This window comes from Salvelinus alpinus, chromosome 32 (genome assembly GCF_045679555.1).
Source record: "Salvelinus alpinus chromosome 32, SLU_Salpinus.1, whole genome shotgun sequence".
Lineage (NCBI taxonomy): Eukaryota > Metazoa > Chordata > Actinopteri > Salmoniformes > Salmonidae > Salvelinus > Salvelinus alpinus.
The window spans coordinates 10,337,371-10,409,459 of record NC_092117.1 but is presented as its reverse complement, the minus strand read 5'-3'; the positions used below and the strand labels follow the sequence as shown (position 1 = coordinate 10,409,459).

The window sequence follows — 72,089 nt, the reverse complement described above, 5'->3', positions numbered from 1 at the left end:
TCCTGGTTTTGGGTTTTTGTCATTAATTATTTGGACAAATCAGGATGGGGCGAAGGTGGTGCTTAAACTGGTGTGGTGATTTTCAAGCCCCGAATGACAAACGTTTTCCACTACATTCCTCAGCCACAAAGTCACAATTGGCTACAGTATATCGTACAAATGTATGGATTAAAAAATAAATAAATTGGCCATGATAAACATGGGTGAAATTAACGGAAGGGAGCGGTTTGGCCAAAGGTTTCCGCTTGCGTGGAGGAGACTTTCGTGAAATAATTTTACTTCTGGATAACCAAGATTAGTGACATGGAGACTTATTTAATCAAAACTGGTAAACAGGGACTAGTCCCTAGGATGTCTGGGAGATTAACTTCGGGCCCCTCAGGAGTTTTTCTGTTCTGGTTTTACATGTGAGTATCAGGTCACTGTGTTTCTTCTGACTACCTATGTTGGACCTACAAGACATGACCAAAAGTATGTGGACCTATGTATGTGGTGCCTAGCACGAACCATGAAAAACAGCCCCAGACCATTATTCATCCACCACCAAACTTTACAATTGGCACTATGCATTCGGGCAGGTAGCATTCTCCTGGCATCCGCCAAACCCAGATTTGTCCGTCGGACTGCCAGATGGTGAAGTGTGATTCATCACTCCAGAAAACGCATTTCCACTGCTCCAGAATACAATGGCAGCAAGCTTCACCCCACTCCAGCCAATGCTTGCCATTGCACATGGTGATCTTAGGCTTGTGTGCGGCTGCTCAGCCATGGAAGCCCATTTCATGAAGCTCCAGACGAACAGTTCTTGTGCTGACGTTGCTTCCAGAGGCAGTTTAGAACTCGGTAGTTAATGTTGGAACCGATGACAGACGTTTTTTACGCGCTACGCACTTCAGCGCTCAGCGGTCCCGTTCTGTGAGCTTATGTGGCCGACCACTTCGCGGCTGAGCTGTTGTTGCTCATAGACGTTTCCACTTCACAATAACAGCACTTACAGTTGACCGGGGCAGCTCTAGCAGGGCAGAAATTTGACAAACTGACTTGTTGGAAAGGTGGCATCATATGACGGTGCCACATTGAAAGTCACTGAGCTCTTCCATAAGGCCATTCTACTGCCAATGTTTGTCTATGGAGATTGCATGGCTGTGTGCTCGATTTTATACACCTGTCAGCAACAGGTCTGGCTGAAATAGCCAAATCCACAAATTTGAATGGATGTCCACATACTTTTGTATATATAGTGTATGCTGGATATACAGTGTAAGGTTTTTATCAAGAATTGTACTACACTAGAAAGGGAGAGACTTAGAATGACACTTTAGGTCAGGGATTATCAACCAGATTCAGCTGCGGGCCAATTTTATTTTCTTGAGCGGAACATAATCACAAATAATTTGTAGACTGCAATGACCACAAGAAGACCAAACATATATAATATTTGACTAAAACATAATAACTTCAAACCGTGCTTACATTTGCATATGATCACATGCTGTATATCTCTTTGTTATGCGTTGGAATACTTTTACGCATTGGAACAGATTTTCAAAATGAAAATCCCTAGGAGCTGATTTGCTGGTGTTTTTACAGTCTTTTCTATCCAACAATAAATGATTTTGCTCAGAGTAAAAACGGGAAACACTGCTCTAGGTCATGGGCCACAACCAGGCATGTTTATGACAACATCCCAGACTTTCTCATCGGAGGCCTAGATAATGTTACCGTGAACTATTTGTTCTATTTCTATGAATCCTTTGGAAGATAAAACCCTGTCCAAATCTATCCCAGCTTTGCCCTCTTCCCCTTCACTTCCTGGAGCTGAGCTCAGCACAGATAGGCCAGTCCAGACGTCGTGTACTCTGACCCTGGGAGCGGATGAGGAAGTGTCAGTGGGCCGCCTGAGCCGGCTGGACTCAGTAGTTGCCTGACCCGGGGAGCAGTGAGCCAGCAATCCAGGTTCCTCTCCGCTCCAGGCCCTCTCTGTATCTACCTCCCTTCGTACATGTGTTTCCTGTTGCTGTGGCCCAGAGCAGCCCCCCTCTGCGACAGCACAGGGTCCTTTCCTGATGCTTTGTTAGGGATCGCCCTGGGAATGGTTTAAATTTAGGTGTGTTTGACAGAGGCCCCTGTCTGCGTGGTGTGTGCCACGGCTGATACCGTCGAGCCTCGTAAAAACTGGCCCCATTTTTACACCCGCCCTCCCCTCTGATGACATTTAGAGGCTGCGGGGAACTTAGCAATGAGCTGGGTTCTCTATAACTGTTGTGGGTATGGTGTGTGTTTGTGTGCATGTAAAAAGTGTGTGTGTTTTTGTGTTTTGTCTCACGTGATACAATCCATGCAGGAGACATTGAAATGGACAGCACCAAAGCCCTAGGATATGAAACAGTGGAAAAGTTGGTTATATTTTTACCTAATTATCCTTATGAGATTCAGAGACCAGGTTGACTTAGTTTCTCTTCCTCAGATTTTCTTTTCTCTGTACATAATTTTATTAGCCAGCCAAATGTCACAAACGTATGAGAGTTTTATTGGAAGCAGCTTTTTGCTATTTCAAACCCTCAAATCATCTGCTTCTCTGGGCTTATTCCTCTGAGGGCAAACCAGCAGAGGAGATGTTTTGTTCAGTCTAATTGAAACGATACTAAAAACCACACGCCGTTTCTTAACAGTGTTTTTTAGCTCTCAGGGCCCTGTGTTGCATGAATGTTTTCCATCAGGGAACGCGCTAATTTACGATACGGTGCAAAAAAGTGGCAGCTCAGCATTTTTATTCCTCATCCCCCCCCCTCCCTCCTTCTTTCCCCCCGGCCTGACACTGCACGTATGTGCCAGTGTTCCACAATCAGCCCTGTGACATCACAGCGGCTCATCTCGTTAAACGTCAAAACATTCCCAGAGCGGCAACGAGGCTTGGAGGCCTGGTGGAATGGCTTCCATATGGGATGCATATCCCTGACTCCCCCATGGGGAACTGACTGGGCCTGGGTCTGGAGATGGGGGATGGGGAACTTGAGAGACATGAAGAAGGGAAAGCGAGAGGGGCCTTCGCAGCTTATCTCAAAAATCTACTTTCATCTACTTTGGCAGGAGTTTGATCCCACAGCGTAGACGTTCTTCCAAATCTGTTCTTTCATCATCTCATATCCGCAACGAAGTTTGGATTCATCTGATCTCCCCTCACTCCAGCATGCACACGCACACACTTCTTTCAATTCAATTCAATTCAAGGGGCTTTATTGGCATGGGAAACATATGTTAACATTGCCAAAGCAAGTGAAGTAGATAACATACAAAAGTGAAATAAACAATAAAAATGAACAGTAGACAGCACACTCTCAGAAGTTCCAAAAGTATAAAGACATTACAAATGTCATATAATGTATATATACAGTGTTGTAACGATGTACAAATGGTTAAAGTACAAAAGGGAAAATAAATAAACATCAATATGGGTTGCATTTACAATGGTGTTTGTTCTTCACTGGTTGCCCTTTTCTTGTGGCAACAGGTCACAAATCTTGCTGCTGTGATGGCACACTGTGGTATTTCACCCAGTAGATATGGGAGGTTATCAAAATCGGGTTTGATTTTGAATTCTTTGTGGATCTGTGTAATTTGAGGGAAATATGTGTCTCTAATATGGTCATACATTGGGCAGGAGGTTAGGAAGTGCAGCTCAGTTTCCACCTCATTTTGTGGGCGGTGTGTACATAGCCTGTCTTCTCTTGAGAGCCAGGTCTGCCTACGGTGGCCTTTCTCAATAGCAAGGCTATGCTCACTGAGTCTGTACATAGTCAAAGCTTTCCTTAAGTTTGTTTCAGTCACAGTGGTCAGGTATTCTGCCACTGTGTACTCTGTTTAGGGCTCTGCGGGGTGTGTTTGTGAACAGAGCCCCAGAACCAGCTGGCTTAGGGGACTCTTCTCCAGGTTCATCTCTCTGTAAGTGATGGCTTTGTTATTGAAGGTTTGGGAATCACTTCCTTTTAGGTGGTTGTAGAATTTAACATCTCTTTTCTGGATTTTGATAATTAGCGGGTATCAGCCTAATTCTGCTCTGCATGCATTATTTGGTGTTCTACATTGTACACAGAGGATATTTCTTGCAGAATTCTGCATGCAGAGTCTCAATTTGGTGTTTGTCCCATTTTGTGAATTATTGGTTGGTGAGCGGACCCCAGACCTTACAACCATAAAGGGCAATGGGTTCTATAACTGATTCAACTATTTGGTAATTGGTATGTCGAATTTGATGTTCCTTTTGATGGCATAGAATGCCCTTCTTGCCTTGTCTCTCAGATCGTTCACAGCTTTGTGGAAGTTACTTGTGGCGCTGATGTTTAGGCCAAGGTTTGTATAGTTTTTTGTGTGCTCTAGGGCAACGGTTTCCAGATGGAATTTGTATTTGTGGTCCTGGCGACTGGACCTTTTTTGGAACACCATTATTTTGGTCTTACTGAGATTTACTTTCAGGGCCCAGGTCTGGCAGAATCTGTGCAGAAGATCTAGGTGCTGCTGTAGGCCCTCCTTGGTTGGTGACAGAAGTACCAGATCATCAGCAAACAGTAGACATTTGACTTCAGATTCCAGTAGGGTGAGGCCGGGTGCTGTAGACTTTTCTAGTGCCCTCGCCAATTCGTTGATACTGTATATATGTTGAGGGTGGGGCTTAAGCTGCATCCCTGTCTCACCCCACGGCCCCGTGGAAAGAAATGTGTGTGTTTTTTGCCTATTTTAACCGCACACTTGTTGTTTGTGTACATGGATTTTGTAATGTTGTATGTTTTTCCCCCAACACCACTTTCCATCAATTTGTATAGCAGACCCTCATGCCAAATTGAGTCGAAGGCTTTTTTGAAATTAACAAAGCATGAGAAGACTTTGCCTTTGTTTTGGTCTCTCTCTCCTCTCTCTCTCTCTCTGCCTCCCTCTCCCTCTCCCTCTGTCTCAGCAAAATAAAGAAATTGGATACTTGGCTGTGCCGCTCTCCATCTAGCCGACCACAGGTTTGGTTTGGCAGGCGTCCAGCCAGCTGCCTCACACGCTGTAGCATGGGAACATCCTGCCTGCTACAGAGGGATCCTCTTCAACCCTGTATACAGTGCATACACAAACACACGCCTGGGCAAGCACACGTATAGACACACATTCCCATACACAGACATGCACAAAACGACATGCAAGCCCCATCTCACTGACACACACATGCACACGCACACACACGCACACACACACACACGCGCACACACACACGCGCACACACGCACACACACACACACACACACACACACACACACACACACACACACACACACACACACACACACACACACACACACACACACACACACACACACACACACACACACACACACACACACACACACACACACACACACACACACACACACACACACACAGAGCCCAGTGGTCCTCTCTCTTGAGCTTTGATTTGTGGGCCCATAGTTTGAGTAAAGGGGGTCCACAGAGGGAGGGAGGTCTGTGAGTATATGAGTGCACACCCATGTGCGTGTGTGTGTTTGCACACGCTTATGTGTGTTTGTGTGTGAGGAACAGAAAAGAGCATGTCTGGGGCCAGTGTTCGAAGATCCTTATACAATAGATGCCATGGAAGCTAGAAGCGGCCTCTTGGGTCATTGTTTAGTGGCCTTGTTATTGTTCCCATTAATCATAGTTAATGTAGGTTTTAATCCTTCCTCTGCTGCTCTGATTACAAGCTGGGGGGGTCAGCAGACTAAATTCAGTGCACATAGTGAAAAGAGTTACCAGCCGCCACTCCTCAACTCTGACCCCACACCATTGTTCTCCTAATTGATAACTGTTGATTGGTGGAAATTTTTCAAACATGGATACCGTGGTCTGATCAAAGGATCCCCTCAATTAATCTTTCAGACTGCATGTCGGATTAATACATTCTTGGGCGCTATTACCAAACATTGTAAAGAAAGAGAGGGATTGGGGGCTGGGGGGGTTTGACCCTCAGCTGACCTGGGGGTCGGAGAAAAAGGTCTGTAATCAAGAGGACTTAACCATATTTTCTTCCCTCCCCTAAAAGAGCTCCTTGTCTCCAAAAAGAGTGGGAGAAAAAAAACTCCTGCAGTTTTTAAACATCAATATTGTTCCATCGGTTGGACACGGAGAAGTGTAAGTCACATACATCTTGATTTTTCCCAGGCTGTGTAAATTAATCCTCTTTGAGCCGGGCCCTGTGTTCACGGGTAAACTGAACCCATGTCCCTGAGGCAGGAACATGTTCAATCAAGTAGAAAAAGAAGGTGAAATAACGAGCAGGGTGTGTGCACCTGCTTGGCAGCAGTGAGGAGGGAGGATAGAGGAGAATAGGGGGTGTGGGGGTGAGGTAGAGGTAGAGGTACAAACCGACTATGTCAGTCTTCAGGCACAATCAGCTCTCGCCTGGACAATCAGTGGGGGAGACGGGGCGTAAGAGAGAGGAGGGCCGGATTATGAATGAAAGGAGAGAGTTGATAGCAACGTTGGGTCCTCGGTGAGGCTCTGTTTGTGTTCTCTATGGCAGTGGCATGCTCGGGTCAACCACATTTACTGGAGGGAGGGGGAGTAGGGGATGGGCAACGAACCGGGTTCATTTCCATTGGGTTCAATTCACATCCACCTGAGAGGCCCGAACGGCCAGGCGAAGTTACGAGAATAGAGATATTGTTTTTGTATCAAACAAACTCATACCCAAGGAGACAGATACTATAAATATAGCTTCATTTGCAAGCAGAGAGAATGAGTTTGAAAAGGAAAGAGTCAACCAGAAATGGAGGAATAATGTGTGATAAAGAAATAATTGAGAAGATAGGATGACATAATTAGGAAGAAAAAGGGAAAGAGAGAGAGAGACATAGGGAGAGAGAGGAAGGCACTGGGAGCAGGAGGGATGCGAGAGAATTCAAGCTCTCCTGTACTAACATAGACCTGCATAGAAACCTGTTCCAAACCCACCTCCCTCCATCAGACAGTCATTCAGAAAGAAATCTAATCACCACCAGCATCTCCTTGCCACCATTATCCAGTCTAGCCAGAAATCCTTTCTTCGGCTGCTTCACAGAGAAAGAGAAAGATTAGTTGGAAATTTCCTAATCACAATTGTTTCCCATTATGATAAAAAAAAATGTTTTCTCCATATAACCATAGCAATGTTGAACAAACAGAATACTGAATGTCAAAGTAAACAATATTGGATATAGATGAGATAGATGGCAACAACATGCAGTCAATTACTGTATCAAACACCCTAGAGTCTGTATTAAGTGTATTTGACATTATATCAATTTAGATTTAGATTTGGAGTATTGCATATAGTACTTGGTAACAGCTCCAAGACTCATGAGGTTTTAGAGTAGCTGCAATTAACATGTGCTGAACGTTTCTAGATAAGGGCATCTTTAGTTCGTTTGAGTTTTTTGGTTTTTATTTATTCGCACCAAAGAAAACAAGTGAAAGACAAACAGTGCAGATAAAAGAAACTAGTGAAAACGGTGTGCAGGTGAGGTTGGAAACCCAAAATGGCTTATAAGAAAACATCAAAAACCAATGTACAAATATAAATATAAAAAAGTTATTTTAATCAATTAAACAGAGCATACTAGTTGTAAATGTACATCAGGTACTCAGTATACAAGAAAAAAAAATGTGATTATCAAATCCAATCAAATTGTATTAGTCACATGCGCTGAATACAACAGGTGTAGACCTTACTGTGAAATGCTTACTTACGAGCCCCTAACCAACAATGTAGTTAAAAAAATATATATGAGTAAGAATAAGAAATAAAAGTAACTGTCACGCCCTGATCTGTTTCACCTGTCCTTGTGCTTGTCTCCACACCCCTCCAGGTGTCACCCATCTTCTATGTCTGTTTGCTGCCAGTTCGTCTTGTTCGTTCAAGCTTACCAGCGTTTTTCCTGTCAGCTCCTGTCGCCTCCCTGCCTCTCTTTTCTCATCCTCCTGGTTTTGACCTTCACCTGTCCTGACCCTGTACCCGCCCGCCTGACCTCTCTGCCTGTCCCTGACACTGTCGTCCTGTACCTTTGCTCAACCTCTGGATTACTGAACTCTGCCTGACCCTGAGTCTGCCTGCCTCCCTGTACCTTTGCCGTACCCTGGATTATCGACCCCTGCCTGCCCTGACCTGTCTTTGCCTGCCCCTGTTGCTACAATAAACATTCTTACTTCGACAGTCTGCATCTGGGTCTTACCTTGATTCCTGATAGTAACAAGTAATTAAAGAGCAGCAGTCAAATAAAAATAGTGAGACTATACACAGGGGGGTACCGGTACAGAGTCAATGTGCAGGGGCACCGGTTAGTTGAGGTAATATGTACATGTAGGTATCAATCAATCAACCAAATGTATTTATATAGCCCTTCTTACATCAGCTGATGTCACAAAGTGCTGTACAGAAACCCAGCCTAAATCCCCAAACAGCAAGCAATGCAGGTGTAGAAGCACAGTGGCTAGGAAAAACTCCCTAGGAAGGCCAGAACCTAGGAAGAAACCTAGAGAGGAACCAGGCTATGAGGGGTGGTCAGTCCTCTTCTGGCTGTGCCGGGTGGAGATTATAACAGAACATGGCCAAGATGTTCAAATTTTCATAGATGACCAGCAGGGTCAAATAATAATAATCACAGTGGTTGTAGAGGGTGCAACAGGTCAGCACCTCAGGAGTAAATGTCAGTTGGCCTTTCATAGCCGATCATTCAGAGTATCTCTACCGCTCCTGCTGTCTCTAGAGAGTTGAAAACAGCAGGTCTGAGACAGGTAGCACATCCGGCAGAACAGTTGAAACTGCAGCAGCACGACTGGGGACAGCAAGGAGACATCAGGCCAGGTAGTCCTGAGGCATGGTCCTAGGGCTCAGGTCCTCCGAGACAGAAAGAAAGAAAGAAAGAAAGAAAGAAAGAAAGAAAGAGAGAATTAGAGAGAGCATACTTAAATTCACACAGGACACTGGATAAGACAGGAGAAATATTCCAGATATACCAGACTGACCCTAGCCCCCCAACATAAACTATTGCAGCATAAAAACTGGAGGCTGAGACAGGAGGGGTCGGGAGACACTGTCGCCCCATCCGACAATACCCCCGGACAGGGCCAAACAGGCAGGATATAACCCCACCCACTTTGCCAAAGCACAGCCCCCACAGCCCTAGAGGGATATCTCCAACCACCAACTTACCATCCTGAGACAAGGCCGAGTATAGCCCACAAAGATCTCCCCCATGGCACAACCCAAGGAAGATCATGGCACAGCCAACCCAGACAGGAAGATCATGTCAGTGACTCAACCCACTCAAGTGATGCACCCCTCCTAGGGATGGCATGGAAGAGCACCAGTAAGCCAGTGACTCAGCCCCTGTAATAGGGTTTGAGGCAGAGAATCCCAGTGGAGAGAGGGGAACCGGCCAGGCAGAGACAGCAAGGGCGGTGCGTTGCTCCAGTGCCTTTCCGTTCACCTTCACACTCCAGGGCCAGACTACACTCAATCATAGGACCAACTGAAGAGATGAGTCTTCAATAAAGACTTAAAGGTTGAGACCGAGTCTGCGTCTCTCACATGGATAGGCAGACCATTCCATAAAAATGGAGCTCTATAGGAGAAAGCCCTGCCTCCAGCTGTTTGCTTAGAAATTCTAGGGACAATAAGGAGGCCTGCGTCTTGTGACCGTAGCGTATGTGTAGGTATGTACAACAGGGCCAAATCGGAAAGATAGGTAGGAGCAGGCCCATCTAATGCTTTGTAAGATAGCAGTAAAACCTTGAAATCAGCCCTTGCCTTAACAGGAAGCCAGTGTAGAGAGGCTAGCACTGGAGTAATATGATCAAATGATTATTATTATATATATTTTGGGGTTCTAGTCAAGATTATAGCAGCCGTGTTTAGCACTAACTGAAGTTTATTTATTGCTTTATCCGGGTAGCCGGAAAGTAGAGTATGCAGTAGTCTAACCTAGAAGTGACAAAAGCATGGATTAATTTTTCTGCATCATTTGTGGACAGAAAGTTTCTGATTTTTGCAATGTTACGTAGGTATCCTTGAAACTGTCTTGATATGTTCGTAAAAAGAGAGATCAGGGTCCAGAGTAATGCCGAGGTCCTTCACAGTTTTATTTGAGAAGACTGTACAACCATCAAGATTAATTGTCAGATTCAAAAGAAAATCTCTTTGTTTCTAAGGGACCTAGAACTAGTATCTCTGTTGAGTCCGAGTTCAAAAGTAGAACATTTGCCTCCATCCACTTCATTATGCCTGAAACACTTCCAGGGAGGGCAATTTTGGGGCTTCACCATGTTTCATCAAAATGTACAGCTGTGTGTCGTCCACATAGCAGTGAAAGTTAACATTATATGTTTCCAAATGACATCACCAAGAGATAAAATATATAGTGAAAACTATAGTGGTCCTAAAACGGAGCCTTGAGGAACACCGAAATGTACAGTTGATTTGTCAGAGGGCAAACCATCCACAGAGACAAACGGATATCATTCCGACAGATAAGATATAAACCAGGCCAGAACTTGTCCGTGAAGACCATTTGGGTTTGAAATCTCTCAAAACGAATATGGTGAACGATGGTGTCAAAAGCAGCACTAAGGTCTAGGAGCACGAGGACAGATGCAGAGCCTCGGTCTGACCCCATTAAAAGGTAATTTACCACCTTCACAAGTGCATTCTCAGTGCTAGGTAGAGTTATTCAAGTGATTATGCATAGATGATAACAACAGAGAGTAGCAGTGGTGTAAAAGACGGGGGAGGAATGCAAATACTCTGGGTAGCCATTTGATTAGATGTTCAGGAGTCTTATGGCTTGGAGGTAGAAGCTGTTTAGAAGCCTCTTGGACATAGACTTGGCGCTCCGATACCGCTTGCCGTGCGGTAGCAGAGAGAAAAGTCTATGACTAGGGTGGCTGGAGTCTTTGACAATTTTTAGCGCCTTCCTCTGACACCGCCCCGGTGATGTACTGGGCCATACACACTACCCTCTGTAGTGCCTTGCGGTCAGAGGCTGAGCTGTTGCCATACCAGGCAGTGATGCAACCAGTCAGGATGCTCTTGATGGTGCAGCTATAGAAACTTTTGAGGATCTGAGGACCCATGCCAAATAATTTCAGTCTCCTGAGGGGTAATAGGCTTTGTCGTGCCCTCTTTACGACTGTCTTAGTGTGTTTGGACCATGATAGTTTGTTGGTGATCAGGCCTACCTCTGTTGTGTCATCTGCAAACTTGATGATGGTGTTGGAGTCGTGCCTGGCCATGTAGTCATGAGTGAACAGGGAGTACAGGAGGGGACTGAGCACCCACCCCTGAGCACCCACCCCTGAGGGGCCCCTGTGTCTGTTGTTACCTACCTTTACCACCTGGAAGTCCAGGATCCAGTTGGAGAGGAGGTGTTTAGTCTCAGGGTCCTTAACTTAGTGATGAGCTTTGACGGCACTATGGTGTTGAACACTGAGCTGTAGTCAATGAATAACATTCTCACATAGGTGTTCCATTTGTTCAGGTGGGAAAGGGCATTGTTGACTGCAAAATGAAAATGTCAGTGAAGACACTTGCCAGTAGATCAGAGCATGCTCAGAGTACACGTCCTGGTAATCCGTCTGGCCCTGCGGCCTTGTGAATGTTGACCTGTGTAAAGGTCCTACTCACATCGGCAACGGAGAGCGTGATCACACAGTCGTCCAGAACAGCTGATGCTCTCATACATGCTTCAGTGTTAATTGCCTCGAAGCGAGCATAGAAGTAATTTAGATCGTCTGGTAGGCTTGTGTCACTGGGCAGCTTGCGGCTGTGCTTCCCTTTGTAGTCTGTAATAGTTGCAAGCCCTGCCACATCCGACGAGCGTCGGAGCCAGTGTAGTATGATCCAATCTTAAACTTTCTAGGACACACGTTCCGCTAGCGGAACCCCTGACAACATTCCGCTGAAAAGGCAGCGCGGGAAATTCAAAAATATATTTTTTAAATATGTCACTTTCACACATTAACAAGTCCAATACAGCAAATGAAAGATAAACATCTTGTTAATCTACCCATCGTGTCCGATTTAAAAAAATGTTTTACAGCGAAAACACAACATATGATTATGTTAGATCACCGCCAAGTCCAAAAAACACACAGCCATTTTCCCAGCCAAAGATAGGAGTCACAAAAAGCAGAAATAGAGATACAATTAATCACTAACCTTTGATGATCTTCATCAGATGACACTCATAGGACATCATGTTACACAATACATGTATGTTTTGTTCGATAATGTGCATATTTCTATTAAAAAAATCTCAGTTTACATTGGCGCCATGTTCAGAAATTTCTCCAAAATATCCGGAGAAATTGCAGAGAGCCACATCAAATAACAGAAATACTCATCATAAACTCTGATGAAAGATATATATTTTACATAGAATTAAAGATACACTTGTTCTTAATGCTCACCGCTGTGTCAGATTTCAAAAAAACTTTACGGAAAAAGCAAACCATGCAATAATCTGAGACGGTGCTCAGATATAAACAACATTTCTCCGCCATGATGGAGTCAACAGAAATACGAAATTACATCATAAATATTCCCTTACCTTTGATGATCTTCATCAGAATGCACTCCCAGGAATCCTAGTTCCACAATAAATGGTTGTTTTGTTCGATAATGTCCATTATTTATGTCCAAGTAGCTACTTTTGTTAGCACGTATTGTACACATATCCAAACGCTCACACAGATCCAGGCGAACGTCGGACGAAAACTTAAAAAAGTTATATTACAGGTCGAATAAACTTGCCAAACTAAGTAGAGAATCAATCTTTAGGATGTTGTTATCATAAATATTCAATAACGTTCCAACCGGAGAATTCCTTTGTGTCTATAGAAGTAATGGAACGCAAGTCGATAACATGTGGAATGCGCGTGACCAGGACCTGGCACTCTGCCAGACCACTGACTCAAACAGCTCCCATCTGGCCCCACATCACAGTAGAAGCTTCATTCAACGTTCTACAGACTGTTGACATCCAGTGGAAGGCGTAGGAAGTGCAAACAGATCCATATCCCACTGGGATTTCAATAGGCGATGAGTTGAAAATCGACCAGCCTCAGAATTCTCACTTCCTGTTTGGATTTTTTCTCAGGTTTTTGCCTGCCATAAGAGTTCTGTTATACTCACATATATCATTCAAACAGTTATATAAACTTCAGAGTGTTTTATATCCAATAGTAATAATAATATGCATATACTAGCATCTGGGACAGAGTAGGAGGCAGTTCACTCTGGGCACGCTATTCATCCAAAGTGAAAATGCTGCCCCCTATCACTAAAAAGTTGAATGTCCATTGCTCGTGTTTCTTGGCCCAAGCAAGTCTCTTCTTATTATTGGTGTCCTTTAGTAGTGGTTTCTTTGCAGCAATTCGACCATGAATGCCTGATACACTGTCTCCTCTGTACAGTTGATGTTGAGATGTGTCTGTTACTCGAACTCTGTGAAGCATTTATTTGGGATGCAATCTGAGGTGCAGTTAACTCTGCAGCAGAGGTAACTCTGGGTCTTCCTTTCCTGTGGCGGTCCTCATGAGAGCCAGTTTCATCATAGTGCTTGATAGTTTTTGCGAGTTCACAAAGTTCTTGAAATGTTCCTTATTGACTAACCTTCATGTCTTATAGTAATGATGGGCTGTCGTTTCTCTTTGCATATTTGAGCTGTTCTTGCCATAATATGGACTTGGTCTTTTACCAAATAGGACTATCTTCTGTATACCATCCCTACCTTGTCACAACACAACTGATTGGCTCAAACGCATTAAGAAGGAAAGAAATTCCACAAAAAATGCTTTAACAAGGCACACCTGTTAATTGAAATGCATTCCAGGTGACTACCTCATGAACCTGGTTGAGAGAATGCCAAGAGTGTGCAAAGCTGTCATCAAGGAAAAGGGTGGATACAATTTGTAAGTCGCTCTGGATAAGAGCGTCTGCTAAATGACTTAAATGTAAATGTAAATGTACTTTGAAGAATCTCAAATATAAAAAATGTGTTATTTCATAGTTGTGATGTCTTCACTATTATTCTACAATGTAGAAAATATTAAACATTTACAAAAACCATTGAATGAGTAGGTGTGGAGGCGTTGGAGGCTCAATAATCTAGGAAGACACTGATTTTACCGAAGAGGCACCAATCTCATCATGACCTGCTACTGATATCTTTAAGTTAGATTTAGTACAACATTTCCACATCTGTTCTGAGTTACCAGTTAGCGCTCCCTCGGGGAGGAACCCTGTGTGAATGAGGGGTGGGGGGCAAGGGGGACGGAATTATTTAGGCCCATGTGTGATACAAAAGCAATATATAACAGGACCTGCTTTCTGCAGCACCAGGGCCAAGGGAGCGATGTCACTTCCTGTTCAACCCTGACAATCATTAAGAAGTGAACGATTTCCTGCATCTGTACGAAGGCCTAGGGCTTCTCTCTTGAGAGATGAGGGGTGGAGAGGTGGAGAAGTGTAGCATGGGTCGGGGCTATAGGTCAAGGCAAGGGGGAGCTGGGGACATAAGACTCGCCATAAAATCTGGGCCCGTATTCATAGTCTGTCTCAGAAAAGGAGTGCTGATGTAGGACCTGATTCTAGATCAGCACTCCTACTCTGAGATGCTTTATGAACATGGACCCTTGTGCAAAATCTATATCATGACTCCTGAACCTAGATCAGCACTCCTACTCTAAGACACTTTATGAACATCTACTGTATGTCATGACTCCTGAACTTGTGTTTTGACTACAGGCTACAGTTGGTCTTTGTGACTGTAGTGAAATCAGTTAAGTTGGGTAGCTTCTAAGTAACTGAGTTACTCCTAACTAACTGAGTTACTAACTGAGTTACTCCAATATTGTGACCTTCCATTGTAGGGCTTTGCTTTGGTGTGGATTGAGGCCTATACATTCATATCAGTTGTGTTCCTCAATTGTATTCACCGTATTTATATTGTGGGTTGTTTTTCTGTGTGCGAATGGAAGGTCTACAATAACATGAGCAAACAAGCCTATGTATTGAATACATTGAATTGGATGGTGATGATACCGATGAATGAAGCCTGCACGCAATGTGCTTATTTTTTATTCGATTTCTTATCAGGAATAATATGAAATTGTAATTGTTTGGAGAAATATGCATAAAGGGAGAGTAATTGCCCATAATTCGCCACCTTTGGATAGTTGTATTTGCAAATTTGATCGTCATTAGTGACTGCAAGCAAATGTAAAGACTGACTAACGTTCTGTTTTGTCTGCTTGGACTCAAGATGTAAGTATGGTTGCATTTATCTTTTTGCAGGCAGTCGTGTTCTTTTGATGACTGTATTTGCAATTTTGACGGTATAATATCGTTTTGATGAATGTATTTATGTTTTGAAAAAAAACAGCTCTCGCCAGCTCTCGCCTCCCTCCGTTTGCTGTTGAAACCCAGCTGGAATGAAGACCACATGGTCGCTGTTTTGAAGAACCCGCATCATGGGGGTTAAATCTACATTTCCCTCATGCATTCTCCTCCCCATCCAATCTTTTGATTCGAACTGTCCGAGCAGAACAGGTAATACCAAATCGACCTTAACATTTACATTCGGAAAGGGGGAAAAAACTAACCAAACAGTTCAGGGAAAAGAAAAACGAAGGAAACGACAACATCTGCGAGTGTAGTGGACGGGAATGCTGTCCCAATTGTGTTATGCTTGGCAAGCCTTGAAGTGCCTAATCTACAGGAGGGGAAAAAAATAGAAAAATACACCCAGCTCCGGCTGCCATGTGGTGTGGTTGCCAGCCGTGTATGTTTGAACCTTGGGAGATATTTCACATGGTTGTAATTTTCGGAATGAAGTAATGAGGCTCTATCATTGTCTGAGACACACAGATTGAGGGCTTTAGCCTTTGCAGGGGTGTTTTACAGTTACAGTATGGCGCAGGAGGAGTTACAATCTGTGTGGGTCTGTGTGCATATTATCCACCTCGTCGTAGTGGTACACATAATGGCACACTACGTTTAGGGAGTGAGAAGAAAATAAGAGTCCTTACACATTTTTATCTCCATTTAAGGGGCTGTATGTGTCAAGCATCTCAGAGTAGGATCATTTAAAACAAATCTTTATTTAACCAGTCCCATTGAGGTCAGTTAACCTCCTCCTCAATGGAGACCTGGACTTTGTCTCTTGATCTATGATCACGCCCCCCCCCCCCCCCCCCTTCAATGTAATCTTATTCATTGTGATCTTAAATGCAAAACTGATCCGAAATCAGCACTCCTACTATGAGATGCTTTAGCAATGCAGGCCCTCGTCTATCTTCTCAGTTTCTTTCCATCAACTCAAAAAATAACCGGTTTATTTGGTCAGTCCTCAGCGATGTCAATGTCCGTCAAGTGCCGACCTGTGTTGACTCATAGCAAATTGCCTGCTCTTGACACGTGTCGTAAGTTTTCCCAGAATGCCTTTCAAACCCCAGCTCCAGCCTCCCCTGAGTGGTTGTATTTTGTTGTGGCGACAGACCCTGTGAAGCTGAGCCTTCTCCCCCGATGACTGTGGCAGTTCTGTTGATACAGTAACTCTCAAGTTTAGTGCCTTCCAATTTATCTCTCAACACTGAGGCTTAATTCTGGGCCTAGTTTTTGTGTTTCCGTTAGATGGGTGGTCTGGTCTGGGGTATAGACTCTGGGTCTCTCTCTGTGTGCCCGAGCCACTACTCTAGATCGACAAGTTGAGCCCTGTCTTTGAGCTGAGGCCCTCATACTAAATCACAATAGATTCATCTTGAGGGACAGAAGGTCAACTCTCCTCTGACCCACTATCTGTTGTCCTATGACTTCAGGGCTGACTGACTGGAGTGTTATGACAGGTTGAATGCATTCCCCTCCCTCTGCTTTCTCACGTTTCTCTCTCTTCTCTCATATATATATATAGGAACAGTCAAAGGTTTGGACACACCTACTCATTAAAAGGTTTTTCTTTATTTTTACTATTTACATTGTAGAATAATAGTGAAGACATCAACACTATGAAATAACACATATGGAATCATGTAGTAACCCCAAAAGTGTTAAACAAATCAAAATATATTTTATATTTGAGATTCTTCAATGTAGCCACCATTTGCCTTGATGACAGCTTTGCACACTCTTGGCTTTCTCTCAACCAGCTTCATGAGGAATGCTTTTCCAACAGTCTTGAAGGAGTTCCCACATATGCTGAGGACTTGTTCCTTCACTCTGCGGTCCAACTTATCCCAAACCATCTCAATTGGGTTTAGGTCGGGTGATTGTGGAGGCCAGGTCATCGGCTGCAGCAATCCATCACTCTCCTTCTTGGTCAAATAGCCCGTACACAGCCTGGAGGTGTGTTGGGTCATTGTCCTGTTGAAAAACAAATGATAGTCCCACTAAGCGCAAACCAGATTGGATGGCATATCACTGCAAAATGCTGTGGTAGCCATGCTGGTTAAGTGTGCCTTGAATTCTAAATAAATCACTGACAGTGTCACCAGCAAAGCACCATCACACCTCATTATCCATGCTTCACGGTGAGAACCACACATACGGAGATCATCCGTTCACCTACTCGCCGTCTCACAAAGACACAACGTTTGGAACCAAAAATCTAAAATGTTGACTCATCAGACCAAAGGACAGATTTCCACCGGTCTAATGTTCATTGCTCGTGTTTCTTGGCCCAAGCAAGTCTCTTCTTATTAATGGTGTCCTTTAGTAGTGGTTTCTTTGCGGCAATTCAACCATGAAGGCCTGATTCACGCAGTCTCCTCTGAACAGTGTTGTTGAGATGTGTCTGTTACATGAACTCTGTGAAGCATTTATTTGGGCTGCAATCTGAGGTGCAGCTAATTGCCGATTTCTGAGGCTGGTAACTCTAATGAACTTATCCTCTGCAGCAGAGGTAACTCTGGGTCTTCCGTCCTGTGGTGGTCCTCATGAGAGCCACTTTCATGATGGCGCTTGATGGTTTTTGCGACTGCACTTGAAGATACTTTCAAAGTTCTTGTTAACCTGTTAATTGAAGTGCATTCCAGGTGACTACCTCATGAAGCTGGTTGAGATAATTCCAGGAGTGTATTATACAATGTAGAAAATAGGGAAAATAAAGAAAAAACCTTGAATGAGTAGGTGTGTCCGAACTTTTGACTATTACTGTATATAAATACACTGAGTGTACAAAACATTGACTGACCAGGTGGGGGGGTGCAACTCAATTTTAGGAAGGTTTTCCTAATGTTTGGTATACTCAGTGTACATAAACGAGCACGCCTCAAGCTAAAAATGTGTCAATCAACAAAGCTCAATACCAATCAGACATGTGCTCTTCCATGCCATCCCTTGGAGGGGGGGTTCACTTGAGTGGGTTGAGTCACATACGTGATCTTCATGTACTGTTTTGCGCCCCCTCGGGCTCGTGAGGTGGAGGAGATCTTGGTGGGCTATACTCAGCCTTGTCTCAGGGTAGTAAGTTGGTGGTCTGTTGATATCCCTGTAGTGGTGTGTGGGGGCTGTGCTTTGGCAAAGTGGGTGGGGTTATATTCTGCCTGGTTGGCCCTGTCCGGGGGTATCTTTGGACGGGGCCACAGTGTCCCCCTACCCACCCCTGTCTCAGTCTCCAGTATCTATGCTGCAATAGTCTATGTGCCGCGTGACTAGGGTCAGTCTGTTATATCTGGTGTAAATCTCCTGTCTTATCTGGTGTCCTGTGTGAATTTAAGTATGCTCCCTCTAAGTCTCTCTCTCTCCCTCTCTCCCCCCTCCTGGAGGACCTGAGCCGTAGGATCATGCCTCAGGACTACCTGGCCTGATGACTCCTGGCTGTCCCCAGTCCACCTGGTCATGCTGCTGCTCCAATTTCAACTGCTACCTTGTCCCGGACACGCTGTTTTCGACTCTCTGTCTCTCTACCGCACCTGCTGTCTCGACCTCTGAATGCTCGGCTATGAAAAGCCAACTCCTGTGGTACTGCACCCTCTACAACCACTGTGATTATTATTTGATCATGTTGGTCATCTATGAATGTTTGAACATCTTGAAGAACAACTGGGGCGAAGATTCAGTTTCAGATTGTGGGCGAAGATTTACATTCCAACAGGAAAACGAACCTAAGGACACAGCCAAAACAATGCAGGAGTGGCTTCGGGACAAGTCTCTGAATGTCCTTTAGTGGCCCAGCCAGAGCCCGGACTTGGTCTCTGGAGAGACCTGAAAATAGCTGTGCAGCGATGCTCCCCATTCAACCTGACAGAACTTGAGAGGATCTGCAGAGAAGAATGGGAGAAACTCCCTAAATACAGGTGTGCCAAGCTTGTAGCGTCAATTATTTTACCTTTATTTAACATGGCAAGTCAGTTAAAAGAACAAATTCTTATTTACAATGACGGCCTAGGAACAGTGTGTTAACTGCCTTGTTCAGGGTCAAAACACCATATCTTTACCTTGTCAGCTTGGGGATTCGATCTAGCAACCTTTCGGTTAACTAGCCCAAAGCTCTAACCACTAGGCTAGTGGTCATACCCAAGAAGACTCAATGCTGTAATCGCTGCCAAAGGTTCTTCAACAAAGTACTGAGTAAAGGCTCTGAAAACTTATGTAAATGTGATATTTCAGTTGTTTATTTGTAATAGAGTTGAAGTCGGAGGTTTACATACACTTAGGTTGGAGTCATTAAAACTTGTTTTTCAACCACTCCACAAATTTCTTGTTAACAAACTATACTTTTGGCAAGTCCGTTAGGACATCTACTTTGTGCATGACACAAGTCATTTTTCCAACAATTGTTTACAGACAGATGATTTAACTTATAATTCACTGTATCGGAATTCCAGTGGGTCAGACGTTTTCATACATTAAGTTGACTGTGCCTTTAAACAGCTTGGAAAATTCCAGAAAATGATGTCATGGCTTTAGAAGCTTCTCATAGGCTAATTGACATCATTTGAGTCAATTGGAGGTGTACTTGTGGATGTAATTCAAGGCCTACCTTCAAACTCAGTGACTCTTTGCTTGACATCATGGGAAAATCAAAATAAATCAGCCACAGACCTCCACAAGTCTGGTTCATCCTTGGGAGCAATTTCCCAACACCTGAAGGTACCACATTCATCTGTACAAACAATAGTATGCAAATATTAACACCATGGGACCACGCAGCTGTCATACCGCTCAGGAAGCTGCCGGAAGGAGATGAGTTCTGTCTCCTAGAGATGAACGTACTTTGGTGCAAAAAGTGCAAATCGGTTCCAGAACAACAGCAAAGAACCTTGTGAAAATGCTGGAGGAAACAGGTACAAAAGTATCTATATCCACAGTAAAACGAGTCCTATATCGACATAACCTGAAAGGCCGCTCAGAAAGGAAGAAGACACTGCTCCAAAACCACCATAAAAAAGCCAGACTACGGTTCGCAACTGCACATGGGGACAAAGATCGTACCTTTTGGAGAAATATCTTCTGGTCTGATGAAACAAAAATAGAACTGTTTGGCCATAATGACCATCGTTATGTTTGGAGGAAAAAGTGGGAGGCTTGCAAGCCGAAGAATACCCTCCCAAACGTGAAGCACGAGGGTGGCAGCATCATGTTGTGGAGGTGCTTTGCTGCAGGAGGGACTGGTGCACTTCACAAAATAGATGGCATCATGAGGACAGAAAATTATGTGGATATATTGAAGCAACATCTCAAGACATCAGTCAGGAAGTTAATAAAGCTTGGTTGCAAATGGGTCTTCCAAATGGACAATGACCTCAAGTATGCTTCCAAATTTTGTGCCAAAATGGCTTAAGGACAACAAAGTCAAGGTATTGGGGTTGCCATCACAAAGCCCTGACCTCAATCCTATAGAAACTTTGTGGGCAGAACTGAAAAAGTGTGCGAGCAAGGAGGCCTACGAACCTGACTCAGTCCTCTGTCAAGAGGAATGGGTCAAAATTCACCCAACTTATTGTGTGAATCTTTTCGAAGGCTACCCGAAACGTTTGACCCAAGTTAAACCATTTAAAGGCAATGCTACCAAATACTAATGGGGGGATCACCACCTCAAGCTGAACCTCGGCAAGACGGAGCTGCTCTTCCTCCCGGGGAAGGACTGCCCGTTCCATGATCTTGCCATCACGCTTGACAACTCCATTGTGTCCTCCTCCCAGAGCGCTAAGAACCTTGGCGTGATCCTGGACAACACCCTGTCGTTCTCAACCAACATCAAGGCGGTGACCCGTTCCTGTAGGTTCATGCTCTACAACATTCGCAGAGTACGACCCTGCCTCACACAGGAAGCGGCGCAGGTCCTAATCCAGGCACTTGTCATCTCCCGTCTGGATTACTGCAACTCGCTGTTGGCTGGGCTCCCTGCCTGTGCGATTAAACCCCTACAACTCATCCAGAACGCCGCAGCCCGTCTGGTGTTCAACCTTCCCAAGTTCTCTCACGTCACCCCGCTCCTCCGCTCTCTCCACTGGCTTCCAGTTGAAGCTTGCATCCGCTACAAGACCATGGTGCTTGCCTACGGAGCTGTGAGGGGAACGGCACCTCCGTACCTTCAGGCTCTGATCAGGCCCTACACCCAAACAAGGGCACTGCGTTCATCCACCTCTGGCCTGCTCGCCTCCCTATCTCTGAGGAAGTACAGCTCCCGCTCAGCCCAGTCAAAACTGTTCGCTGCTCTGGCACCCCAATGGTGGAACAAACTCCCCCACGACGCCAGGTCAGCGGAATCAATCACCACCTTCCGGAGACACCTGAAACCCCACCTCTTTAAGGAATACCTAGGATAGGATAAAGTAATCCTTCTAACCCCCCCCCCCCTTAGAGTTAGATGCACTATTGTAAAGTGGTTGTTCCACTGGACATCATAAGGTGAATGCACCAACTTGTAAGTCGCTCTGGATAAGAGCGTCTGCTAAATGACTTAAATGTAAATGTAAATGGGTATGTAAACTTCTGTCCCACTGGGAATGTGATGAAAGAAATAAAAGCTGAAATAAATAATTCTCTCTACTATTATTCTGACATTTCACATTCTTAAAATGAGGTGGTTCCACTGGACATCATAAGGTGAATGCACCAACTTGTAAGTCGCTCTGGATAAGAGCGTCTGCTAAATGACTTAAATGTAAATGGGTATGTAAACTTCTGTCCCACTGGGAATGTGATGAAAGAAATAAAAGCTGAAATAAATAATTCTCTCTACTATTATGACCTAAAACAGGGAATTTTTACTAGGATTAAATGTCAGGAATTGTGAAAAACTGAGTTTAAATGTAATTGGCTAAGGTGTATGTAAACTTCCGATTTCAACTGTAAATGAGCTAACATTTCTAAAAAACTGTTTTTGCTTTGTCATTATGGGGTATTGTGTGTAGATTGATGAGGAAAAAACACATTTTTATCAATTTTAGAATAAGGCTGTAACAAAATGTGGAAAAAGTCAAGGGGTTTGACTTTTCTGAAGGCGCTGTAGATCCAAACGGTGTGGATTCTCTACAAGTTAAAGGTCTTGTTTGAAGGCGCCCACTTCCACTATTAAATCTTGTTGTACTTTATTAAATAATCTACAGTATTGAGTGAAAACTTTGTGAATAATTACAGAAAACTACTGAGTGAATGTGTTGGTTTGATCATTCAGAATTGCAGTGATTATGTTGCAGCAATGCAAAAATAATGCAAGGTCTTCCAGCCACCCTAGTCATAGACTGTTCTCTCTGCTACCTCACGGCAAGCGGTACCGGAGCACCACGTCTAGGTCCAAAATACTTTTAAACAGCTTCTACCCCCAAGCCATAAGACAGCTGAACAGCTAACCAAATGGCTACCTGGGCTATTTGCATTTATCTCCCTCATTTTTTGCCGCTTCTGCTACTCGCTGTTTATTATCTATAGTCTTCCCCTACCTACATGTACATATTCGACTAACCTGTACCCCCGTACATTGACTCGGTACCGGTACCCCCCGAAAATGGCCACATTATTGTTATTTTATTGTTACTATTTTATTTTTAACTTTAGTTTATTTAGTAATTATGTTTTCTTGACACACATTTTTCTTAAAAGCGCATTGTTGGTCAAGGGCTTGTAAGTGAGCATTTCACGGTAAGGTATTCACCTATTGGATTCGGCGTATGTGACAAATGAAAATGTATTTAATTTGGAAATAATGGCACATAGACCTATGTGAGAGCATGGGTGCTGATATACGGAGCGAACGAGTGTGTGTATGATGTGTGTGTGAATTGAGTGTTAGGCTACTTGATCACTATGTGTATCGTTGGCCACTCCATTCGTAGTGTGTGTGTGTGTGTGTGTGTGTGTGTGTGTGTGTGTGTGTGTGTGTGTGTGTGTGTGTGTGTGTGTGTGTGTGTGTGTGTGTGTGTGTGTGTGTGTGTGTGTGTGTGTTGCGGTGATTGACACGTTGTGGTCTGAAGGCACATGGGTGAGGGGGCTGACTGACGGGAGGATCAGGTAACCATTCATTACAGGAGGGGCACACTCAGCCTCCTGGGTTCCACACACACACACACACACACACACACACACACACACACACACACACACACACACACACACACACACACACACACACACACACACACACACACACACACACACACACACACACACACACACACACACACACACAATGACTGCTCCATACAAAAATCCATGCACACACACTTACCCAAAACACACATTCACGCAGGGCTGCCCACACACTTATCCTCCCCCTCTATCATGACCTTTGTGTCTATAGAGACATTTCTATGGAGAGAAAGCAGAAACATGATCTCATAGAGAATCTTGGTTGCATGGCTTTTAGGAGGAATGGTCTGGGTATTCTTAAATGTGATGCTGGGTATTCCTCAGATGAGTGGAGCAGGGGTTAGTGATGCCTCTCAATGCCCCCTGGGTTCCTGCTCCAAATGAGTCAGCACCAGAAATCTCTTCAACCTTACTGACGACATTTACATGTGCACGGTATTCTGGGTAGTAGCTCATATCCCACTTAAGGTCTTATTCTGGATAGGCTGCTTACATGCACCTTTGATATCCTGCTCAGAATATTCCTCATTTAAGTGTATATGGGTTAAATGTAATAGTAACTGAAATCTAGGCACTGACTGTAGGCCTATATCCTCTGACAAGTAACCTAATATACTATTAATGCCTGTAGAATTATACATTTCTTGCAGGAAAACGAATACACCAAATGTTAATTTTGTCTCAGGAACAGGAGTGGAGAAATATTAATTTATTTGAGCATTTCTTGATAAAAATGCAAATGCATGTGTAACTTGTTATATTTGACACCGTTAAGCAAGCAGACAGTATTTTCAACCACCTAAGTTATGCACCCAAGACAAACTGAAGTCTTATCAGACACATGTTTCATCGATTACTCACCAGTCAAACTGATGACACTTGGACATTTTGGGAACAATCTTTCCAATGCTTTAGGGTTATTACATTTCCTCCCCGACACGGTCCCTAAACATCCTCCTAAACATCCTTTACTGGTGACCGTGTTAACTAGATTACTAATGCATTCATTCTATCGATTTAAGCCGTTATTCTGGTGAGCACTGCTTTATTTAGTCTTCAACTAATAAAAAATGACTAACTTTTTAATTTGTTTTGTCTAAATAAAGGGGGGTTGCAGGAATAAAACAATTAAATAAGGCATATAAAGATCAGCCCCCATCCACCCGCCCGCATCCTCCCCCCACCCTGAAGAAAGCATGCCTCTCCCCCCTTCCCATCCCACTAGGCAACCGAGGTTGCTTATCAGTCCCCCTCCCACCCATCCATCCCCTGAGTCTCCCCTTAGATTCCCCCCAAATCCCCCCGCCCTAGGGCATCAAGTTATAACAGAAGAGAAGCCGCATGTATCTAGCTATAGTTGTCAAACAGATGAGCTACCAAATGTCGAAAATTATAATATGGCCTCCCAAGTGTTGGAAATTATAAACATAAATGTATCTAAATTAGGGGTGAAATTTGTCTAAGCCAGGAGGCTATACAGTCCAGTACGGAGTATCAGCAAAAATACTATTTATGATCTAGTCAGGTCATTACACTATTATGGAATTACAATGGTGGATGGAACTGTAGGTAGCCTACTTTTTGAAGTAATTTGTTCGACAATCAGATGAAAACATCACACAGACTGCGAAAAACTACAGTAAACGAGATAAGATGTTTACATCCCACAGTATTCCGTCTAAGATCGGCATATCCCAGGCATCTTATCGATGTTTCTCATAACTGGAATACACGCTTTTTGGGGGTTCTTGTAAACTGGATATGATGTTTTATATGCGTCAACTCAAAAAAAACTAATACTTGAGTATCCCGAATAGAAACGGGATATTGGTGTGCATGTAAATGTGGTCATTGATGGAGACATTCGGAAATTGTAGACATGCAAAAGTGAGTTGTCAGTGGAAGTAATGGTAGCAAAAAACAAATGATGTGCTCTTGTCATGTCTAGAAGACAATGTTGCATGGTCCTATTCCATTTCCATACACAATCCACAAGTGTAAGTTAAGATAACTATAGGGGCTAACGGTTAGCAAAAATGGGGCAATAAAAGAGAGTAATGTCATGAAGAAAGAATAAGAGTGAAGGGGGGGTTGAAGTTGAAAGGAGAAGGGAAAGGTCGGTGAGTCGAGGAGTGGGAGTGTTAGATTATACAGTATGTGTTTGGATGAATATTCATGACAGTTTATCCGTAAGCTACTCTACCGACTAACTTTTCCATGAGTAGCGTCTCATTCTCATCTCCTTCCTTAACTCCCCGAATACTGAGCTTATCTGTCTTACCGTCTCAAATCAGTGGTTCAATATTCGCTTAAAAATGTTGCCCTTGGTGTTTACCCACCTTTTTACTCAATTACTGCCATCACAGCAGTAAATCTACCTCACCAGGGGCTCCAATATCTCAGACAATGAATGTACTCTAGAAGAGGAAGAGATGTAGAATGATAAAAACAAGAAGTATGTTATGTTTGGAAAACAAATAGTTCAGATTGAGAAAAGCCACACTCTCTCACCCAACACACAAATGCACACGCGGACCACGCACGCATGCACAGACACACACACCCCATTAAGCCATGTCACGTGTACCTATATATACTGTAGAGTACAGTATGCTGGGAATACCACCTAAACAAGTCCAATTCCCCTCTCAGTAATAGGGCAGACTGCTGTGAGCTGGTTTAAATATAGCCTCAGACTTAAAATACTATTATTTCTGTCCAGTTACAGTAGTGGGTCAGGGGGTCTGGTCCCTTTCCCTCTACCTCCCCTCACCCCCCTACCCTCCACCCCCCTTCAGCCCAGCGTATACATAGCCGCTCCAGACAAAATGTTTTGGTAAAATTAGAAGTTGAACCACATCCTCTGTGATTGAATCTGGAGCTGGGCCCTGGGTGGCTGCACAAACAAACTCAGCGGGCCCATTAGAGACAGGCCCCTCTGTGGCGTCACTAAGGTGTACCCTCCCTCCGTGCTTCCCTCCATCCCCCTGACCAAACTTGTTTCAAAGACTAAACACTACACGTTTCTACTTGAATCCTTATCCATCTACATCTTGCATTGGACACCACAGGAAATGATGGTATGGTTGTTTGATTACGTTGTACTTTTGATTCCCCTGCCTATGTCATGTCTTTGACTAGTCTGTTTACTATTCTTGGCAATGCCATATAACGCCCTAGTAAACAGAGTGTCCCGGTACCCTAGTGTTGGCTATGCCCTAATTCCTTGTTCACTATACTGAATAGGCTGTCCCAGTACCCTCCCTGTCTGTGTGTCTCGGTTTACTCTGTTGTCTGAGGTGACTCAGTGTCTGGGCCAGTTATATAACTGCCTGTGGAATAATAATCTCTCTCCTTTCCTTTCTCGGCTATCATCTCCCTTCCTTTCTCTTCTTTTCTCTCTCTTTCCTCTCTCCGCTGTTCTACCACTGTTCTGTGTTTGTCCACCTGACTCCTGCCCCCCCCCCTTCATATACACACACACACACACACACACACACACACACACACACACACACACACACACACACACACACACACACACACACACACACACACACACACACACACTTAAGGCCTCCTGGCAGAGACATCAGCTCAACTGACACAGAGACCTGAATGGTCTTAAAGGTGCAGTGCACACATTATTAGACTCTTAACCTGTATTGAAACTGTATTTGACTGAATTGCAGGAATGGTGATGTAACCAAGGAAAAACATGTGCAAGTTATAATGAAGTGCCAGTTCTTCCTGTGATTTTAAAATAACAAAGAGAGATACAGGCCAGTGTTGACTGCATCACCTGTAGACCTGGAAACACAGGGTTGGAAAAGGATTGTCTGTGGGAACTTTGGGACGATGATAAATGCTGGGAAGATGTGGTAAATGTGTCCCTCTGGTCCATGGTGTATCTTGTTTTGACAGTGATTTCCTTGTGAGGTTGTGAGGATAACTACTGCTACCCTGGATATCATGTAAGGTGTGTGTGTGTGTGTGTGTGTGTGTTTGTGTGTGTGTGTGTGTGGGTGGGTGGGTGACTAACCTCAGAATCCCAGAATCTCACCTGTTTTTCTGTCTTTCCCAACATAGCCTCTCTAATCCTGGGAAGACTGTATAAACACACAGACACTATGTACGGGTAAAGAAATACAAAACTGTTGTTAATAAAATAAAATATTTTATTAATATATTGACATTATTTTATATTTTATTTAACTTTTACTTAAGCAGGGAGTCATGATGAGACCAAGGTCTCTTTCGCAGATGAGCCCTGCATGAACACATCAATAAAGAGCAATTACACTATACATTTCTAATGAACAAAAATACAACATGCAACATGCAACAATTTCAACTATTTTACTGAGTTACAGTTCATGTAAGGAAATCAGTCAATTGAAATAAATTTGTTAGGCCCTAATCTATGGATTTCACATGACTGGGCAGGGGTGAAGCCAAACACTGGGGAGCCAGGCCCAGCCAATCAGAATGAGTTTTCCCCCCAAAACGGCTTAATTACAGACAGAAGTACTCCTCAGATTCATCAGCTGTCCAGGTGGCTAGTCTCGGACACTACCGCAGGTGAAGAAGCCAGATGTGGAGATTTGGGCTGGCATTGTTACATGTGGTCTGCGGTTGTGAGGCAGGTTGGACGTACTGCCAAATTCTCTAAAACGACGTTGGAGGTGGCTTATGGTATACAAAAATGGTGGACATTCCTGCAGTCTGCATGCAAATTGCATGCTCTCTCAAAACTTGAGACATCTGTGGCATTGTGTTGTGTGACAAAACTGCACATTTTAGAGAGGCCTTTTATTGTCCAAGGCACAAGGTGCACGTGTGTAATGATCATGGTTTTTAATCAATTCTTGATATGCCACACCTTTCAAGTGGATGGATTATCTTGGCAAACGAGAGATACTCACTACCAGGGATGTAAACTAATTTGTGCATAACATTTTTGAGAAATAAGCTTTTTTGTGCGTATGGAATATATTCTGGGATAATTTCAGACCAACACTTTACATATATATATATATATATACACAGTTGAAGTCGGAAGTTTACGTAAATACAAATACATTTAAACTCAGTTTTTCACATTTAATCCTAGTAAAAATTCCCTGTCTTAGGTCAGTCAGGATCACCACTATATTTTAAGAATGTGAAATGTCAGAATAATAGTAGAGAGAATGATTTATTTCAGCTTTTATTTCTTTCATCACATTCCCGGTGGGTCAGAAGTTTACATACACTCAATTAGTATTTGGTAGCATTGCCTTTAAATTGTTTAACTTGGGTCAAACGTTTCAGGTAGCCTTCCACAAGCTTCCCACAATAAGTTATGTGAATTTTGGCCCATTCGTCTTGACAGAGCTGGCGTAACTGAGTCAGGTTTGTAGGCCTCCTTGCTCGCACATGCTTTTTCAGTTCTGCCCACACATTTTCTATAGAATGAGGTCTATAGGCCTTTGTGATGGCCACTCCAATACCTTGACTTTGTTGTCCTTAAGCTGTTTTGCCACAACTTTGGAAGTATGGTTGGGGGTCATTGTCCATTTTGAAGACCCATTTGCAACCAAGCTTTAACTTCCTGACTGATGTCTTGAGATGTTGCTTCAACATATCCACATAATTTTCCGTCCTCATGATGCCATCTATTTTGTGAAGTGCACCAGTCCCTCCTGCAGCAAAACACCCCCACAACATGATGCTGCCACCCCCGTGCTTCACAGTTGGGATGGTGTTCTTCGGCTTGCAAGCATCCCCCTTTTTCTTCCAAATGTAACGATGGTCATTATGGCCAAACAGTTCTATTTTTGTTTCATCAGACCAGAGGACATTTCTCCAAAAAGTACGATCTTTGTCACCATGTGTATTTGCAAACTGTAGTCTGGCTTTTTTATGGTGGTTTTGGAGCAGTGTCTTCTTCCTTGCTGAGCGGCCTTTCAGGTTATGTCGATATAGAACTCGTTTTACTGTGGATATAGATACTTTTGTACCTGTTTCCTTCAGCATCTTCGCAAGGTCCTTTGCTGACAGAACGGGTCTCCTTTCTGAGCGGTATGACGGCTGTGTGGTACCATGGTGTTTATACTTGCGTACTATTGTTTGTACAGATGAACATGGTACCTTCAGGCGTTTGGAAATTGATCCCAAAGGTGAACGGTGAACTTGTGGAGGTCTACAATTTTTTCTGAAGTCTTGGATGATTACTTTTGATTTTCCTATGATGTCAAGTAAAGTCGCATTGTAGATGTCTACAAAGTAGATGTTCTAACTTACTTGCCAAAACTATAGTTTGTTAACAAGAAATTTGTGGAGTGGTTAAACAACGAGTTTTAATGACTCCAACCTAAGTGTATGTAAACTTCCGACTTCAACTGATATATATATACACACACACACACATTACACTGGATTGCCCTATAGGGACCAACTCAACCAACTTTAAGAAGTTTTGGAAATCGTTCCAGAAGAGGTGCAGAAAAACTAAAAGCAGATTTACCTAACTCGGTGGAGATTGAAGGAATCTCCAGGGTTAGCCATCCCTGAGTCTGGGTCTGGTAACTTATACGTCTGAAGGTTAATGATGAGGTAAGGTATGGCGGAAGCTTATGCAAGAGGGCTTTATAAACAAAAATGGTGCAATGCGTACATCTACGAGACTTCAAAGAGGGCCAGCCTAATTTCTGATACAAAATGCAATGATGTGTACTTAACGTATCGCCCGTAATAAAGCGCAATGCGCTATGATAAACTGCATCCAATGGCTGCAATACAATGGCAGCTGCATTCATATAGACGGTATTGCCATAGTCAATAACAAGAATGAATGTTGACTGAAGGATTTGTTTTCTGCCGTTTAACGAAAGACAACAACCTGTTCCTGTAGAAGAAGTCTATTTGAATTCTTCATTTCTTAACTAACTCGTCGACATGCTTTTTGAAAGATAGCTTCTCGTCATTCCAGCTGCCCAGATATTTATACGTGTGGACACGATCAATGAGGGCACCATCCAAGCACGTATGTATAAATCGTCACATACATTTTTATGTGATTTGGAAAATAACAAATACTTGGTTTTACCTGTATTAAGTAGCAATTTTAGTTCAACAAAGGCGTTCTGCAGGACAATATAGGCAGAGTAAAGCTCTGGCAGAGCCTGGTCAGCTATTGGGGCAATAGCATACACCACAGTGTTATCTGCATACAGGTAAAAGTTTAACAGTTTTTTTTTACAGATAAACCAATATTGTTAAAAGAACTGGACAAAGAATAGATCCCTGTAGGACACCCTTTGCTATGTCCAGAAAACCATCAGTAAATACACACTGCGGTCTGTCCTTTAAAAAATGTTCATACCAGCTACACTCAGCCTGGTCCAGGGCAACTGATGAAAGCATCTGAATAAGTAATGGCTGATCCACAGTGTCAAAGGCTTTAGGCAGGTCAATAAAAAAGGGCCACACTGTTTCTTCTTATTCAAACAAAATGTAATACCAAAGAAGTAGCAGAGATGGTGCTATGAGCTGGTCTGGTGTACATTTATAATATATTTTGTAGTTTAAAGGGATCTAAGTTGAGAATTTACTAAGTATTCACATTTTTTAGGTCACACGTGTCACCACCTTTGTGAAGTGGGAGTATATGGGCCACCTTCCAGACCCTGGGGATGGTACCAGAAATTATTGTAAGGTAAAAAATATGTGTTAAAGATTCTACAATCAGAGGAGCATAAATCTGCAGCAAGAAAGGATCAAGCAAATTAGCCCCAGTAGATTTTTTTTACATCAATTTTGCACAAGGCATAACACATCACAAGTAGAAAGTTGTTGAAATGAAAACAAAGACTCACTAGAATATGACAAAACTTCCATCGAGCCCAAATAGAGACTGGGATAGGGAAGAGCAGTCGATTGACTGACCAGGGTCAGCTAAACCACAGGTTCTTTAAAATAAAAAGCCTGCCCAGATAAAATGCTGATTAAAAGCATCACTTGTTTATTTTTCGCAGTAATGATGCCAGTCTGACACAATGTGCTTAGGTAGGTGTGCAGTGGGTGTGCAGTGTGCACACTTAGGTGTGCAGTGGGTGGGTGGTGAATCCCTGCAACAGATAAATGTGTGTTTTGTCATATGGCCGAAACACAATATATACACACTCCACCATCAGTAGACTGGCCAAGCCAGCCTGGGAACAAGAGAGAGGGAGAGATAATCTAATATTAAGAAAATGTTTATTTTTTAAATCAAAATAAAACGCTCAACAATAAAGATGGAGTGTGTGTGTGTGTGTATTTGTGCATGAGTGTTTGCGTGTGTTGGTTCAGCAGCGTCCCAGGTGTAGTTGCAGCACTCCCTGTGTGTGTAGCTTCAGTAGCAGTAGGAACTCATCAGGCATGGAGTGGACGCCTTTGTTAGGGCCCACATTGTCATAGTAATGATGGGGCAAAGGATTGTGGTTTAGATCCAGAGAGAAGGGCCAGAAACCGTAAATATGAACCTGACAGAGATAGAGGTAGAACCTTAGAGACACACACACAACACAACACAAATATGCACATACATACATACATACATACATACATACACTCTCACTCACTCATTCACTCACTCACTCACTCACTCACTCACTCACTCACTCACTCACTCACTCACTCACTCACTCACTCACTCACTCACTCACTCACACACTCACACACTCACACACTCACACACTCACACACTCACACACACCCTTACCTCTTCGCAGAGTTCCATGGCCACACTAGCCAGCATCAGCCCGGTGCTGAGGCGTGGCTCTTTTAAGCCCTGGCCTTTCCACTTCCTGTCCAGATTAAGCATGAAATTGGGGTTGAAGAATACCACCTTCTGATTGGGCCTCAGCGGTTGAAGTGCGTGGTAAACATCCAATGACAGTCCAGTACTGAATTGGTAGCTGAATGCCGGCAGGAGCAGGGAGGCGTTCCCATAAACTGCGACACGATTGGCCAACGGTTGAGGGTCCTTCCTCAGATTGGGGTAACTATGGAAACACGCAATGGTAAGCTAGATAACTTTACTTCTACTGATGAACAGAAGCTTTGTCTTTTATTAGTTTAAATCTATATTCAACCACGACAGCAGCCACACTTGATATTATACAAATTATTTCTTACTTATAGTTAGGCGGGACTTGTGAAGCAAAAGTCACAACTTTAAATCTGTGTAAACAGTATGAAAATGAAGGTCTTAAGTTAAACCATTCGACTGCAATAGTTTTACGAGTGTAAGGGCTGTGGAATAAGGATCAGTTGCTCGTTGGATTGTACAACCCAGAGTGAAGGGTTTGAAAGGATAAAGTGTCTGGTTTTATGCATTGATTTCACTTACAAAACTAAATGTTTTGATAGTTTAAGCAATACTCTAATGCTAATCTTAAAATGTAATTATAGTTATCACATATGGTGATAAAAGGAGGGAGTGTAGTAGACATTTTTTGTGTCCTCTGTGTCTCACAAATGCGTTACTTCATGTAGCGTATTGTTTCTTGTTATTGTGTTACGACGTTCTGTGACTTTGCTCTCAGGGAAAGTGCTGATAGAAGAACAGAAAGAAGAAAGAACACATTGTTACTTTGGTCCAACGCCTAGAAACTTTGTGTGCAAGGTCATGAGCAGCCTATTGCACCCTGAGAGCAGAGATGCCTAGTTTGTGCATGAGTATAAAGAGTGCTGAAGGGAGAATTTACTGAGTCAGAAATCAGAATATAAATTGAGTTCCTGTAGAAAAGGCCCATGGAGTTGGTGGAATAATCCTTTAATTCATGGCCACTTACTCAGCTGGGCCAGGGGCGCTTTAATTAGGTCAGGTGGCAATGACCGACAGATCTCATCCCCATAAAAGGAGGAAAACGCCATCGCCTGATATCGCTGCTTTCTCTTCCTTAACTCCGTCTGCTCCAGAAGTTCTGTGCGTCCATGAATCCACACTACTCAGTAAATATACCACTTTATGGTTAAAGGAATTCCTGTATCAATCTCATCCATTCCTCTGTCAACTGACACGTGACTACCTGTTCACCTTCACTGTCAGTCATCTTACCTGTCCAGCTACCCACACAGATTCCACTAATCTTTCAATGGTCCTTCGAGCTGAATGATGACTGAACCAAAGACAGGTGAAAATGAAATGGAGGAGGAGAGGGAAGAATTGTCTCCACTGGAAGGAAGAAGAGAGGAGGAGAGAGCATCTGAGGGAAAGGTCTTGGAACAAAGGAAATATCCAGGGGTTCAGCCTAAAGCAACAAAGGCTTCATCCTCAACCACCAGCAGCACCAGAAGAACCAGGCAAGCACCTGGTTATCTTAAGGATTATGTGGTCGAGTTTCCGACATCAAAGGGCAAGCCCACCAGAGCTCAAAGTGGTGATGGATCAACTGTATGTTTCAGCCATCAACCATCCCCTCTGAGCCAAGGACCGGAAACTGCGTTGGAGCAGGAAAGTGGTCTACAGGAAGAACCCATGGAGGTGACTCCCACAGCACAGGTCGACCAGCTTCCTGAGGCAGGCTCCACACACCCCTTAACTAATGGGAAATCGTTGAGGCACTCTAGGCACTTTGGAAGTGGCCATGGCAGCCACCATTCACTAGCCCTCAGCGTTTCACAGACTGCTGTCCTACAAGAGAGGATGAAACTATTAGCTTTGGAGGAAATTGAGCGTCAGATTGAGGAGGAACGACAGGCTGACGAACGTTGTCACCTATTGGATGTGCAGGCCCGTAGAGCTCTACAGGAACGGGAATTCATTGTCAAGGACCTGGCACAGCAGCGACGGCACTGTCAAGCCAGAAGGGAATTGGGGGAGGCACGGATGGTCTCATCCTTCCTGGAGAGGAACGAACAGGGAGTTGACCTGACCACCCCTCCACATGGACCTGACCTGTCTGCCTTTCTTTCCCAATCTGCCCCTCTGGTACAGCATGGCACACAGTCCCCGGAGGCTCCGGGGTCAACAGCCAACATGGAGCACGGGGGACAGGCCGCTCCAGGCCCTCTATGCCAGTGACACAAGTTATCATTCCTCCATCTGGACAAAGCATCACTCCTTCGCCTTTCCGCCAATTACCAACCACGGCAAATCATTCCTCTCGTCCAGGCCCGGGCCAGTCCTCAAACATCAGGTGGGAGGGCTCTCACCCAATTCCGGGTGCCACCAATGGAGGGTCTGGGACAGTAGGGGACCGGCCCAATGAGGTCACAGTGGGCTCATCAGAAGTCCTGGGTTTATCCTTCACGCAACCAGAAGAGGGACCCAACATTATGAAACTTCTAGTAGCCTCAGCCTATGGAATTCCCAGACTCAAAACTGCCATACTTTGAGAGCGGAAAGGAGAGTGAATTTGTCCTTTTGGAAATGGCATTGGAGAGCCTACTGGGTATTCACAGTCATCTGTCAGAACGCTACAAATACCAAGTACTAATGGATCATTTACGGTTTCCCAGTGCATACAGGCTGGCCCAATCCTTTATGAACTCCTCAACACCATACACTGCCGCTCTCCAGGCCCTGAAGGCGAGATATGGTGAGCCACGCCAGCTTGTCCAGAATGAACTAAACAACATCCTGAACACGTCTCCAATTAAAATAGGAGACCATGCTGCCTTCCAAGAGTTCTCCCTGGCTGTCCAATCCCTGACCTCGATGCTCCAATCCGTTGAAGGAGAAGACGGGAACGAGCTGAAATGTGGCTCCCATGTGGACAGGCTTCTTAGCAAGCTTCCAGTGTACCTCAGAGTCAGTTTCATTGAACATTGTTTGAAAAAGGGCATCCTGAAAGAGGGCTCGAGAAGCACCTATGCTCTCAGTGACCTGGCTGCATGATTGGAGGTGTAGGCAAAGGCGAAGAGCATCGCTCACTAGGCCACAATCTTAGCCATAGCCACCGGGGGAAGGAAGGAGTTTGAACGCCAGGAGGGACAGAAAAGGCCAAATCCCACTACCATGTACTTAAATAGTGAAGCTGGGGAGGAACCCGGGAAGAAGACCCCTCTCAAGAGCAAGAACATCAAATTCCAGCCTTACTGCCCATATTGCAATACTAAGGGGCACTTCCTTGGCTCATGCCCCAGGGTAAAAAAGCTCACTCAACCTCAATTGAAGGCCTGGATCACTTTCAGGCGAGCGATGCTACAAGTGTGCCCGTAACCATAAGGCGGAGACCTGCACATTGAGGAAATCCTGTAATCGCTGTAAGGAAATCCATCTCACAGTGTTGCATGATGTAATTCCCCAAGCACAGAAGGAGCAGATGGGCATTCTATGTTTTTGTTCTATGTTGTCTATTTCTATGTGTTTGGCCGGGTGTGGTTCTCAATCAGAGGCAGCTGTCTATCGTTGTCTCTGATTGAGAACCATACTTAGGTAGCCTTTTCCCACCTGTGTTTTGTGGGTATGGGTTTTCTGTTTTGTGTCTGCACCAGACAGAACTGTTTCGCTTTCGTTCTCCTGTTTGTTGTTTTTGTTCGATTTGGTTTCTTTTTGGATTAAATCATGAACACTTTAAACGCTGCACCTTGGTCCACTCTTCCTTCAGCCCACGAGAACCGTTACAACCTCGACCAGCAGAACCGGTCTCCAAGGGTCATGTTGAAGGTGGTCAAGGTCACTCTGCAAAGTGAAGGGAGAAGCATTGATACATTCGCCGTTCTAGATGATGGGTCAGAAAGAACAATCATTCTCACGGCGGCCACCCGTCAGCTTAACCTGGAGGGGACCCCCGAGACCCTTAATCTCAGAACGGTGCGACATGATGTTATCCAAATGAAAGGCTCTGCTGTGACCTTTAGCATTTCACCTTCAGGAAACAGGGACATGGCCTATAACATCACCAATGCCTTCACGGCAGATGGCTTGAATCTTGCGGAGCACTCCTGCCCGGTAAGTGTTCTACAGAGACAATATCCTCATCTACGAGAATTGCCTCTTCCTAACCTGGCGAGAGTAGCGCCACTTATCCTGATTGGGTCAGACCACCCACATCTCGTCACCCCGACTGAGCCTATATGAGGTGGACCAGAAGGAGGGCCCATTGCTGTCCATATATCCTTGGGTTGGGCTGTGCAAGGTCCAGCCCATCTACTTCTCTCCACCCAAGCTGTACAGTCACAGCAAGTCCTCTTCACCAGAAGCAATCCAGCTCCATCCCCCTGTGCAGCCACTGACCTTCTTCAGAATGTAGTCAAAAGTTTTGAAACACTTGATAACAGCTTTGCACACTCTTGGCGTTCTCTTAACCAGCTTCGTAATGTAGTCACGTGGAATGCATTTCAATAAACAGGTATGCCTTGTTAGAAATTCAAATCAAATCAAATTGTATTTGTCACATGCGCCGAATGCAACAGGTGTAGACCTTAGAGGGAAACGCTTACTTACAAGCCCTTAAAGAAAAATTCTTCATCCAGCTCAAGGTGACTAATCACTGTTCTGATGTCTAGAATCTCTTTTCGGTCATTAGAGAAAGTAGCAGCAGCATTATGTACAAAATAAGTTACAAACAATGCTAAAAAACTAACAAAATAGCACGATTGATTAAGAGACCATAAAGCGGCAGTCATCCCCTCCGGCAGTACGTTTCCTCTTTCCTTCTTCATGCGTTTGAGCCAATCAGTTGTGTTGTGACAAGGTAGCGGTGGTATACAGAAGATAGCCATATTTGTAAAAGACAAAGTCCATATTATGGTAAGAACAGCTCAAATAAGCAAAGAGAAACGACAGTCCATCATTACTTTAAGACATAAAGGTCAGTCAATAAGGAAATTTCAAGAACTTTGAAAGTTTCTACAATTGCAGTTGCAAAAACCATCAAGCGCTATGATGAAACTGTCTCTCATGAGGACCACCATAGGAAAGGAAGACCCAGTGTTACCTCTGCTGCAGAGGATAAGTTCATTAGAGTTACCAGCCACAGAAATTGCGGCCCAAATAAATGCTTCACAGAGTTCAAGTAACAGACTGTCATGACGTGTGTTTAGGTGGCAGGGAAGTCAGGCGCAGGAGAATCAAACTTGGTATAATGGAGGAGTTTAATAACTTAAAACAAAAACTCCAAAACCGAAGTCCATAATAAAAATAAACGTGGGTACCAGAACCCGTCGCACACCAATCCATAAAACACGAGCATAACAATAAACAATCTCTGACAAGGACATGAGGGGAAACAGAGGGTTAAAAACACAACATATAATGAATGGGATTGGAACCAAGTGTGTAGGAAGACAAGACTAAACCAATGGAAAATTAAACATAGATCAATGATGGCTAGAAGACCGGTGACGTCGACCGCCAAGCACCGCCCGAACAAAGAGAGGCATCGACTTCGGCAGAAGTCATGACACAGACACATCTCAACATCAACTGTTCAGAGAAGACTGCGTGAATCAGGCCTTCATGGTTGAATTGCTGCAAAGAAACCACCACTAAAGGACGTGCTTGGGCCAAGACACGCGAGCAATGGACACGTGAGAAACAGTAGCGATCAGTGCTGTTAATGATGAGGGAGGACAATTTTTTTGTTCATGAGCATGACCTTATTTCCATTACAGCATATTAGATGACTATCATTCATGTCCCATTCACCCAGTTAAAAATAACATCAATAGGTTTAGCCTACTACATGATACAAACATTTTCCCTATACTCATCATGAGGTTGCTACAACCTAGCCTATGAATGAAAGTTTACAACGTAGGTGCATAAAGGTCGTGAGAAAAATTTGAGGTGACACATTCAATACCGCCTTGCACACTCTTGCCTGCATCCAGTTTATCTAGGGTGTAATCATTAGTCCGACAGTTGCAAACAAGCGTTTCTTTTGGACAAATTCTGGTATTTTTATCCTTGTTTTGTTTGCTTCCTTTTAAGAAATGTTTTCAATAGAATCGGTGGAATGAGAAGATTGATTGCACTTCCAAGTGTCTTCCCCCGAACTGAGTGTCTAAAGAGAGGTATAAAAGAAGGAGAGGTCAGTGCCTATACCTCTCTTTAGACACTCAGTTCGGGGGAAGACACTTGGAAGTGCAATCAATTTGTCACATCGTGCCACTACTACTTCTCTTATCCTCTATATCCATTATGTGCCTACTCTTTATAAACTGCCAATCTCTGGTAAGCCCCTTAGCCACTATTCTTCCTCCTAGCATAAGCTGCGCAAATGTGCATTCAAAAGGACAAGGTTCCTCCTTGTCCTCCCGATACCATATCTTTTTTATCTCTATGACAGGTCATGTCGCAAAAGCAATGCTTACAAAAAGGACTTGTTACTTTACTTCCTGAAGGTGACCGCCTAGTCAATTCTCCTTGGGTGGTCCTCTTACACCCGGTACATGGAAGGTTCCATGTGTCCGTTCTCATGGGTCCACCCTGTGTAATATATTTCATTATTTAGTCCTGACATATGAATCTTTCCGGTATCTCTGTCCCACTCTATCTCCTGTCCTGAGTATACTATCCGTAACCTTGCTTTTTCCCTATCATGTGTTACTTCCCATTGATTTCCCCCCTTTACCATCAATCTCATTTTTGGCCAATCTCTGCCTGTGTCCAGACAGTTCAAACATACACTCTCTAAGTCTCTGCCTCTCCAGACTAGCCTTCCTACCATTTTCCCACGCACATCTCCAGCACAGCTCCCACACATATCTAGCTGGTCGGTTGACTTCCAACATAACATGTGTCCTTCACAACACTCTGCTAAACCTGGCCTGTCAAACAACTGCCAATGTTTTACAAATTCTCCCATTTGTGGCATCAACCTAAACACAATTTACATGGTTTCTCCCATGATTACTAGTCCATAATGTTTTCCACATATTTTAAACATTCTTTGTATTGCTACTATGGGTACCATGGATAACATAACTTCGATTCCCTTAGTAAGTCCGAATTTAACCACTGCTACTGTACAGGTTAATATCATTGCAAGGGTGGTGACTACACCTTTCCTTGTCTATCTCTCCACGCTACCCCTGGTGGTTCCTGTATTGCTAACTTTATTTTCTCTAAATACGGTTTTGTTCACTTTTATGGCCTTTCTACTCATTTTGCCTGCGGTGATATTCCATTTTTGTAGGGTGAACGAATCCAAATGAACGAATCCTCGTGCACTTTGCCTATGGGTGGGAAACTGTACCCAAACTGATGCACATGTTCCATTCTATCTTGTGCTCTGATTTCCCTCATAATGGTTCCCCCAACTAACTTTCTAGAGGTGCACGCGCCCCTCATGTTTGCCCAATCTACCAGTCGTTGGTTCGCTTCCTCGTTTCTTCCTGCGAATGCTGGAGCTACTCCCAACATTCCGGGTGAGGGATAATGCCCTCCTGACCATCTATGAAAGTGGGGGATCCCTGACTCTTTTAGATTGCCATGGGCTGAAATACAATGGTATCTTGCCCAGGCTTCTGTCTTATTTACGGGGGTTTAACCCATTGGTCATAATATTGTTGTGCTGTTTTCCCTTTTTTCCTATGGAACATATTGTTTGGTTCTTGTCCCCAGTTCTATAGGGGAGCTTCAGCACACATTTCCTGCGCCATCTCTAGACTAGGTTGATAATTTTCCTGCAAACTTCGAAGGTCTAGAGTGGTCCATGGGGTTGACCTCGGGTAGGCCATTCCCGGGTTTGAACTATTATGGGTCGTGAGACATACCCACCCTGTGGTAGCATATTTTATTGGTTTTTCTCCGGTTCTTGCGGAGTGGGGGATATCATGTCCCCACACTCCATACTCCATTCTGTGGAATCTATCCATAGGGCCGCTAATGAACCCTGGGTAGTTATAAGTTCTATTTTTAGCATATGGTAAAATAATGCCATTGCTCCCTCCTAACATTCTGTTGTCCCACGAAGAGGTATTACCTGGGTGCAAATACAAGACTACATCTGTTAGCCATTTAGTCTCAGGGTTTCCTGAGCTCCATGCCTTATGGTTCACGTTTCTTCGTATTCTATATTTCGCTTTGGTCCCGCTGCCTTTAACACATAACACGTTCAATGTCTCTATGATTTCCTGTGTTTGTTTTTGTGCCTCCGCTGATCTGTCAGTTGAGGTACTCGCACTAGGCCTGTTTCCTGTGCTACTGTGTATTGAAGCACTTGTGGTTACTGTTGTGCTAGCAGTCGGTGTGGTTAAATTATGTTATTTTCTGAGGCGGCTGTGCTCCGGGGTGTCATGGTAATAGACAGAGTTTTTCGTGTCAGAGGCCAGGTCGTGGGGTTTATTGCAGTCTTAGGGCTACGGCACTCCACCTTCGTCCATGGCTGACCATGAGTAGTTTGATCATAAATAAATTTGATCTCTGTTATGTTGCTACTATCTCCCAGTTGCCCTTTCCATTGGCCCCCTTTATAAGAGTTAATATATTGGCCATTTTCACAGGTTTGATTAACTAACACCGCTCCCTGGGTTATATTTACTAGCCATCCTTCCAGGGTGTTGTTAGTTATTGATTTCCATAGTACCACTAGATTGCTACTCTCGTTCCAGGTTTCGTTCCAGTTGGTATTATTCAATTTTTGTTTTCATTTTACCGATGGATATCCTGGACAATCAGTCCTATTTATTGGGGTGCACTGTACTGGTATTCCCCATATTTTAGTAAAGGCTCTATAAAGGCTCTATATCTTTTAGGAAAGGCTCTCTTGTTCTATTTCTAGGCCTTTTAATACTTATTTTTCTTGTTGCTCATAAATAACCCCTAGGGTTAATCCAAATACTATAGCGCTTGGCACTATGATTATGGTGGAAAGAATACTTACCCACCAACACCATCCCAGGAGTAAATTAATTCCCTATTTTTTATAGATGGGGGACCTAATATGGCCTGTGTCCCTTTTCCCTGGCGTACCCTTTCCAGGGTCTTGCATGGCAGCGGTTGTCTTTCTTTTTAATAGGTTTATAAATTGTCTCAGTTTCCCGTGGAGGGGCAGTTTCATTTCTACCCCTTCCCTCTCCAGGAACTGCCTTCCTGTCCACCAGCATATGGCAGGAATACACACAGTCCAATTTAGTCTTGGGCAATATATAACTGCCACCCCAATTTGACCATGTGCCTCTCCCTTTTATCTCCCTGCACCGGCTCAGTGTCTTCCACTTCCATGAGCCTGGTAACACAGCACACTGTTCTTTCTTTTCTAATTAGCCTCCCCCAGTGTAGCTCCCTAACTGGTCTACTTGTGCCTTCCCACCAGCACCTTCTCATCATCCCATGATGATCATTCCTCTCATGATTGTTATCTATATCATAACTATCGTCCTGATCCCAGTCACGCCTGTTTAGCAGCAGTTGACTGAGGTATTCCCTGGGATTCCATTTTGAGAATTTCCCATCCACCAACATCCAACAGGTTGGATCTCCTGGTTGGATTCCATATCCCGTAAGGGATACTGGTTCTCTTTTTCTCTCTTCCAACCACTGTTCACTACTCTGATAAGTGCTCTTTCCCCCTCCTTGTTGAAATGGCCCCTGCTCTACTGGCCATAGGGATTCCTCCATTCTTACTGGGGTGAGTAAACTCCCTTTTAGTAGTTCTGTTTTTCCTTTAATTTGCTGGTGCCTACATTCCATGCAATTTTTTGCTCTCAGCACCCCTCTGTGTGTCCATGCACACACACACTTATGAGGTTTCTTGTGACCACCTGTGCACCTAACATGCAGTTCGGGAATACCTCCCTACTGCATTTCCTACACCATAGGATTCGACCAACTCTTTGTCGTCCCCCCTCTTCACCACCATCATTCGCCGTGGCTATTTGTCTAATGCTCATATTTGCGGGTCCCTCATACTTGACCTCTCCTGTGGCTTCTCCACAGACATCGCAAGGTGCTGTGTTCATATAACCTAACCCTGCAGAGTCCTGGCACATACTCTTATGCCACAACACTCGAGTGTTGGCAGCCACCATAACCCCCACCTTAGCCAGGTCCTCATGTCTTACATGTGAGGCCACCCAAATGGTGTCTCCCGAGCGACGCACCTGCAGTCCCGACCTGCAGTTCAACAGGTGCATCCACTCCGGTACTAACTCCTGGGTGGACATACTTTCTTAAGCTGGGCTATATCGGCTGTTATCACCGTCTACTTTGACCGTGTTTGCACTAATCACTTCTACAATTTGTTGCCTTTTTCCGTATTTTTTCGGGATAACTCTATCCCCGGTGCCAGCTCCTGGTGGTTTATTAATCCTAATCCAGTCTCCCACCTGTAACACACAAGGTAGAGGGGGAGACTGCGCATTAGCTATTCCCACCACTGAGCTGATGTTGGGTAATCCCATCAATTCTCTAGGACTGGGTCCTGTATCTGTGGGAGTCAGATTTAACTCCACATAGGCTCGTACTAGCTTGGGTCCCCAGTCCTTTTCTGCTTTCCACAACCCTAGTGTTGTTTTAAGCTTTCCAATTGTTCTCTCCGCACAACCATTTGCTTGGGGAGTATAAGGAGGGGAGAATATGTGCGAGACTCCCTGCTCGGCACACCAATCCTCCACTCTCTTATTCTTATATTGGGTCCCATTGTCAGTCCTTAACAATGGGAATGGACCTAGAGCAAGAGTCAGAAGGTTAAGCATTTGCAATACTGGCAACGCATTGGATGATTTTGAGGTGAGCACAATTGAGTACCCTGTAGCCATGCACACCGCAAAAATAGCATACCTATGTCCAAATGAAGTAGCTACTTTCATTGGACCCATAGTATCTAATGCTATTTGCTTCCATGGTGTACTGCATTTAATGTGTTGACCTGCTACTCTGCCTAGGTTACTAACCTTTTGCTCTTGGCAAGTAGAACATTGAGCGCATATATCTAGAACTTCCTCTCTAGTATATAATATGCCCTCATCTTTTAGCCTCTTCATGAATATCCGGGAACCCAAATGTCCCCAATCTTCATGAAGTGCTTTTAGCTTATCTTTGTCCTGTTTGTAAAGAACTATTCGCCCCATCTGGACTAGTTCATCTACTTCTCTATTTCCTAGTTGGTTAAAGTCTGCTTCTGCACCTGCTGAGTCAGCAGTGTGAGCCTTTTGATGACTTACCACTATGTCCATTTTATCTCCATTCCCCCTCGTATTGAATTGGCTTATTTTTGGCACCTCTGTACCCATTATTCTGCCAAATCTTCTTGTCCGAGGTCATTGCTTGTGCACAGTAGTGGCTGTCTGTTACCACTTCTACCCTTTTCAGGTTGGCTCCTGTGCAGTGCAGGAGTGATTCTAGTACGGCCATTACTTCTGCTTTCTGGGCCGTGCCTGTAATAATTTGGCTTTGTTTAGTTACTGTGTCTCCTGTAGTTTTATTCTTAACTATAAAGCCCCATCTGGTTGTTTATGCTTTGCTTCACTGGCTTATGTACTCCTCCAATGATGGTGTGAGCATACTCCGGGCCCAACTGTCCACAGTCATTTTTGTACTTTTGCACCTTAATGTGGTGAAGTGCGTCCATTATTTTATTTATACATTCCTCTGTGCTTTTGTTTGTCTATGTCCACCGGTTTAAAGTGGTTCATTTTCAGCATCCCTAATCGGTGTAGCTCTTTTGCATCTGTTAATGACAATAGGTTATCTTCTCCTTTGGTGGGGGCCTCTTGGCTACACTAGCCACTCTTTGTACTATCTGTTTCCATATAAAGTTCCATTCCCCCGTAGTTCCGTTTCCTTCTAGTTGCTCTAGTAGGTCTCTACCTGGGTCATTATCCTTCTCAGCTCTTTCAATGTAGTTATGTCTATGTTTAACTTCCACCTAGCTGCTGCTTCAAAGGCTGTGGTTTAACACCAACCTTTTTCGCTTCCGCATATGCTTCCTGTTGCCGTAGCTAATACTGTCAGTACCAGATATGGTTTCTGTTTCCAAATATTGACTGACTGACTGTCTCACTGTCTCCCTGTTTGCACTAATGAATTTTAAAGAACTCAACATTTCTATGTAGTAACCTATAAGATAATTATATAGTTCAACTTAATTAAACCGATACTCTCAATGATCCTGGGTCACAACAGATGCCATATATTCTTGTCATCTTTCTACTATTTAAAGACAAACCTTCAAATGATTAGCTAAGGGCAAAACACTGCTAAACATAGCATATGTTTTCTGTACTAATGAAATCTCTCTTTCGGGAGTCCACTGTATTTTGTTTAACAATAACCTGGGTTAATCTTAACTCAGTCTCATCAATAATTTTATATAAGTTCCATTATCTACATTAATTTATTATCCCTACTATATCTTTCCAATATTTCCTCAGGTGGTGTGTCACACACCCCATTTTGAGGTTAAAGTTTCCCTTACTCTCTCCCTCGATCGGCAGTACTTTTATTACGGCCCAGTCATTTACTTGGCCTATCATTAGGTCGCTGGGGGCAATATTTCTCTGTACAAAGTTTTTATCCTCCCAGAAGGTCTGTCTGCCTTTCCACCCGACCATTTCTTTTACTGCTGACTGCTCATTTCGTGTTAGATGTTTCCATTCATAACCTGGTACACATATGGCAAATCTACAGTCTGGTAGATTACCCTGTGTCCTGAGTTCCCTTTCCTACCCTAGACTACCGGCCTGGGCAGCTATTTGTGCCAGCGTTGCCTCTCCTAGGTCGAGTGTTGCTGCCATAATAAGCACCGTTCTCAATTATTTTATAATTAAATTCCGCCTGTCCCAACAATTCTCAGCGAAGGTGATCAGTCTTCGTGGGAAATTCCTGGGACCCAGGGCATACAACACTTATTAAATTATTTCTAGGTCGTATAAGATTTCCTATTTAGTCATAACCTCTATAGTACTTTCTTATTCCTCAGGGATTTTCTTCACAAAGAGTAGACTCTAACTCGCCATTGCTCTCCACCTTGAGATTTTATTTAGATTTCCTATTTAGTTATAAACTCTATAGTACTTTCTTATTCCTCAGGGATTTTTTTTCACAAAGAGTAGACTCTAACTCGCCATTGCTCTCCACCTTGAGATTTTATTAAGATTTCCTATTTAGTTATAAACTCTATAGTACTTTCTTATTCCTCAGGGATTTTCCTCAAAAGAGTAGACTCTAACTCATAGGTCGTATAGGTTCTGTTACTTAATCGCTTTTTAACTCTTCTATCGGGCCCCACGTTGGGGAACTAACAGAAGTTTAGTTATTAGGTATTGATATACAAGAGAGGAAGAGACGAGGTAAGGGAGTATAGGAGGAATCTATAAACATAAAGTAATAAAATACTCATCTATCCAAGGCCTCACACCAGACCGGAAAATAAGGGAGTGACAACGTTAAGGAAGGGACAAACCCAACTCACGCGAAGGGCCAGTACGAATAAATAGAAGGGTTGGTAGGGCCGCACGGCTAGGCCCTTGTTACACCGAAGTAACTAAAATCCTAAAGTACTCTGCCTAGCCAGAGGACGGGATAGAGGCTTTTGCTGCAGGCGACGGGCAAAAGTCAGCACCGTGACAGGGTGGAACCCAGAGGACAGACTGGCCGACGACCAAATGAGGGTGCAGAGAACTGAGGACCAAGGTCAGACCAAGTCCATGGATCCGGAAGATGTGCTGCTCCATGAGCTGGGCCGTCTCCTTGGCCGAGGGTAGTTTGGGGAAAGGAATGAAGTGGGCGGCCTTGGAAAACCGGTCGACCACAGTCAGGATGGCAGTGTTGCCCTTAATTAAACGGGGGGAGACCAATGACAAATTCCAGGGATATGTGGGACCAGGGATGGTGAGGGACAGGCAGAGGTTGCAGAAGGCCAGTCGGAGCTTGCAGAGGAGTCTTGTTCTGAGCACACATAGTGCTAGCGGCGACGAATGTGGAGACGTCAGGGACCATGGTGGGTGACCAAAAGCGTCATCGCACAAAAGCCAGGGTCCGGCGGGAACCCAGCTGAGTGCTAGCTGATACCCCAGCTGAGTGCTATTGCCAGGCACGTGGTGGGAAGGTTGGTCTCGGGCTCCGGGGTAATAGCTATGGGGCTATAATGGCAAGACAGTGCATCCGGCTTGACATTCTTGGACCCTGGCCAATATGAGAGGGAGAAGTTGAACATTGTGAACAGCAGGGCCCATCTATCTTGCCTGGAGTTAAGGCGTTTGGTGGTGCGGAGATACTCCAGATTTTTATGGTCGGTCCATACGATGAATGGATGTTCTGCCCCTTCCATCCAGTGCCTCCATTCCTCCAACACCATCATCACTGCGAGAAGCTCACGATTTCCCACATCGTAGTTTTTCTCTGTGGCGTTGAGGTGATGGGAGAAGAAGGCGCAGGGTTGTAGCTTCAGGTCCAGGGAAGAACGCTGGGACAGGACCGCCCCCACTCCTAAATCCAATGCATCGGCCTCCACCACAAACTGACGGGAAGGGTCAGGATGAACCAGGATGGGAGCAGTGGTAATGCGGTGTTTGAGGTCCCGGAACGCATGGTCAACAGCATAGGACCACGTGAACGGAACCTTGGGAGAAGTGAGTGCTGACACGGGGGAAGCCAGGATGCTGTAACCCCAGATGAAGCGGTGATAGAAGTTGGCAAACCCCAGGAAACGTTGCTGCTGCACCCTGGACGAAGGCTGGGGCTAATCCACCACTGTTGTCACCTTCCCAGGATCCATCTGGACACTCCCAGCGGAGATGATGTACCCCAGAAATGGGATGGTGCAGCGATGGAACTCACACTTCTCTGCCTTAACAAACAGCTGGTTCTCCAGGAGGTGTTGAAGAACCTGTCGGACGTGGAGCACATGTTCTTGGGGGGAGCGGGAGAAGACAAGGATGTCATCAATGTAGACGAAGACGAACCGGTTCAACATGTCGCGGAGAACATAATTTCCCAGATCCTGGAACACAGCATGGGCGTTGGTGAGGACAAATGGCATGACCAAATACTCATAGTGGCCGCTGGCCGTGTTGAAGACGGTCTTCCACTCATCTCCCTCCCGTATCCGCACCAGGTGGTAGGTGTTCCGTAGATCCAGCTTGGAAAACACGGTGGCCCCCTGGAGCAGCTCGGAGGCTGAGGAGATGAGAGGTAGCGGGTAGCGGTTCTTCTGCGTTATGTCATTGAGTGTTACGGTGTTACGTCCCCCAGTTTCTGTGTTGTAGTTTGTGTATTTGCATGTATGTATTTCAGGAAATGGCTTCCTGAAATTCTCCCCAAGCAGCTGATTAGTCAGCCCCATTGATGATTGGAGAACTGACCCCGCCCCCTCGTCAGGACACAGCTGTCTTCAATTACCAACTCCTTCTGAAGCTATATAAAAGCGAGTGTTCTGTTGTTCAGAGGAGAGAGGATTGCAGAGAGAGGAGGCTGATGGCTATATACTGTGTTGGTTGTGCTCAGAGGGAGAAGATTAGTATGTCCTATGTTTTCGGTGTTGCGCAGAGGTATAATTTCTTGCCAGTATTTTGTAGCCGGTCCTACTAAGGTATGTCTATGACAAAAGGACTGTTTTTGATTGTGAAATTGTTTGTAATATTCTGTTTCATTTGTTGCCAGGGGGGAAGGGGAAGGCACCTAGGTAGTGCTTAGGCAAGAGGCCCACGGGCATACATATACCCGTAGTATATACTCTGTCTATGCACACTAGGTAAGACCTGGGTGGACCACCCCCTGTATTTTGGTTAGCGCACCAGGTGGTGCTAAGTTAGATAAGTAGTGGGTAGGTAGGTTATATGGGAAAGGGGGCTTTGACATTTACTTTCTTTGCTTTGGTTCCGTCCAGCCCCTTCTCCCCATATTACCGTGTGAAGGAATAAATTCCTAGTAAACGGTGAAACCTCTGCCTTTTGTCATCCTTACTCGCACCTACAGTCCCATACCTCTTTCACTTCACGGGGCATTGAGTTGTAGCAGGGTGTTGCGTTCCCTCTTCATAGAGGCGTGCGTAACACCCGGTAGTCGATGCACGGGCGTAGGATCTTGTCTTTCTTCTCCACAAAGAAGAACCCTACGCCAGCGGGAGAGGACGAAGGACGTATAAATCCTGCAGCTAGGGAGTCCCCAATGTAGGTGTCTATAGCCTTGGTCTCCGGCCCTGACAGCGAGTACAGTTGTCCCCGGGCCGGAGTGGTGCTAGGGAGAAGGTCTATCCCGCAGTCATATTGTTGGTGCGGCGGAAGCGAAGTGGCCCGGGCCTTGTTGAACACTTCCCGAAGGTCCTGGTACTCCGCAGGAATGGCGGAGAGGTCTGCGGCACCTTCTGAGCCCCCAGGAATATGTCCCGGGGCAGGTTGCGCTGACTTCAGACACTGGGCGTGGCAGAACGGACTGCAGCCCATGATTGCACCAGTAGACCAGGTGGTGAGGGGATTGTGTCGCTGGAGCCAGGAGAATCCCAATATCATGGGAATCTGAGGAGACTTGATGAGCAGGAATTGAATAGTCTCGCTGAGATTCCCTGACACCCGTAGGTTGATGGGAGTGGTAATATGAGTGACCCGGCCTAAAGAGTGCCTTTTCAGCGCTCTAACGTCCATGGGAGTGGAGAGGGGCTGAGGGGGATGTTCAGCTCGGAAGCCAGGGTAGCATCCAAAAAACTCTCAGACCCAGAGTCAATGAGAACCCGGAGAGAATTAGACTGGCCTCCCCACAGCAGAGTGGTATGAACAGGGGTGTGAGCAAGGGAAGCATGTAAGTTCTCCATATGGCCCACCAAAGTACTCGCTACTACCGGTGAGCCTGATCTAACTTCTTAAGGCTAGGGGGCAGTATTCAGAAGTTCGGATGACTGACATGCCCAAAGTAAACTGCCTGTTACTCAGGCACAGAAGCTAGGATATGCATATAATTGGTAGCATTGGATAGAAAACATATGGCAGGCGAAAACCAGAGGAGAATCCATCCGGAAATGTTTTTTTTTTTAGGTCACAGGCCATTTCAATGCTAGTCTATGGGATATTCAAAACAATTCCTCCCAGGTTGCAGTTCCTATGGCTTCCACTAGATGTCAACAGTCTTTAGAAAGGGTTTCAGACTTGTTTTCTGAAAAACGAACAAGTAGTTGTAGTTTTTCAAGGTGTCCCTCATTAGGACTCTAGTCTTGTGGCGCGTGAATGAGGGCGTGTACTTCGTTATTTATCTCCGGTATTGAACATATTACATTCCGTCTTAAATTTTATAGTTTATTTACATATTAGGGTACCTGAGGAGTGATTAGAAACGTTGTTTGACTTGTTTGGACGAAGTTTACCGGTTGCTTTTGTGATTCCTTTGTCTGCATGTTGAACGAGTGGAACGGTGGATTACTGAATCAAACGTGGGATATAAAGAAGGACTTTATCGAACAAAACAACCATTTGTTGTGTAGTTTTGACCCTTGGGATTGCAAACAGAGGACGATCTTCAAAGGTAAGTGATTTATTTTATCGCTATTTCTGATTTTTGTGACACCTCTGCTGGTTAGATTTTTTTTTTTAATGCTGGTGTATGCGGGGCGCTGTCCTCAAATAATCGCATGGTATGCTTTCATCGTAAAGCCTTTTTAAAATCTGACAATGCGGTTGGATTAACAAGAAGTTAACCTCTCTAGGGTAGGCATTATTACAGACATTATTTTAACAGTTTTGGAAACTTTAGAGTGTTTTCTATCCAAATCGACCAATTATATGCATATCCTAGCTTCTGGGCCTAAGTAACAGGCAGTTTACTTTGGGCACGCTTCTCATCCAGATGTCGAAATAATGCCCCCAAGCCATAAGGCTGGTTTACAGTTGGTCTATCGACATGTCAAATCAAATCCAATTTTATTGGTCATATACACATGGTTAGCAGATTTTATTGCGAGTGTAGCGAAATGCTTGTCTGTAGACAGTTGCCGCAGTGACATCATGAACATTCTATTGTTGTCCGGCATCAAACTTGTCCTTGTCGTTATGAAAAGTATAAACACAAAAACGACAGTCTGCATGACCTCAGCAGCCCGGTGGTCCAAATATCATTCCTGCTGTATTTTAACACCAATAAAACCATCCATTTAAAAATGAATACACTTAGTACGTATATGTCAATCTAACCAGGCGACTAAAAGAAACTTTCTTAATAATGTTCTGGTACGTTACTAGCTTGGTAGCTAGCTGGCTGGCTTGCCAGTTCAAATAATGACCAGAGCATAGCTGACAACCCTGCAAACAAAAATAAGTCATTAGAACGTCCCCGGAATGTCACAAAATGGTTGACTAAAGTCGTCAGGACGTTGTGTCATCGTCCTGTGGAGGTTTTGTCTAAATATCGGTTTGTTCCCGGGAAGTCCCCAAGGACGATTTTAGAACGTTCTTGGGACATTGTGTCATAGTCCTGTGGAGGTTTTGTCTAATTTCTGGTTTGTTCCCGGGATGTCCCCAAGGATAATTTTTGGATGTTCTCAGGACGTTGTTTCATGGTCGCATGGAAGTTTTTGGTCTACTTCTCGGTTTGTTCCGGGGAAGTCTGCAGGGATGTTTATAGGATGCTCTTAGAAGTTTCTGTCATGGTCCCCTAGAGGTTTTTTGTAGTATCCTTTTTTTCCGCAGGTGTCCCCACGGATGTGTATAGGACATTCTTAGAAAATTATGTTCTGGTCCTAGTATATGCGCAGCCATGTTTTGTTACACATCACCACTTGTTACTGTTGCCAAGCCCATCAAGGCCCGGATTGGTGAACCATTGTTTCATTCACAGCTCTTTGTATGTTGGCAATGTTAGGGACATCCCCCCCATGCACACAGCGCTTTCAACGTACATAGTGTATATTTATTTAAACAATAATTATTATTCAACATGTCCTCATCTGGGATTTGAACTCACAACCTCTTTGTTCATGGCATTCCAATCTTCCTATTACACCACCATGTCTGTCAATTATTGATTTCACATGTATTCCTACACTTTACATTTCAAAGTAACTCTAAACTCTGTTAATAATACTATTTTATTTATCATAGTGATTCAAGAGCAGTGGGGAAATGTGAGGTCCTTTTAGAGGCCTAAGGATAAATAAAATGTCTCTATTTTGTGTAATAAAATGTAGTCTTAGTTTTCTATTTCATCTTTTCAATAACTCGGATTTCAGATTTCATCTCTTCAGTTTGTGTTGGAAAGAGAAAGATTAATACTCAAGAAAAACATATCCAATCATGATTTTTCTTTGGTGGTCTCTGGGTAGAAAAATCTAGCTAGCTCAGCCAGACATTGGCTAGGCCTTCAGAAGCTGGACAGAAGGCCTCTGCCATTCAAATCAAATCAAATGTATTTATAAAGCCCTTTTAACATCAGCAGATGTCACAAAGTGTTCTTACAGAAGCCATCATAAAACCGCAAAGAGCACATTAGCTAGGAAAAACTCCCTAGAAAGGCAGGAACCTAGGAATAAACCTAGAGAGGAACCAGGATCTGAGGGGTGGCCAGTCCTCTTCTGGCTGTGCCAGGGGGAGATTATAAGAGTACATAGCCATTAAGGCCAGATCGTTCTTCAATATTTTCAAACGTTCATAGATGACCATTTTATTACAATGTGTTTTGTACTGTTATGATTGGGGCCTACTGGAGTGAATGGATGAGCTGCTTATTTTTTAACATGATTTGATGCTGTGTGTGTCTGCTGTCTATCTGCCGGGTCTATGTGTTCGACCAAAACTGCACTCTCTTTCAGTGGAGTGCACAGGTATTACGCTCACTGTCCTTTCAGCACCAATGCCCTGTCACTTTTTTTGTGACACTGTTGTTGTCGCTATTAGTGATAGTGGTGTTAGGCTACCATAGGTGGTGTAAATGTTGATTTTTTTTGCTGTTCGCATTATGTTATGCTGTGTGTCACGTTTGTGTCCGTGCCGGTTTTGTCTCTGTGTGAGCGACAGCCCGAAGCGTGGCCAGCCTGTTTGATTCATTCATAATGTCATCAAAAAGCATTACTCCTCCTTCACTACAACTAGAATGGTCCGACTACAGAAGATACAACGTAGGCTATTGGAAGATTTTTGGTACCTCTACAGTATAGTCACGGTTCGCCACTATTCAGGAGAAACATTAAAACATAACAATATGCCCCATCAACATTAGACAACTGTAGAGAAAACCATCAAATTGCTGAAGTAAGTAAATGAAATCATTGATGAGAGTCAGATTAACTGATAACTAAAATAGCAGTGCAGATTCTATAAATGCAGAGATGTATTATAGGTAATGAATGTGTAGGGGACTTTAGAGAATGATACAGACTTTGTGGCGCAGCAGAAAGATAAGTGAACCTCAAATCCAGAAGTTGTGAGTTCAGTGATGGGGTCATATTGAAAAGTCATTACTAAGTACTCATGTCAAATGTTATCATATTGACCAATATTTGGTTGTTGATTTATTTATTTTATCATGTTATAATTGACAAAATATTTTTTACACAATTTTAGCTGTACAACCTCCCGCTTACCTTAAAACCCCTTTAATGACTTTACATATAATGATTTGGGACATCTGGGACCATCACATGACGTCCTGATGGCTGGTAAAACAAATGTCATGAGAACGTCTTACAAACGTCCTAACATTGTGGCGAAATCCTGCACGGAGCCTTCACCGTGCGCTGCCACTTTAAGAGCACGTCAGCAGTAAGGAAGGAGGAAATAAAGACAGCTCGTTCAGCTCTATGGGGAGGAGCTCTTGGTTGGCGCGACAGTTTATTGTGTGTGCGATGCTGCAGAAGTTCTGTTTGTTTTCAGCGTGTGTAGTTCATAAAGTATTTGTACTGTTCCTTAATGACGTCCTGGTAACGTACAGGGAACTACACAAAGGTCCGCCAGATAACCATCGCGTGACGTCCTGAGAATGCCCTATAAAACTCTTGACATGGTCCTCCTCAGTGATGTCTTGGTAACTACACAAAAGTTATCCATTAACGTCAGTGGGGTAACATCTCGCCAAAACCCTAAGAGGGACCTAATAGGAGCGTCGTCTAATGTCCTTAGGACGTCCCCTGTTTGCTGGGAAAGTAAGCTATTTTTGATATTTTTCTTCATTATTCCAGGAAAATAAACTCACAACAACATAATTATTTACTAGGTAAATGCTAGCTTACGGTTATTAGTGTGCCTTGGTTCACAAGACCACTAGAATTCCACTGACTTCTGACTTATAGTTAATTAGCCTTGCTTCACAAGACCATTCCAGATATTCAACTACTTCTACTATTAGGTCTTCTACCACCACACTCACCACTACCATATCAGGGGTCTCCGACCTTTACTAGCATGGGAGCTACTTAAAAAAAAGGAAACAACTCGTGACCTACAATTTTGTTTCTAGCTTTCAAAAAGGCACATTCTCCAACTCTTCCCCGGGTCCTTAGTGTACAAGAGAAAGTACGCGGGAATGTTCCGTTTTAATGTGCCGGTCTAGCGATGGTTCTGTACTGCTGCTGCTCATTTCATGGCAAAGTTAGCAAATTACAAATAATACACTGCTCAAAAAAATAAAGGGAACACTTAAACAACACAATGTAACTCCAAGTCAATCACACTTCTGTGAAATCAAACTGTCCACTTAGGAAGCAACACTGATTGACAATACATTTCACATGCTGTTGTGCAAATGGAATAGACAAAAGGTGGAAATTATAGGCAATTAGCAAGACACCCCCAATAAAGGAGTGGTTCTGCAGGTGGTGACCACAGACCACTTCTCAGTTCCTATGCTTCCTGGCTGATGCTTTGGTCACTTTTGAATGCTGGCGGTGCTTTCACTCTAGTGGTAGCATGAGACGGAGTCTACAACCCACACAAGTGGCTCAGGTAGTGCAGCTCATCCAGGATGGCACATCAATGTAAGCTGTGGCAAGAAGGTTTGCTGTGTCTGTCAGCGTAGTGTTCAGAGCATGGAGGCGCTACCAGGAGACAGGCCAGTACATCAGGAGACGTGGAGGAGGCCGTAGGAGGGCAACAACCCAGCAGCAGGACCGCTACCTCCGCCTTTGTGCAAGGAGGAGCACTGCCAGAGCCCTGCAAAATGGCCTCCAGCAGGCCACAAATGTGCCTTGCACAAAGGCACATCAACTAGCAACACATGGAGTGATAGACAAACGTGAACACCACACAGGCAGACAGGGACAATATTGCTGGAAATGAATTGGCAGATATTGTGTTAGGTTAGGCTTTTTAAGCCAATAGTGTATAACCAGGGGTGGGATAATGTCAAGAAGGAGGGGAAGAGAAAGAAAGAACAAAGCGTGAGCGTGCTGTATTTCTGATACAGTATATCCACAGTAAAACAAGTACTGTATCAACATAACATGAAAGGCCGCTCAGCAAGGAAGAAGCCACTGCTCCAAAACCGCCATAAAAAAAGCCAGACTACGGTTTGCAACTGCACATGGGGACACATATCGTACTTTTTGGAGAAATGTCCTCTGGTCTGATGAAACAAAAATAGAACTGTTTGGCCATAATGACCATCGTTATGTTTGGAGGAAAAAGGGGGAGGCTTGCAAGCCGAAGAACACCATCCCAGCCATGAAGCACGGGGGTGGCAGCATCATGTTGTGGGGGTGCTTTGCTGCAGGACGGACTGGTGCACTTCACAAAATAGATGGCATCAAAGGGACGGAAAATGATGTGGATATATTGAAGCAACATCTCAAGACATCAGTCAGGAAGTTAAAGCTTGGTCACAAAAACACATGTACTTTCAGAATTGTTTGGCAACCTACTCATAGGTGGGCTGCGAGCTACTGGTAGCTCACAATCGACCTGTTGGAGACCCCTGCACTATATACTACTTCTATTACTACTGCTGCTACTACTACTACTTCTACTACTTCTTATATTACTGCTGCTGATACTACTACTACTACTACTATATACTACTACAGGTTTTTTTACTTTAAACTTCAACACTTCTTAGACAACTATAAAAATAATTTTGGCCGGCTGAAACAACTCACACAATTTTTCTTCATGGAAGAAACAAAACCCACCTAACCTTCTAGTTAGCTTTATTATGATCCCAATTGGTCTCTCTTCCTTTCCTCCCTCTCTCTCCCCTCCCTCCCTCTCTCTCTCTGTCCCCTCCAGGAGAGAATGACTGCTAACTCTCATTGAAGCCACAAAGTTCAATGCTGACCGCAGTAGTGCAGGCATTGTTTTCAGGAAACAGGTCCCCTTTAAAAGTGAATGGGGAAATGGTCATATTTGTGTACATATTTTTTTTAAAGACAATCGTGGTACCAATAATTGCTTCTATTACACAGATTATTGAATAAAATCGCACACAGAAGAAGTTATAAGGATAATTCAGTGGCTACTGGCAACCAACAGTACCCAGACGGCCTTGAACTTGAGATACTCAATGAGAGGGCGCAGCACTGAGCTAGCCTGCAACGTCACTTCCTGGAGTAGCTCCAACTGTGCATGTTATGTCTACATATGTTTCCCCCCCGAGACGGCATCTTAGACGCTAAAAGCATCTTAGACACTCTCTCTCTCACCCTCTGATCTGACTGGGGTTGATGGTCATCAGGTGGGTTTTGTTCCCCACATCCTTACTGTTGGTGACCGGACCCAGGTTAAACCTAGAGAGAAAGAGAGAGAGAGCGAGAGAGAGAGAGAGCGAGAGAGGAGGGAGGTGAGAGAGAGAGTGGAGAGAGAATGAGAGGGGGAGGGGAGAGGAGGGAAGGAGAGAAAGGAGGCAGGGAGAGATAGGGGGAGAGGAGGGAGGGAAAAAGAGAGAAGGGGAGAGAGAAGTGAAGTGAGGGGGGAGAGAGAGGAGGAGAGAGAAAGAGAGAGATGTTGTTGAGGATGATAATGGTGATGATGGTAATGATGATGGTGATGGTGATAATGATGAAGGTTACCTGATGATGTAATCAGCATTGTCTATCTCTGCTCCACAGCTGCTGTTCTGCAGGATTCCTCCGCTTCCCACCACGGCACAATGACCCAACAAACCTTTACTCCAGGGTAAGGCCTTTGGCAGCATGCTGTGTAGTTTCTTGTCGACCGTTTTAAATAGCTTTTGGTTGGTCTCATAGTGGATCTTCTGGCCCGACTTAGTGTTCTGATTGGTCAGGATCATCTCACCTGTAGCATTACAACAGGAACGTAAGATCACCCTGGGATAGGAGAGGAGAGAGGAGGGAGGGAGGGAGGGAGAGCAGGAGAGGGAGAGAGAGCGAGAGAGATGAGATGCTCAAACTCACTAGTGCACATTTTCAATTGGCCATATTAAAACTGTTTAATTTGATCCTGAGTGTAGGTTATTTCCCTGACATCTGGAATCAAGGACTCATAATGTCATGTTTTGTCATTGATTATCATGTCTTGTCCCTGTGCTTCCCTTCTATTCGTTTCCCTCTGCTGGTCTTATTAGGTTCTTTCCCTCTTTCTATCCCTCTCTCTCCCCCTCCCTCTCTCCCTCTCTCGCTCTCTCTCTCTATCGTTCCGTTCCTGCTCCCAGCTGTTCCTCATTCTCCTAACTACCTCATTTACTCTTTCACACCTGTCCCCTATTTTGCCCTCTGATTAGAGTCCCTATTTCTCCCTCTGTTTTCCGCTTCTGTCCTTGTCGGATCCTTGTTTGATGTTTGCTGTTCTGTGTCCTTGTTCCGCCCTGTCGTGTTTTTGCCTTCTTCAGATGCTGCGTGTGAGCAGGTGTCTATGTCAGCTACGGCCTGTGCCTTCCCGAAGCGACCTGCAGTCTGTGGTCGCGTCTCCAGTCGTTCCTCTCTACTGACGAGAGGATTTCAGTTTTCCTGTTTTGGATTTACCTAAGATAATATCCAGGAGTATCGTTTTTTGTTTAAGACTGGAATAAAGACTCTGTTTCTATTAAGTCGCTTTTGGGTCCTCATTCACCAGCATAACAGAAGGATCCGACCAAGAATGGACCCAGCGACTACGGATTCTCGCAACACTGCCGTCGAGTTCCAGGGAGCAATGCTCGGCAGACACGAGCAGGAATTGTCTGCTGCTCGTCATGCCGTTGAGACCCTGGCCGCTCAGGTCTCCGACCTCTCAGGACAGTTTCAGAGTCTTCGTCTCGTGCCACCAGCTACTTCCTGGTCTTCCGAGTCTCCGGAACCTAGGGTTAATAACCCACCATGTTACTCTGGGCAGCCCACTGAGTGTCGCTCCTTTCTCACCCAGTGTGATATTGTGTTCTCTCTCCAGCCCAACACATACTCAAGAGAGAGAGCTCGGATCGCTTACGTCATATCACTCCTTACTGGTCGGGCTCGGGAGTGGGGCACAGCTATCTGGGAGGCAAGGGCTGAGTGTTCTAACGATTATCAGAACTTTAAAGAGGAGATGATACGGGTTTTTGATCGTTCAGTTTTTGGGAAGGAGGCTTCCAGGGCCCTGGCTTCCCTATGTCAAGGTGATCGATCCATAACGGATTACTCTATAGAGTTTCGCACTCTTGCTGCCTCCAGTGACTGGAACGAGCCGGCGTTGCTCGCTCGTTTTCTGGAGGGACTCCACGCTGAGGTTAAGGATGAGATTCTCTCCCGGGAGGTTCCTTCCAGCGTGGACTCTTTGATTGCACTCGCCATCCGCATAGAACGACGGGTAGATCTTCGTCACCGAGCTCGTGGAAGAGAGCTCGCGTTAACGGTGTTCCCCCTCTCCGCATCTCAACCATCTCCTCCCACCGGCTCAGAGACTGAGCCCATGCAGCTGGGAGGTATTCGCATCTCGACTAAGGAGAGGGAACGGAGAATCACCAACCGCCTTTGCCTCTATTGCGGTTCTGCTGGACATTTTGTCATGTCATGTCCAGTAAAAGCCAGAGCTCATCAGTAAGCGGAGGGCTACTGGTGAGCGCTACTACTCAGGTCTCTCCATCAAGATCCTGTACTACCTTGTCGGTCCATCTACGCTGGACCGGTTCGGCTGCTTCCTGCAGTGCCTTGATAGACTCTGGGGCTGAGGGTTGTTTTATGGACGAAGCATGGGCTCGGAAACATGACATTCCTCTCAGACAGTTAGGGAAGCCCACGCCCATGTTCGCCTTAGATGGTAGTCTTCTCCCCAGTATCAGATGTGAGACACTACCTTTAACCCTCACAGTATCTGGTAACCACAGTGAGACCATTTCCTTTTTGATTTTTCGTTCACCTTTTACACCTGTTGTTTTGGGTCATCCCTGGCTAGTATGTCATAATCCTTCTATTAATTGGTCTAGTAATTCTATCCTATCCTGGAACGTTTCTTGTCATGTGAAGTGTTTAATGTCTGCTATCCCTCCTGTTTCTTCTGTCCCCTCTTCTCAGGAGGAACCTGGTGATTTGACAGGAGTGCCGGAGGAATATCATGATCTGCGCACGGTCTTCAGTCGGTCCAGAGCCAACTCTCTTCCTCCTCACCGGTCGTATGATTGTTGTATTGATCTCCTTCCGGGGACCACTCCCCCTCGGGGTAGACTATACTCTCTGTCGGCTCCCGAACGTAAGGCTCTCGAGGATTATCTGTCTGTTTCTCTCGACGCCGGTACCGTGGTGCCTTCTTCCTCTCCCGCCGGAGCGGGGTTTTTTTTTGTTAAGAAGAAGGACGGTACTCTGCGCCCCTGCGTGGATTATCGAGGGCTGAATGACATAACGGTTAAGAATCGTTATCCGCTTCCCCTTATGTCGTCAGCCTTCGAGATTCTGCAGGGAGCCAGGTTCTTTACTAAGTTGGACCTTCGTAACGCTTACCATCTCGTGCGCATCAGAGAGGGGGACGAGTGGAAAACGGCGTTTAACACTCCGTTAGGGCATTTTGAATACCGGGTTCTGCCGTTCGGTCTCGCTAATGCTCCAGCTGTCTTTCAGGCATTAGTTAATGATGTACTGAGAGACATGCTGAACATCTTTGTTTTCGTTTACCTTGACGATATCCTGATTTTTTTCACCGTCACTCGAGATTCATGTTCAGCACGTTCGACGTGTACTCCAGCGCCTTTTAGAGAATTGTCTCTACGTGAAGGCTGAGAAGTGCGCCTTTCATGTCTCCTCTGTCACATTTCTCGGTTCTGTTATTTCCGCTGAAGGCATTCAGATGGATCCCGCTAAGGTCCAGGCTGTCAGCGATTGGCCCGTTCCTAAGTCACGTGTCGAGTTGCAGCGCTTTCTCGGTTTCGCTAATTTCTATCGGCGTTTCATTCGTAATTTCGGTCAAGTGGCTGCCCCTCTCACAGCTCTGACTTCTGTCAAGACGTGCTTTAAGTGGTCCGGTTCCGCCCAGGGAGCTTTTGATCTCCTCAAGAAGCGTTTTACATCCGCTCCTATCCTTGTTACTCCTGACGTCACTAAACAATTCATTGTCGAGGTTGACGCTTCAGAGGTGGGAGTGGGAGCCATTCTGTCCCAGCGCTTCCATTCTGACGATAAGGTCCATCCTTGCGCTTATTTTTCTCATCGCCTGTCGCCATCGGAACGCAACTATGATGTGGGTAACCGCGAACTGCTCGCCATCCGCTTAGCCATAGGCGAATGGCGACAGTGGTTGGAGGGGGCGACCGTCCCTTTTGTCGTTTGGACTGACCATAAGAACCTTGAGTACATCCGTTCTGCCAAACGACTTAATGCACGTCAAGCTCGTTGGGCGTTGTTTTTCGCTCGTTTCGAGTTCGTGATTTCTTATCGCCCGGGAAATAAGAACACCAAGCCTGATGCCTTATCCCGTCTCTTTAGTTCTTCTGTGGCTTCTACCGACCCCGAGGGGATTCTCCCTGAAGGGCGTGTTGTCGGGTTGACTGTCTGGGGAATTGAGAGACAGGTAAAGCAAGCACTCACTCACACTGCGTCGCCGCGCGCTTGTCCTAGTAACCTTCTGTTCGTTCCTGTCTCTACTCGTCTGGCTGTTCTTCAGTGGGCTCACTCTGCCAAGTTAGCTGGCCACCCCGGCGTTCGGGGTACGCTTGCTTCTATTCGCCAGCGGTTTTGGTGGCCTACTCAGGAGCGTGACACGCGCCGTTTCGTGGCTGCTTGTTCGGACTGCGCGCAGACTAAGTCAGGTAACTCTCCTCCTGCCGGTCGTCTCAGACCGCTTCCCATTCCTTCTCGACCATGGTCTCACATCGCCTTAGACTTTATTACCGGTCTGCCTTCGTCTGCGGGGAAGACTGTGATTCTTACGGTTGTCGATAGGTTCTCTAAGGCGGCACATTTCATTCCCCTCGCTAAGCTTCCTTCCGCTAAGGAGACGGCACAAATCATCATTGAGAATGTGTTCAGAATTCATGGCCTCCCGTTAGACGCCGTTTCAGACAGAGGCCCGCAATTCACGTCACAGTTTTGGAGGGAGTTCTGTCGTTTGATTGGTGCTTCCGTCAGTCTCTCTTCCGGGTTTCATCCCCAGTCTAACGGTCAAGCAGAAAGGGCCAATCAGTCGATTGGTCGCATATTACGCAGCCTTTCTTTTCGAAACCCTGCGTCTTGGGCAGAACAGCTCCCCTGGGCAGAATACGCTCACAACTCGCTTCCTTCGTCTGCTACCGGGCTATCTCCGTTTCAGAGTAGTCTTGGGTACCAGCCTCCTCTGTTCTCGTCCCAGCTCGCCGAGTCCAGCGTTCCCTCCGCTCAGGCTTTTGTCCAACGTTGTGAGCGCACCTGGAGGAGGGTCAGGTCTGCACTTTGCCGTTACAGGGCGCAGACTGTGAGAGCCGCCAATAAACGTAGGATTAAGAGTCCTAGGTATTGTCGTGGTCAGAGAGTGTGGCTTTCCACTCGTAACCTTCCCCTTACGACAGCTTCTCGCAAGTTGACTCCGCGGTTCATTGGTCCGTTCCGTGTCTCTCAGGTCGTCAATCCTGTCGCTGTGCGACTGCTTCTTCCGCGACATCTTCGTCGCGTCCACCCTGTCTTCCATGTCTCCTGTGTCAAGCCTTTTCTTCGCGCCCCCGTTCTTCTTCCCTCCCCCCCCCCCGTCCTTGTCGAGGGCGCACCTATTTACAAGGTACGGAAGATCATGGACATGCGTTCTCGGGGACGTGGTCACCAGTACTTAGTGGATTGGGAGGGTTACGGTCCTGAGGAGAGGAGTTGGGTTCCATCTCGGGACGTGCTGGACCGTTCGTTGATTGATGATTTCCTCCGTTGCCGCCAGGGTTCCTCCTCGAGTGCGCCAGGAGGCGCTCGGTGAGTGGGGGGGTACTGTCATGTTTTGTCATTGATTATCATGTCTTGTCCCTGTGCTTCCCTTCTATTCGTTTCCCTCTGCTGGTCTTATTAGGTTCTTTCCCTCTTTCTTTCCCTCTTTCTATCCCTCTCTCTCCCCCTCCCTCTCTCCCTCTCTCGCTCTCTCTCTCTATCGTTCCGTTCCTGCTCCCAGCTGTTCCTCATTCTCCTAACTACCTCATTTACTCTTTCACACCTGTCCCCTATTTTGCCCTCTGATTAGAGTCCCTATTTCTCCCTCTGTTTTCCGCTTCTGTCCTTGTCGGATCCTTGTTTGATGTTTGCTGTTCTGTGTCCTTGTTCCGCCCTGTCGTGTTTTTGCCTTCTTCAGATGCTGCGTGTGAGCAGGTGTCTATGTCAGCTACGGCCTGTGCCTTCCCGAAGCGACCTGCAGTCTGTGGTCGCGTCTCCAGTCGTTCCTCTCTACTGACGAGAGGATTTCAGTTTTCCTGTTTTGGATTTACCTAAGATAATATCCAGGAGTATCGTTTTTTGTTTAAGACTGGAATAAAGACTCTGTTTCTATTAAGTCGCTTTTGGGTCCTCATTCACCAGCATAACACATAACCCCAATCTTTAAGAACGGAGGCAAATTTGACCCTAACATCAAAACAGACATTTGTGTGAACAGTAACCTGGGGAAGGTTTTCTGTAGTATTATAAATGTAAGAGTTCTAAACTTCCTTAATAGGCACAATGTCTTGAGTAAAAACCAAATTGGATTTATACCCAAACATCACACGACCAATCATATATGCACCCTACACACCCTGATAGATAAACATGTCAACCAAAATAATAACAAAATGTACGCTTGCTTCATCGACTTCCAAAAAGCATTTGATTCTATTTGGCATACAGGACTGTTCTACAAAGTTATTGAAAGTGGTGTAGGGGGTAAAACATATGACATAATTAAATCAATGGCAAAATTGGCAAGAAAATAACAGAATTCTTTAACTAGAGGCGGGGCCTTCGCCAGGGTTACAATCTGAGCCCTGCACTCTTCAATATTTACATCAACGAATTGCCCACTATTCCAGAAAAATCCTCAGCCCCTGGTGTTAGTCTCCACAATTCAGAGGTTAAATGCCTGCTCTTCGCAGATGAGCAGGCGTCTTTAAAAGTGCTTTCCTCACCATCTTAAATAATCCTGCCCCATTCAAAAAATGTAGAACTAAGAATAGATATAGCCCTTGGTTCACCCCAGACTTGACTGCCAGAACAAAAACATCCTGCGGCGTTCTGCACTAGCTTCAAAAAGCCCCCGCGATATGCAACTTTTCAGGGAAGTCAGGAACCAATATACACAGACAGTTAGGAAAGCTAAGGCTAGCTTTTTCAAACAGAAATTTGCATCCTGTAGCACTATTTCCAAAAAGTTTTGGGACACTGTAAAGTCCATGGAGAATAAGAGCACCTCCTCCCAGCTGCCCACTGCACTGAGGCAAGGAAACACTGTCACCACCGATAAATCTATGATAATCGATCATTTCAATAAGCATTTTTCTATGGCTGGCCATGCTTTCCACCTGGCTACCCCTACCCCAGGTAACAGCTCTGCACCCCCTACAGCAGTGCTTCGCAATTATTTTCTGTTACGCCCCCCCTAGGAAGAAGTAAACACTTTGCGACCCCCAACTCTCCACCGCGACTGTAAATAGTATCATTTGTCTATAAAATTGTTATAAGTACACCTCTGCATAACATTGTATCCTTATTAAAAAGAAAGAAAGAAATATAGATCAACTTACAACAAAGAATAACTTTATTAACATTGTTTTTTAGTCTGTAACAGAAAATACTTAAAGTGCATCAATTTGCATGAAATTTAAAAAAAAATTAAAACCTTATTTAAACTGTAATTTTTTTTTGACCATTTGATACTGAAAAATTAAATTAAATATAATCAATAAATAATAATAAATTCAAATCGATCAGCAACATTAACTCAGGAGCACAATATGTGAAACACTTTGACCTACCAAAAATGAATAAAACAATTTGTGCTGATTTTTAAAAAATCAAAATGAGGAAGTCAGGATTAATGGCTACAATGAGCACGTTTTGCAGAGCACAACTTTTCGAAGCAGGGTTTGAAGCATGATACTGCAACTCTCAGCTCCTGCTCAATGTTTAGCTGGGACCTGTACTTGGTCTTCAGTGCAGCAACAGCAGAGAAGCCAGTCTCACAAAGATAAGATGTTGCAAAAGGAAGAAGAATTCCCATGGCCCTCTGCCCTAAGAGTGGATACTGCCTCTCTACACTCAACCAGAATTCACTCAGTGTCTGTGATGTGAACCTCAGTCTCAATGTGGAGTCAGACGTCATATCAATGAACTGGTCCTCCTCTGCAGAGCTGAAACCAGTTGGAGCTGGTGCATTGAAAGGATCTCTCACCCAGTCATATTGGGAACTGTTTTCAGGGAAGTACTTTTTAAAGAATCCCATCAGTGATGAAATATGCTCCTTAATATATGGAATCACTGAGGTGGCATCATAGTCAGTAGTGTCAACAAATTGATGCAGGTTCTCGAATGAATCAGTATTTCCTTCATCAAGTCGCCGTCCCCACATTGCAAGCTTTCGAGTGAAAGAGCTGATCTTGTCTGTGACCTGAGGGAGGTGTTTATCTTTCCCTTGAAGCTGTAGATTTAGTTCATTTAGCTTTCCAAATATGTCACCCGGGTAGGCCAGTTTTGCCAGGAAGTTCTCATCACTACATTTTTCTGCGAGGTCATACTTGTGCTCCTGCTCTGAAAACATTCTTATCTGGTCTCTGAGCTCAAAATCTCGGGACAAGACTTTTCCTCGTGACAGCCACCCTGCTTCACTGTGAAACAGCACAGCTTGATGTTCAGCTCCCATCTCCTCACAGATAGCAGAGAAGACTTGTTTTTAGTGGTCTGGTCTTTATAAAATTGAATACACCTACAATGTCAGTCATAACCTCACTTAATTCAGAGGAAAGGTGCCTTGATGCCAGTGCTTCTCTGTGTATAACACAGTGTGTCCACTCAGCATTAGGTGAGGCCTTCTTGATGAGTGCCCGAAGTCCTTTTCTCATCCCTGCCATGGTCTGTGCACCATTACTGCAAACACCAATGCAGTTCTCCCACTTTAGCCCATTCTCAGTCAGGAAGCAGTCCAGCATTTTGAATAGCTCTTCAGCTGTGGCTCTGTCTCTGACATATTTACAAAAAAAGTAGATCCTCACACAGGGAGTTTGTCATGTCAAAACGTACATAAGCGATAAACAAACAGTCTTTGTTGCTGTCAGTTGCTTCATCGAACTGTAAGGCAAAACGTTTGTCTTTGAGTTTATCTACCAGCTGTTCTTTAAGATCGTTAGCAATGTCATTTATACGTCTGGCGACAGTGTCATTGGACAGAGGGATAGTTTTTATTTTTGCAGCACTTGCGTCATCCAGCATGACAGAGACCATGTCTAATGCTGCAGGCAGTATCAGCTCCTCTGCTATGGAGTGGGGTTTTTTGCACTGGGCAATTTGGTACGCCACCTTATATAATGCTAACAGTGCTCGCTGGTTTACTGAAGTAGCATTCACAAAGCGGGACAATTGTTGGCAATATTCGGCGCGTTTTCGCTGAAAAAACTCAAGCGGCTTATCAGCGGGATTGGGGTGTAATGTCTTTAAGTGACGCCTTAATATATTTGGCTTCATGCTGTCCGCTACCAACATTTTTAGACACAGTAAACATACCGGTCTTTCCTCGTCTCCCACCGTAGTCACAGTGAAGCCAAGCCCTACATACGCTTCGTCATATTTCCTCGTCTTAGCTTTCGGGAGACTTACGTTTGTCTCATTATCTCCGTCTCTCTCCGCCTTTCTTTTCATCCCTGTTAAATATTTTTGGTGTCTCTTAAGGGTTTGTTATCTGCACTTCATATCTCCTGCTCTGTGCTGTGTGCTCTTGTTCGGTGCAAAAAAAAACTACTCCCTGCTGCAAAAAAAAGCATGTTCCCCGGGGTCACACGGGGAACATAGGGGGCCTAGCATCGCTAGGGGGCCTAGCATCGCTCCGAGCCCCCCCAGGGGGGCGCGCTCCATTATTTGAGAAGGACTGCCCTACAGCAACTTGCTCAAGCCCTCCCGCTTCTCCTTCACCCAGATCCAAACAGCTGGTGTTCAGAAAGAGTTGCGAAATCTGGATCCCTACAAATCAGCTGGGCTAGACAATCTGGACCCTCTCTTTCTAAAATTATCCGCCGAAATTGTTGCAACCCCTATTACTAGCCTATTCAACCTCTCTTTCGTATCGTCTGAGATTCCCAAAGGGGGAGAACCTCTAGACCCAAACTGTTACAGACCTATATCCATCCTGCCCTGCCTTTCTAAAATCTTCGAAATCCAAGTGAACAAACAGATCACCGACCATTTAGAATTCCACCGTACCTTCTCCACTATGCAATCTGGTTTCCAAGCTGGTCACGGGTGCACCTCAGCCAGGCTCAAGGTCCTAAACGATATCATAACCGCCATCGATAAAAAACAGTATTGTGCAGACGTCTTCATCGACCTGGCCAAGGCTTTCGACTCTGTCAATCACCGCATTCTTATCGGCAGACTCAATAGTCTTGGTTTCTCAAATGACTGCCTCGCCTGGTTCACCAACTACTTCGCAGATAGAGTTCAGTGGGTCAAATCGGAGGGCCTGTTGTCCGGACCTCTGGCAGTCTCTATGGGGGTGCCACAGGGTTCAATTCTCGGGCCGACTCTTTTCTCTGTATATCAATGATGTCGCTTTTGCTGCTGGTGATTCTCTGATCCACCTCTACACAGACGACACCGTTCTATATACAGTACATCTGGCCCTTCTTTGGACACTGTGTTAACAAACCTCCAGACGAGCTTCAATGCTTCACTCCTTCCGTGGCCTCCAACTGCTTTTAAATGATAGTTAAACTAAATGCATGCTCTTCAACCGATTGCTGCCCGCACCCGCCCGCCAAACTTGCATCAATACTCTGTAAGGTTCTGACTTAGAATATGTGGACAACTACAAATACCTAGGTGTCTGGTTAGACTGTGAACTCTCCTTCTAGACTCACATTAAGCATCTCCAATCCAAAATGAAATCTAGAATCGGCTTTCTATTTCACAACAAAGCCTCCTTCACTCATGCTGCCAAACATACCCACGTAAAACTGACTATCCTACCAATCCTTGACTTCGGCGATGTCATTTACAAAATAGCCTCCAACACTCTACTCAGCAAACTGAATGTAGTCTATCACAGTGCCATCCGTTTTGTCACCAAAGCCCCATATACACCCACCACTGCGACCTGTATGCTCTCGTTGGCTGAACCTCGCTAAACATTCGTTGCCAAACCCACTGGCTCCAGGTCATCTATAAGTCTTTGCTAGGTAAAACCCTGCCTTATCTCAGCTCACTGGTCACCATAGCAACACCCACCCGTAGCACTTGCTCCAGCAGGTATATTTCAATGGTCATCCCCAAAGCCAACACTTCCTTTGGCCGGCTTTCCTTCCAGTTTTCTGCTGCCAATGACTGGAACGAATTGCAAAAATCACTGAAGCTGGAGACTAACAGTTGAAGTCGGGAGATTACATACACTTAGGTTGGAGTCTTTGTTTTTTAACCACTCCAAAAATTTCTTGTTAATAACCTCTTGGAAATAGGGGGCGCTGTTTTCACTTTGGGAAAAAATCGTGCCCAAATTAAACGGCCTCGTACTCTGTTCTAGATCATACAATATGCATATTATTATTACTATTGGATAGAAAACACTCTGAAGTTTCTAAAACTGTTTGAATTATATCTGTGAGTAAAACAGAACTCATTTGGCAGCAAACTTCAACTATATATAGATATTTTCTATTGTGTTATCGCAGTTGTAAATGAGAACTTGTTCTCAACTGGCCTACCTGGTTAAATTAAAAATTAAAAATAACAATAAAAATGACCTATGCCTGCTGTCACCCACGGCACATGGCCTACAGCAGAGCCTGGACCTGCTAGAGCAGTACTACCAGACCTGGGCCCGGGCAGTAAACCCCAAAAACACTAAAATAATGATTTTCCAGAGGAGATCCAGATCTCAGGGAATTAGATCAATGTTCTCAATTGGTACAAAATATATAGAGTACTGCACACACTATAATTACTTAGGTTTAAAAATAAGCTCAACTGGACACCTTAATGACGCAGAGAGAAAGCACGGAGGGCGTTCTACGCCAAATTTTTATTTAAATTCCTATTAAAATTAGGCTGAAACTAATTGAATGTGTCATTGAACCAATTACACTTTATGGCAGCGAGGTGTGGGGTCCACCTGCAAAACAAGATTTCACCCGATGGGACAGACACTCCATTGAAACCCTGCATGCAGAGTTCTGTAAGATTCTCCTACATGTCCAGAGGAAAACTACAAACAATGCATGCAGGGAAGAATTAGGCCAATATCCACTAATAATAAAAACTCCAAAAAGAGCAATGAAGTTTTGGAAACATCTGAAATACAGTGACCCCCTCATATCATTACCAAGCCCTGCAATACCAGTTGCTGAGCAAAGAAAAGAGTCCACTCATCCAGCTGGTCCTTGGACTGAGTTCACAAACCTGTTCTACTAACACACTGAAGCCTCAGGACCAGAACATCCAATTAATCAGAATAAACCAAATTACAACACAGTCAAAACAAAACTACATTACTTATTGGGAAACACGAGCACAAGCACAAAGCAAAATGGAGTGCTATCTGGCCCTAAATCGACAGTACACCGTGGCAAACTATTTGACCATGGTTACTGATCAAAAACCTTAGAAAAAAAATTGACAAAGTACAGGCTCAGTGAGCACAGCCTTGCCATTGAGAAGACAAAAGAAAACATGGCCCCCTGTAGACAGGAAAGGCTATGCAACCACTACACCACAGCAGAACCTGAGACAGAGCTGCATTTCCTGACAAAATAAAAAAAAATATAAAACAATTAGAGGGTGTCATTTCCCCCTATTCAAGGTTTCAAAGACCTTTCTGATGAGGATAGGCTACCAGTCCTGTTGGGGGTGGACGCAGAGAGCTGTGGTTTGGCAGCGCACTACATTGCTGCCTGACATAAAATGAGGGACAGTGTCTGACAAGACCAACCAACCTACACATGTCCTCTATGCTTATTGTTATTGTTAAATGTATTGTTATTTTGACCTTTGGTTATTGTTGATAGTGTTGTCCCGTTGACAATATTGATTATTATTATAAATTATGTTCATATTTTTAAATGTCCAAAGTAAGCTTTGGCAATATGTTCACTGAATTGAATTGAGAGAAATATGGAATGAAACAAATAGGTGCCAGAGAATGGATGACAATATGTAAACAGGTACTGCGCAATGTCTATCAGACATTACTGACAGAGCTCAGAGAGAGACGTGGTCAGACATTATCTGTAGAGCACAAATAGAGAGAGCCGTGATCATGCATTGCCTGTAGTTCACAGATAGGCTACAGGGATCAAACATTACCTGTAGAGTTCTCTCTGGGTGATGTTGGGTCTGTGAGGGCAGTTCATCAACTCTCTAACGTCCATTATTAGAGTCCTCGTGTTGATACTTTAGAGAGGGAGATAGACAGAGAGAGGGGTAGGGGGAGAGAGAGTGAGGGGGAGAGAGAGTGAGGGGGAGAAAGAAAGAAAGAAAGAAAGAAAGAAAGAAAGAAAGAAAGAAAGAAAGAAAGAAAGAAAGAAAGAAAGAAAGAAAGAAAGAAAGAAAGAAAGAAAGAGAGTAAGAAAGAAGAGAAACAAACAAAGTGTGAGTGTGCTGTATTTCTGATATATTTTACGGTTAAAATACACTACCGGTCCAAAGTTTAAGAACACCTACTCATTCAATGGTTTTTCTTTATTTTACTATTTTCTACATTGTGGAATAATTGTGAAGACATAAACACTATGAAATAACACATATTGTCACGCCTGCTTCCACTCTACCTCTCTGGCGCTCGAGGGCGCCAGGCTGCCCTTCATTACGCACGCCTATCACCATCATTACACGCATCAGCGCTCATTGCATCAGCGCTCACCTGGACTCCTTCCCTTTGTTGATTTCCCCGTCTATAACTGTCTGCTCCACTGTTTGTTCCCTGTATCAACATTAATGTCGTTATGTGTTCATGTCCAGACGCTGTCCTGTCCTGTTCCATGTCCGTTGATAATTAAATGTTCACTCCCTGTACCTGCTTCTCGTCTGCCAGCGTCGACCCTCACACATATGGAATCATGTAGTAACCAAAAAAGTATTAAACAAATCAAAATATATTTTATATTTGAGATTCTTCTAATAGCCACCCATTGCCTTGATGACAGCTTTGCACACTTGGCATTCTCTCAACCAGCTTCATGAGGTAGTCACCTGGGATACATTTCAATTAACAGGTGTGCCTTCTTAAAAGTTAATTTGTAGAATTTCTTTCGTTCTTAATGCGTTTGAGCCAATCAGTTGTGTTGTGACATGGTAGGGGTGGTATACAAAAGATATCTCTATTAGGTAAAAGACCAAATCCATATTATGGCAAGAACAGCTCAAATAAGCAAAGAGAAACAACAGTCCATAATTACTTTAAAACATGAAGGTCAGTCAATGCGGAAAAATTTCAAGAACTTTTAAAGTTTCTTCAAGTGCAGTCGCAAAAACCATCAAGCGCTATGATGAAACTGGCTCTCATGAGGACCGCCACAGGAATGGAAGACACAGAGTTACCTCTGTTGCAAAATATATTTTGATTTGTTTAACACTTTTTTGGTTACTACATTATTCCATATGTGTTATTTCATAGTTTTGATGTCTTCACTATTGTACTACAATGTAGAAAATAGTCAAAATAAAGAAAAACCCTTGAATGAGTAGGTGTTCTCAAACTTTGGACCGGTATTGTATATCAGACGGAGATATTTTTCCTCTTTGAGTGTGTGGTGTGTGTATGTGTGTTAACTTACGCCTTGGCTGAAGTGACAGTGAGGAACTTGAGTCTCAGTCTCTTACAGAGAAAAGCTGCATAACTGTCAAACCCACCACTCCTGACACACACACACACACACACACACACACACACACACACACACACACACACACACACACACACACACACACACACACACACACACACACACACACACACACACACACACACACACACACACACACACACACACACAGTTCTTATGGTATTTCACAAAACACTTCCACAGATAGCCACTGTTATGTAAATGCCAGTTGAAAAGTACCAGTGGCCTAGCCTTTGCCCCAAGTCAAAGCAGGTCCACTGAGGCCATGGCTTCAGTGACATTAGAACCGGGCCGTAGAGGTGGAAGCACAAAAGCCTGAGCCTTCTTGGTAAAACACCGTGGTAAGTCCTTAGTGGGAATTCACCATCAAGAGTGTTCGAAAATATACCACTTACATCTGAAATTTGCCCCACAGTTATTTTTAATAATCACATAAAATAAAGAAACGTACCTTTTGTGGGAGTACCTCCTTATGAGTGTGAGAGACAACAGAGAAGCAGAACACACCAGAATGAATAGAACCAGATATATATTATAACGCATGGTGACAACTGCCACAATAACCAGTCAAGCATTAATCACCATCAAGTTCCTTCTCACTCCCAAGTTGGTGTTCTACAGAATGAGATGCTTAATCCTCGTAGATATAGATTTTCGCCTAATTCATAGATTTGAAATGTATTTTGCATTTAAGGCACAGACACGACCATAAAGTATAACACTATCAGACCAACAGAAAGAGGGAGGGAGGGAGGGAGTGTCACGACTTCCGCCGAGGTAGGCCCTTCTCCTTGTTCGGGTGGTGTTCGACGGTCGACGACGTCACCACCGATCCATTTTTCTGTTTCGTTTTGTTTTGTCTGTATTACACAGACCTGGTTTCAATTCCCCTATCATGTTCCCAATTTAACCCTCTGGCATACATTTCTGTTCTGTCCATGATTGTTGGTTTCGTTAGTGGTTTTCGTTGGTGCATGTGTGTTTGTTATATTCCCATTGAGGAATTTTTGCTTGTATTTTGAGTAAACGCCGTTGTTTTGCTCAACACCTGTGTCCTGCGCTTGACTCCGCTACATCTCTGCACACAAACCCTGACAGAATCACGGACCTCTTCAAATGGAGTCAGCAGGTGCAGCCAGCCCTTCTCTCCCAGTAGAGGAGCAAGTCCAACAGCACGCGACCATGTTACACAGTCTAGGGACAGCCATGGATCGCGTGCTGCAGACAATGGACAGATGGGAGAGAGGAGGTCTTCCGATCAATCATACCCCATCACCTCCGCCCGCACCTCAACCTACA

At 44.5% G+C, this 72,089-nt stretch overlaps 1 protein-coding gene across 1 annotated transcript; it reads right to left on the bottom strand.

Annotated features, from left to right (window-relative positions):
- Positions 1–27,840: 27,840 nt before the first annotated feature.
- LOC139562533 (alpha-2,8-sialyltransferase 8F-like) lies at positions 27,841–70,957 on the bottom strand. Its single transcript, XM_071380289.1, has 6 exons — positions 70,722–70,957; positions 69,253–69,339; positions 56,437–56,694; positions 56,071–56,154; positions 32,346–32,628; positions 27,841–32,106 (listed from the first exon to the last, which is right to left on the bottom strand). Exons 2-6 carry the CDS (start codon positions 69,315–69,317, stop codon positions 31,930–31,932), a joined length of 867 nt encoding a protein of 288 aa, XP_071236390.1. The 5' UTR covers positions 69,318–69,339; positions 70,722–70,957; the 3' UTR covers positions 27,841–31,929.
- Between the last annotated feature and the right edge of the window lie 1,132 nt (positions 70,958–72,089).

What these genes read in the sequence shown, in the direction of transcription:
- LOC139562533 (XM_071380289.1), bottom strand. Translation starts at nt 69,317, where the DNA reads ATGGACGTTAGAGAGTTGATGAACTGCCCTCACAGACCCAACATCACC. An exon ending in ACCCAGAGAGAACTCTACAG is followed by an intron (nt 56,695 to 69,252) that starts GTAATGTTTGAT and finishes CTCCTATCCCAG; the next exon opens with GGTGATCTTACGTTCCTGTT. An exon ending in AACCCCAGTCAGATCAGAGG is followed by an intron (nt 32,629 to 56,070) that starts GTGAGAGAGAGA and finishes GTGTTTCCATAG; the next exon opens with TTACCCCAATCTGAGGAAGG.